The sequence below is a fragment of the Lytechinus variegatus genome, chromosome 6 (assembly GCF_018143015.1).
Source record: "Lytechinus variegatus isolate NC3 chromosome 6, Lvar_3.0, whole genome shotgun sequence".
Lineage (NCBI taxonomy): Eukaryota > Metazoa > Echinodermata > Echinoidea > Temnopleuroida > Toxopneustidae > Lytechinus > Lytechinus variegatus.
This window is the reverse complement of record NC_054745.1, coordinates 28,592,382-28,664,470: the sequence shown is the minus strand read 5'-3', so window position 1 is coordinate 28,664,470 and position 72,089 is coordinate 28,592,382. Positions and strand designations below refer to the sequence as shown.

Genomic DNA, 72,089 nt, shown 5'->3' with positions numbered 1-72,089 from the left:
AATAAGAACGTTAGCGATCGAGAGAGCGCAATATTTTCAGTACATTTTGGAGATGAGTTCCACCACTTTACAATTGGCTGGAGGGACTATAGTAATTATTCCTTTCATGACAGTATCCCACAGTTTATTTACGTGAGGTGAATGTGTACCTGATATGACCCCTCATTCTTCTCAAAAATCTAATGCACTAGACTTTCAAAGATATATTATACGTGAGGAAAAATGCCCGAGCGAGAACGTCCAATATAACCGAAGAACAACGGCAACAAATAAGAGAGTGGAACAGTGCCGATGTTTCTCTTTACAGTCATTTCAATAGGACGTTATGGAGAAAGATAGAGGAGGGAGGAGCAACTTTTAAGATTTACGGACGTTCAGGAGAATGATGCGGGACTACGCTACGGGGTGCGGTATAGAGAACAGGGAAGCCGCGCGGAAGGGACAGAAAATGTTGCGCGTCGCCCACGTGACCAAGAACAACTCGCTTTTCTGCAAACGACTTGTGAGCGAAAACTACGAGATTTCGACATTGATCATGAAAAGACAAAGATTGGGAGCCCAATGCGATGTAAAGAGGAACAAGGTTTTATAAACATGCGTTGAGGATATACTGTTTTTTGAAGGATGAGGACATTGGCGGCGGAAGCCAAAAATTTTAGGAGGGGACAACCAAAAAAAATTGACAAGCAAAAAAAAAAAGAGGTTTTCAACCCAAAAATTTTAGGGGGGACGTATAAAAATAAATTGACAAGGGAAAAAAAAGAAAAAAAGTCATCAACAACAAATTTAGGGGGGACCATCCCCCTCCTCAAATTTAGGGGGGCACGTCTCCCCTGTCCCCCCCCCCGCTTCCGGCGCCTATGGGTGAGGGTTTTTTTAACAAAAACAAAAGAAATTGTTGGAAAAAAGCAGGCATTTTGAGAAAAAAAAATGTCAAAATTAAATGACCTTCAAAATATAAAGGATATTTTTTATGTGGACTCTTTTAAAAAGCGCTTGAACATTCCGCTTCATGATTTTGTACATTCAGTGCAATGATTGCGTCCCCTTCGGCCATGTTAAAATAATTCTGTAAACCGAAGAATCAAAATGACTTGAAAATGGTTCAGCTGAATGCAACTGTTATTTCAGTCATTTGAATATTTTTTAATCAAATAATTTTGTTTTAGTAAAATTTGAGTAGGACAAAGTCTGACTATGCATAGAAAATCCTTATCAAATGACTTAACGTGTCAGTTCCAGTCAGTCGACAAATATTCATTAGTCATTTTAATTAGCCTGTTTTCGGAGAAAAGATATAAACAGAAGGGATTGGGGTAAGTTAACACCCCGGATTCCCGGTTCCCATATCCCTTCAGAGTATATTCCAATGTGTTGCTCTCTGCATTCAATAATGAGTTTGCTACAATTTTAATTGTGGATTGTAATTGAAATAGATGGATCAAACACTTTGGGAATAGGGCTATATATGCTAAGTAGTCTTCACCCGTCTTTATGTTTTCTTTAGTAAAACATTAAATATTATAATTAATTCAGTTAAGTATAATAAGACTATGAAAAGGGAGCTTGGATGTTATGAACTATTTAGGGTATTTTTTGGAAGGGGAAGCGTAGTCTGCTATGCAGACTCTGAATGGCTCGTGAAGTGGGATCTGCTACTGGTTTGAAAGGGCGAGCGACCTAGTCTGCTATACAGACTCGTTGAATCAGCTAAGGTACACACACTGCAGATTTGGGTCTACATTTGTAGACTAGGGGAAGCGAGTGAGGTGAATGTTTTGAAACTGTTGATTTTGCAATAAATTCGTCTTGTATCAAGATGTCAAACATGGCTGGCTAAAGCAAGTTAATTGAAAGTGTGATGAAGAAAAAATATAACAGGCCTACAATAGTTTAACGAAAATGCCAATGATGGGGAAAATGGGACAACGGTCGACCACCGCTATACCTGCATGCCAGGCTTGTGACATCACTGTGAATGTTCCATAAAGCCGTTTGCTATAATTTACGTACGTATGACTGGTGACCCTGTCTTTTGGGTAGTGATGTATCTCGTTGGGGCTGTCTTAGGACCGAAGAACATATCCCAGTCGTGTGTAAAGTCATGCGTAACTTAAAGGGATGCTCCGGGCTGGAAATAATATGATTTTAACCGATAAAAAAATCAGACAAACAAAACAGTGAAAATGTGAAAATCTGACAACGAATAGCATTTTAAAGATTTTCATTATTCCGCTGAAATAGTTCCAGGCATGTCTTCATGAATATTAAATGAGCAGAGCAAATTGATGATGTCATATCCCAACTTGTTCTTTTGATTTCTATTATTTGAAATAGGTTTATTCATTTTTTTTCTACCAAGATCAGAAAAATTTGGAGTGACAACTGATTTAGTGCATTGCATATTCATTGCTGCAACTAATTTCGTTATAGAGGAGATACATTATTCACACATGTATGAAAAAATTAAACAATTATGATTTCATGTAAAAACATAAAGGAAAGTGGGGATGTGACTGTTGTGACATCATCAGCCCATCTAATGAGTATTATTCAAATGCAATAACTTCGCTATTTGTTATCAGATTTTGATGAAATTTTCAGGATTTTGCTTCGTGAATTTTACTCTATATATTTATTTAGATATAAATATTTTCAGCCTAGACCATCCCTTTAAGAGTGACTTTCACTTGTTGAGTGAATTACACATTTTTATGTAGTAAAATTTGTAACCCTACCATTCGAGAAAAGCGCCCTCTAAACTCTCGAAAGGGCGGTCCAGTTTAACCGACCCTTTGCGAGTTTGGCTCATACAATCAGAAAACATCGGGTATGTTGGTCCCGACCCGAACATTTTCATATTTGACAAAGCGTCGGGTATGGACTGGACCCGACCTTAAGTTAATTAGCCGGCCTTTTTTCTCGAACTGTGTTACACGATCAGTGCCCGACTGAACGCGGGAACAAGATGTGACGGCACAAGTCCTCTCACCGTATACACCACCATAAGTCAATGACCTTATAGTAAACTATATCTTGTCGAAAATGTGTCTATAGGCCTGTGCATTTTAATGATTATTGTGGCACGCACTTAAAATATTGGGCAACATTGTGTTGGGTAATGTATGTTGGTAAAAAAAATATACAAATATATTCTGGGCAATCATGATCAAATTTAGCAAATCTATTACTCAATTATTAGTTTTTATTAACCAACTTGGGCAGATTTTAACCAATAGTTGTGAGGACAGTATGTTTTCCATCCGGGTTGGTTAGAAGTTGGGCATTTTTTGGCCCAACTATTTTAAGAGTGTATATAGGTTTATATTATCTATCTCATATTGAGATTTTTCATAAAAGCTTGAATAAACAAAAGACCAGTCTCGGAATGTTTTTTTCTGATTGTTATTAGTTACTAATAACAGTCCATTAAGCTGAAGGGATTAAGTAACTGATGAAGTTTGCAATGATCTGAGCTGTTATAGGGCCATATGTATGTGGTGAGGATGATGTTGTTACTGTTGTTGGTGGCGGTGGTAGTAGAGGGGACTTTGGAAAATGAATCTAATATTTATTCTGATGATAGTAATTTTGTTAATGATGATGATTATGATTCTGGCGTTAGGATGGTCATGATGGTGATTTTTATGACGAAGAAGGGGGAGGATGGTGATGCTGCTGATAATGAAGATGATGATGACAATGATGGGGATGGTGATGAGGATGATGGTGGTGGTGATGGTGATGATGGTGATGGTGGTGATGATGATGGTGGTGATGGTGATGGTGAGGATGATGATGATGATGAGGATGATGATGATGGTGGTGATGCTGAGGATGATGATGAGGTTGATGATGATGGTGGTGATGGTGATGGTGAGGATGATGATGAGGATGATGATGATGGTGGTGATGCTGAGGATGATGATGATGAGGAGGGTGATGATGATGGTGGTGATGGTGAGGATGATGATGATGGTGACGATGATGGGGATGGTGATGAGGATGAGGGGGCTGATGATGCCGTAGTGGTGGTAGTAGAGGGGACTTTTGGAAATTAATCTGGTATTTAGCCAATTTACTGATGATAGTGATTTTGATGATGATGATGATGATGATGAATATGATCCTGGCGTTAATGATCGATGGTCATAATAGTGATTTTTATGACGAAGAGGAGGGTGGTAATGATGATGATGATGATAAGGATGAGGAGAAGTGATGATGAGGAGGAAAATGATGATGGTAGTGCCATGGTGATGAGGATGATGATGGTGGTGGTGGTGAGCAGGCGCGTACGCAAGGGGGGGGGGGGTTCAAACCCCCCCCCCCCTTTTCGTTTCTTTTTTTTTTTTTTTTTTTGCTTGTCTCCCCAGAGGTCGGTCTGGTCAAGGAGTTATCGGGCAAGAGCCTGATAACTCCTTGGTCTGGTTACGGACAGTTCCCCTACCCAATAATGTATATGACAGCAATAATGAACAGAATCTCATGTTTCCGACGAAAAACACAGAAAAAATTTCCGCTCGCTTCGCTCGCTCCATTTTATTATATCTTTTATTTCCGCATGTCGCCGACATGATCACGGTATCGCCATTAACAAGGCCATACATGATTATCATGATGTATACTTATGAATACAAGTAAACTTACAAAATATGTTTTACCAATATGAAAACCAAAATGACGGAAAACGCTAAAATGTCGGTTAGCTCGCTCCGCTCGCTCGTAATAATTTATGAAATTCCATAAGTATCTAGTCTCATGTTCAAGGCCGTATTATGAGTGTTACGAATAGAAGGACATGTAGCATCGACTAATACTTGATTTACTAACAAACTATTGACAAGAAATGTATGTTTTGACGGGAAAACGCGAAAATTTCGGCTCGCTCACTCCGCTCGCTCGTAATCATTTATGAAATTTCTTAAGTTTCTAGTCTCTTGATCAAGGCCATATCATGAGACTTACGAGCAGAAGGACATGTATCATCAACTAATATGTAATCATTACCAACAAGCTATTGAGAAGAATTGTATGTTTTGACGGAAAAACGCAAACATTTCGGCTCGCTTGCTCCGCTCGCTCGTAATTATTCATGACATTTCTCAAGTTTCTAGTGTTCTGATCAAGGCCATATCCAGGCGCGTAGCCAGGGGGGGCGGTCGCCCCCCCAAAAAACGTCCCCAAAAAGAAAAAAAAGAAGGGAAAAAGGGAGAGGAGAAAAGGAAAAGGGAAGGAAGGAAAGGGAAGAAAGGTAGCTTTGTGTTTTTTCTATTTATTCTTTATTTTTTTCTCAAAAGAGAAACTCCTTCACTCTTCTTGCTTTAAATTCATATATGAATTTTGCTTCCGCGCTGCGCGCGGTTAAATGACAATATTGAAGTTCTCCATTGTTCCCCCACCTTTTCTCTAACCCTGTTTTTCCACCTCAGCTATGTGCTTCTTGCCAGTTAAAGTTAAAATTGTATACATTAGGGCATGAATTTGAGTAAGGTTAGGCCGAAGTAAATGTATGAAGTTATCTTTTTTTTTATTGATCGCGCAACTTCTGGTCTGGTCGGCTCCGAGCGGGTAAAATCTTTATATCAGTTTCTGCCGTCACCTCCATAAAGTCAGCTTCTCCCGCTTTTCAGCTCATTACTATAAACAACCATAATTTGGGGGCAAACAGGTTCCTAATTTAAAAAGAGGAAGGTATTCGTGTCGTATTAAATAAAAAAGTACAATATTTTTTTTATCAAATTGTATTAAACTTCATGTCATTTCCCTGTATACATTCATCTCCTGTCCTGTTTGCGCCCTCAGTTTGAAATTTTGAATGACACTTAAGTTTCTTTATATTCAAAATGAAGCGCTTCAGGATAAGTCAAAAAAATTAATCATCCTTTATTATATAGATAATTTCAATAAATCACAGAAGTTTCAACTTTATGCGCATTATTTTCCTTGTAATGAAGTTCAATAATCTTAGAAAATCAATTGAATTAGAGACGATTGGGTATTAGAGATATCTACATTTGATGAAACGTCCGCCCTTTGAAATTTCAGAGTTTCATTGCTCATCGCGGGGAGGAATATCTTCCTCTACCAATCTTCTCCTCTGTTTTGCGAGTTAAAAATATGCACTGATGCTAAATTGTTTGTAATCAAATCTGATCTTTCCAAAGAAAGTTTCAATATATCTTTGAGAATACCCTTTTCTCGGGACCCTTTTTATGGCAAGAAAAATTGATAAATCACTTAAGCTTCCGCGCTTCGCGCGGAGTTATTATCATTTTAATTTCCTCCATTGTATACCTCTTTTGTGCGTTTACAATCACTTTTGAAAACAAGGTTCAAAATCGCAATATAGTCAACCGAATTGGAGGTACAAGAGACAAGAGAAACGGCTCCTTTTCATTTTAATTTATGAAACACTAAAAGCTTCGCGCTTCGCGCGGGAGGGGGAAACTCCCCCTCCCTGCACCACCCCCTAGGGAGCGCGCTTCGCGCGCTCTGTAAGTGTTGGCACGCTTCGCGTGCATTTACCGCCCCCTCCAAAATGAAATCCTGGCTACGCGGTTGGCCATATCATGAGTGCTACGATCCGAAGGACATGTAGCATCGACTATGATACCAACAAACTATTGACAAAAAGGTTATGTTTTCAACGCAAAAACGAGAACATTTCTGCTCGCTCGCGGGTCATGACCGCACTGTTACATACCCATCCCCACTTACATGTTATTGTCTTATTTGCAGCGCTAAAAAAAAAGAAAAAAATCATCACCCCCCCCCCGCTCATCAGTTTTTAGAGACTGGGCGGGACTCGATTTAAAAAAAAAATCAGCTCGAACCCCCCCCCCCCTCTTTCAAAAATCCTGCGTACGCGCCTGGTGGTGAGGGTGATATTGATGGTGATGATGATGAGGATGATAATGAGAATGATGATGATGCCTGATCTATGATAATGATGATAATCATAAGTTTTCTAAAATAACCGTCTTGTCCGGCAAACAACATGCATGGATATATCCAGTGTGGATTATTTAAATTGTTTTCTCCCTCATTTTTTTTTTTTGGGGGGGGGGGGTGGGCTGGCGTTTGCTCACTCCCTCATTTTCTACGCCAATATTCCAGGCTACCATCTCCCCTGCCCCCCCCCCCCCTCGGTGTTCCATTTATAAATCTCCAATGCTTAACGCGTACTTTGCAAAGAAAAGAGCACATGCCACACCCATCAACTGGCCACGCCCACACAGACAATTCTGGAGTACGAGTTCATTATAGCCTGCCTACACATGCAAATGTGATGTATGCATGGACGTGGATATGCTGCACTGGGTGATCGGGGGCCCGTTGCAGAAAGAGTTGCAATCGATCGCAACTCTAAAAATCACGCGTAACTTGATTTTCAACCAATCAACAGCGCGCATTTGGGACTTACGATTGATTTTTTGACTTGCGTTTAAACGCAACTCTTTCTGCAACGGACCCCGGGTTGTTTTACGAAATTACGGGACGGTGCCCGACCTGTACCTGTGCTGTGGCTGTGCCTGGTGAATTCGAAAATGAAGAGGACCAAACTACATAGGGTGAGAAAGTTACCGTCCGTTACAGTCCGCTTTTTGTTAGTTTGCTCATTTAGAATAAGGGGCTAGAGAATTATTTTTATTTATTTAATATTAGTTAGGGACCTAGTCCTAGATCACGTTTGATACCTTTTTGGTAACGCAGAGTTGCCAAGTTCAAAGACCAGCTACCGTATGCGCGAGATTTTTCTGTGAATCTGAGTGGGATCACAGACATTGTGTACTACGGTATGTAAGGTACCGTACGCTGCCCAATCGTCGCTCAGTTTACGTATTTTCCTTTATATTTCATTCAAAGAGCTACGATATCCCTACTTCTATATGTCATCTGAAAGAAAAAATGCTGGAAAATCGTCTCATATGATAATAATTATATGTCTTCAAAGCACCGCTGTGTAATTCGCCGTTTTCGGCAACCTTGCGCCTGCCCCATTGCCGCTCACCACTGCCCTAACCCCGCTCACCTAGCGCGCGCCTTCATACATGTATATTAGGCCTGACTTATTCTTTTTTCTACCTTTTTTACTTGCACTTCTGAGTGAAAAAGTGTGTAATTTTGTTGTGATTGAATACATTGTTGATAAGTTTTATAGTGCAATACACTATATAAAATGTTCCTTTCACCAAGTGAAATTATTTTTAGGGTTTTTGTTGCTTTTGTTACTGATCTAGGCCTATATCATTTTTTTTTTATCCTTCAAACTATATTCCGTATTTTTTTATAAAATATATTTAAAAAAACGTTTCCCGACAATTTTTTCACCTATTTTTATTGTCTAATTATATGAATATGATTCTTACCGTCATGAATTTTATGAGTGTATAATTATTATCTATCTATTTATTTCGGAAATGAAAAGTATATGAAATTCAGTGGAACATAATTGTAGGCTACAGCATATCAGAGTATAGATTGAGCACCCACTGGACTGATAGGATCAAATAAATTACTGTAGTCATTAAAGACCATTTGACCCTGTCCAGTTCTTACATATAATCAGAAGCTGATTAAAAGAGTCAGCATTGAACTTTAAAGAACAATATATATAATAGAATATAGTCAAGTTAACTTAAAATATCATTATTGATAATTTACATCTTATAAATAAAACGCTATAAAGTTCTTTTAGCACATTCACCATTCAAAGAAATCAACTTGAGTCCCCCCCCCCCTCCCCATTTCGTCCCTTCCGTTCATTGCCCCTGATGCTATTTACCATTGATTTCCATTATTATATTTTACTATTAGAAATAATTATTATTTGCATTCTCCTTCGGTTTCTAATTCCAATTTGTTGCTTTTACACTGTCTATTGACTCATTATGATTATTTACAAGTATGTATTCGTGTATCCCCCTTTTTTGTTTACTTTTCGTTTACTCTTTTTTATAATTATTTCCCTACTTTTTCTTGTGGTATTGATATTTTATGGGACTCTCACTGCATATTCTCAATTTGGAGCCTTCAACCAACAAGCTTTGCTTTTACGTTTATCTCCCTCATATCCACAACTCTCATTTTCTTTCCTTTTCATTATTTTAAAACCAATTACAAGAATACATGAGTACTTTTTTATATTGTTATATTATATATTTTTTACGATATTTTGCTTATCTATGAAAACTTTTATTGTATAATATTATTGTTTGTATTGAATTGTTGATTTTTTTGAAAATGTGAAATGTTTATGTGAATAAATCTTGAACACTGAAGTCCGATAATAAATAAATATATATATATATATATATATATATATATATATGTGATATTTTTTTGGGGGGGGATTCCCTATACTGACTTTCATTAAAAAAAGCTCATCTGGAAAAACAACAATAAATATTTAATCAACTCGCTGGTTTAAGTTCACATTCGAACTCAATGTAGATAATCGGAGAGAGAAAAAAGACACTCTAGAAATTCGATTTGTTCAAAATATATTGGTCAATTGAAATTTAAAAAAAGGAAATCTCCAGAAATATGACAAAGTTTCATCTATTCAAATCAATCAGGAATCTACTAACCGAGTTAGCTTCTATAGGCCTATTAGCGGGAAACTTTTTCTTATATTCATTTAAATTCTTTATTTCATTTATATGAATCAAATATAGGCCTACAGATAATGGGCATATAACATGAAATATACGTATCAATGGGCTCATAAGCTATCACAAAGGCCTAATTGCACATCTATTTGATGTCACCTGTATCAAATCCGTTTAATTCCAATTAAATTATCCCTAAATTTCATACTCAGAGTAAGTAATCATAATCATCAAAATATGAATAGGCCACATAAAAACAGCATAGCGATCGATAATATATATAGCCTTAATAGACTTGCAGGGGCCGCGGCACCAGGGAGGGGCTTCATCCCGAACAAAACAAAACTATCCCTATCAATGTCTCTAACTTGTTTGTACGTCGGTATATGCAGTCTTAAATAAGATTTGAAATTGATATACATCGAAGTCTCATTTTTTTAGCGTTGATGACCCTACGATGATTCGCTATACAGTAGAGCAAGATTTTTGTAAAACCTTTTCCAAAACACTTTGGGCCCGGGCAATGATTACAATTAATATACCTCTGGTGAACAGTGTTGAAATAATTGACAAATTCTTTTGATTATCTTTCAAAATTTCTGTAAACGTCAGCTTATCTGCATGCTCCATGATAAAACGTTGACGACCGAGGGGCTTTTATTTGCCGTCACCCTCAGCTAAAGGAAAAGCGGAAGATAGAGGGGGAGAAAAAATTGAAGGAGAAGTGAGAGAGGAAAATGTAAGAGTATTAAAAATGGCCGCGTGGCAAAAAAGACAACAACGGAAGGGATATCAATCGAGGCCGGAATAGGAAAATAATAAAATGAAAAAAAAATAATAGGAAGGAAAATAAAAGGAAGAAGACAAGACGAAAATGAAAGTTGGGGGACCGACAAATGCATTTCATTTAGAACAAAATAACTATTCAGCTCGCGCTTCGCGCCTGCATTGCCCGTTTGTTTCATTATTCATGTCTTGTTTTCAAGTCATTCTCGGTTTGCAAGTTAAAACATCATTACAAAAGTGCTTAAAATGTCTCGTTTTTTCTCTGAATACAATACTCTCGTTGTGAATTTTGTTCATGATTGAATTTATATAAAACTCGATCTCTTTTTTTTAAGACTTACTTTATTATTCACGTATATGCAGTTATAATCTGCCCTAGCTAGGCCTATACTGAATTATGACCTGAAATAAATTCAGACATTCCTACATTAATAGATTCACGAGTTGAATTAGTAGAGTAATCAGGTGTTACCATGGTAACTTACCATTACCATGCATTCAAATGAACTTATCCATGCAGAACACTCTGTTGTGTTCGAAATTTAATTTAAATGAGTTGGTCGAATGTAGATTTTGGCATTTTCCACCATTCATCTTTTCCCACTATAACGTTCATTTATGATGACAATTCAATAAATGCCCCCAACGTACCGGGCCAAAGTTCATTGACCTTAAATTACCTTTGACCGTGGCATGACCGGAACTCGATCACTATAGGATTTTCACTGATCCCTTATTTCTAAGTTTCATGATAGCTATAGAAATCAATAGGCCTACTACAACCTTATGAATTTGAAAACCTTATCCTGTTTTGAGATTTCAATGTTTACGACGCCGCCCTCGCGTCGACGTCGGAAAAAGCGGCGCCCTGTCTCTGCAGACAATTGCATTTTTCTGCGAGAAAGATAAGCCGTTACCATGGCAATGGATCTTTTGCAACTATTACTTTGATGACTTGATAGGCATATTATCTAGAAATTGATTTTGGAAGGCTAAGAATGATGATTGGACCATTTAAATATTGACAGGGGAATATACCATATAGGCTCAATATGTTATTTTTTAAAAACATATTAATCCGTTGCCATGGCAACGGCGGAAGGAGGAATGTATAAAACTGGCAACAAGCGGATTGGTTCAACACCCTCAAAGTAAAGGAAATGACACAAAAATATCAGATTCTAAAGAAATGTCTACTTGAAAAATATGAGGATTCCGTTTATATAGGCCCTATACTCTAATCATGATTATCATATACAATCAGGGTGAGCGGAGTTAGGGCAGGCTTCTATCTCAAGGTATGCCCTCGCTAATTCATTCACACAGCAAATATTGATTCCTTAGAATTTGTCATGTTGACATATCTAGGACCTCTCTCACCTGCGACCCACACATTTTCATTCATCATATAAAAATATAACAATTTTCACGTGTTTTTAGGAGTTTTTAAAGTGATTGAAAAAAACTTAATCTGGTGCAGTTTCGGTGCAATTGATCGAAGTTCAAATAGTTATCGGGTTACTTTACACTTTAACGCAGTATTTCACGATGATTTATGAAGGGATTAATTTTATTTTTCCACGCCTTGTTTATTCATGTAATGGTCTCCTCTTGGGTGCTTAATTATGCGAGTATACAAAACAATAACGGGAATTTGGGACGAATTTAAAATGATAATCAAAATAAGCAGTGTGCGCATCGCGCTTGTGAGGGTGAGCGAGAATTGGGCAGCGTACGGTATATGGGGATAGGCTGTGATAGTTGCGTGAGACAGAGATTTGAGGGCATGAATAAGAGTCCAAAATGCTTGAGTCTCACGCATAATGCGTGAGACTTGGTAGCTCTGGTAACGTTGGTTAGATTTCTTAGAACGTCTAACGTCACTCAGAGTCAGAGTGATAATATTACTAGTACTAGGCAACCGCGTAGCCAGGATTTCATTTTGGAGGGGGCGGTAAATGCACGCGAAGCGTGCCAACACTTACAGAGCGCGCGAAGCGCGCTCCCTAGGGGGTGGGTGCAGGGAGGGGGAGTTTCCCCCTCCCGCGCGAAGCGCGAAGCTTTTAGTGTTTCATAAATTAAAATGAAAAGGAGCCGTTTCTCTTGTCTCTAGTACCTCCAATTCGGTTGACTCTATTGCGATTTTGAACCTTGTTTTCAAAAGTGATTGTGAACAAACAAAAGAGGTATTAATGGAGGAACTTAAGATGATAATAACTCCGCGCGAAGCGCGGAAGCTAAAGTGTTTTATCAATTTTTCTTGCCATAAAAAGGGTCCCGAGAAAAGGGTATTCTCAAAGATATATTGAAACTTTCTTTGGAAAGATCAGATTTGATTACAAACAATTTAGCATCAGTGCATACTTTTAACTCGCAAAACTGAGGAGAAGATTGGTAGAGGAAGATATTCCTCCCCGCGCAGAGCAATGAAACTCTGAAATTTCAAAGGGCGGACGTTTCATCAAATGTAAATATCTCTAATACCCAATCGTCTCTTATTCAATTGATTTTCTAAGATTATTGAACTTCATTACAAGGAAAATAGTGCGCATAAAGTTGAAACTTCTGTGATTTATTGAAATTATCTATCTATATAATAAAGGATGATTATTTTTTTTTACTTATCCTGAAGCGCTTCATTTTGAATATAAAGAAACTTAAGTGTCATTCAAAATTTCAAACTGAGGGCGCAAAACAGGACAGGAGATGAATGTATACAGGGAAATGACATGAAGTTTAATACAATTTGATAAAAAAAATATTGTACTTTTTTATTTAATACGACACGAATACCTTCCTCTTTTTAAATTAGGAACCTGTTTGCCCCCAAATTATGGTTGTTTATAGTAATGAGCTGAAAAGCGGGAGAAGCTGACTTTATGGAGGTGACGGCAGAAACTGATATAAAGATTTTACCCGCTCGGAGCCGACCAGACCAGAAGTTGCGCGATCAATTGAAAAAAAAATAACTTCATATATTTACTTCGGCCTAACTTTACTCAAATTCATGCCCTAATGTATACAATTTTAACTTTCACTGGCAAGAAGCACATAGCTGAGGTGGAAAAACAGGGTTAAGGTGGGGGAACAATGGAGAACTTCAATATTGTCATTTAACCGCGCGCAGCGCGGAAGCAAAATTCATATAATAATTTAGAGCAAGAAGAGTGAAGGAGTTTCTCTTTTGAGAAAAAAATAAAGAATAAAAAGAAAAAACACAAAGCTACCTTTCTTCCCTTTCCTCCCTTCCCTTTTCCTTTTCTCCTCTCTTTTTTCCCTTCTTTTTTTCTTTTTGGGGACGTTTTGGGGGGGGGGCGACCGCCCCCACCGCCCCCCCCCCCTGTCTACGCGCCTGGTACTAGGCCTATAGGCTGATCTAGGCATGTAGGGCCCCTGTTAAAAGTTAGATCTAGGACCTAGTAGTAGGCCTAGTAGTAGTAGTAACAGTAGGCCCTAAAGCGACGCCGTCAGTGACAATGGCAATGCACATGAATAGAGGGAACGTTATTCTAACCTTAAGCCTAGATTCTAGATATATAGGCCTACTACTAGTACTAGTTATAAATCTAACCGTTACTTAGGTCTAGTCTAGTTCTACTTCTAAGTTCTAACTTAGATCTCATTGTAACTTAGATCGACTAGAGTTAGATCTGGATGAAGATCTAGATCTAGACTCTGCTAGATCTAGACTAAGTTTATATCTAGATTGGACTAGTTCCCACCTCCATGACGCAATTTAAGCTAGATGTAAATGTTAGAATCTAGGCCTACCTTTTAAGAGATCAAACGTTAGATCTAGCCTAGGCCTAGTCCTATCGTTAGACGACTTCTACTAAGTCCTCGCCTGCCCCGGTGACGATGTAGACCTATAGTATACTAACACTACTGTTAGACCTAGATTTCTAACGTTAGATCTTAATATTAGAAGACTAACTTTAACCTCTCTAGGCCTAGGCCCTAGCCTAGATCTAAATAAATTATAGGCCCCCTAACTTTTCTGATTCAAGTTTCAACAGGTCTATACTAGACTGTTGGGTCTAGATGTAGATCTACCGTTAGTAGACTAGATCTGGATCTAATGTTAGTGTAGGCCTACTGTAGATAGTACTAGATTTAGTAGTACTAGAGTCGGAAAAAAGCGGGTCTAGATCTAGGCCTAAGACAGAGTAGATCTAGCCTACATCTAACTTAACCTAGATCTAGTCATAGATCTAGGCTTAACTAGTTTTTCTATCCTGCTGCTACTAGCTGGCGGCTGCCCGAACACGATATATCGTCCCAATGCAAGTCCTAGGCATAGCATAGACCTAGAACTAGTCTAGAAGCAGCTAGGACCTAGGCAGCCGAACTAGTACATAGAGAGGCCTGGATCATCGCTAGGCCACAGCCCCAACGTTTCTTAGACCCAAATCGAAATCCTTACCAGAGATAGATCTAGGCCTAAGCTGGATAATTAACATTCTTGGTACTCAATATGGTAGCGTCTAGATATAGGCCTAGAATCTAAATGCAATGTCCACATTTTTACATCTTACTGTGGTGTCAAATGATACAAACCATACTGAGCATATTCTAGTGTAGTAAGTTAGGTTCTAACGTTAGATGTACATTATGAAGTTTAGATCTAGATTTCCTCGATATAGGCCTAACTGTTAGGCTAGAAATTCTAGTCCAAAATCACCCATTTTTATATCAAAGATTTTTAGCCTTACATTCTAGGAAACTGAGGTCTTGGAGACTTGTTAAAACTGGATGAATAATTATTGACCACCCCCCTTTTGACATTCGACTTCGTAGTTTTCTTCTAATTTACACCCATTCATATTTATTAATAAAGGCGCCACTGGGCTAACTCTCGCCAGACTTTAAATATGGATTGACATGTCCAGTTTCGCGAATACAGTGTACTATAAGATCTAGATCTACAAAGAAGTAGATTATCATCAGTGTCTAGTTAATATTGTCAATGAAAATTCCCATACATGTATATTGTAGCAAAGATGCTACAAGGGAAAGATAAGTTTGGACAGAACGCGTAGAAGAGCGCCCTACAGCGTTGAGTAAGTAACGACCTTTTTTACTTTTGCATATCGCGAGAAGATGGTTGTGTACAAAACATATATGAGAGAAATGGTGAAGGTTTGAAGGAATAAACGATTTCTACATTTAAAAAAATAATCATTTTCCCCCTTTGATTCAAGATGAATGTATTTCGGAGGTCGCAGTGGCGTAGCTACGGGGGGGGGGGGGCACGTGCCCCCCCCCCCCCCCAGAAAAAATTGGCAGAGCAAAAAGAAAAAAGGTAGAAAGAAGAAAGAAAAAGGAAAAGAAGAAGAAAGACAGAAGAAAAAAGAAGAGGAAAAAAAGGAGGAGGAAGACGAGTGAATGAAATAATGTGAGGGGAAGACTTGCAATTTAAAAAAAAATCTTTTCATGTTACTATATTAAATTTTTGCTGGCGCTTCGCGCCATAATTGCCTGTTCAATGGGATTCATATCTTGCTCAATAGGCTGATGTGGAGCAAGTTTTGAAGTCAATATACAAAACATATTTTAGCTCGGACATCGAGCTTTCATTATTTTTTTTCATTTACAAATTTAAGTGCTCTGTAAAATGTCCGTTTTATGGTCTACATATCAGCATTTTAAGCTCACGCTGCATGGTCACATTGTTTGATTTGCCAAGTTCATATTGTCTACGTGTATTCCATAATGTTCCATTAAACAAATGTATTCAGAATGCCCAGATTTTAGGTCTAAATATGAAACATGCGCGATAGCCTGCATGTTCTTTATTTAAAATGTGCTTAAATTATCCAGTTTTACATCAGAAAATCAATAATTGTCTGCTCACGCTTCACGATAGCATTATTAAAGGTCAAGTCCACCTCAGAAAAATGTTGATTTGAATCAATAGAGAAAAATCAGACAAGCACAATGCTGAAAATTTCATCAAAATCGAATGTAAAATAAGAAAGTTATGACATTTCAAAGTTTAACTTATTTTCATCAAAATAGTTATGAACGAGTCAGTTACAACCAAATGAGAGAGTCGATGGTGTCACTATTTCTTTTGTTTTTTATTGTTTGAATTATACAATATTTCAATTTTTACAAATTTGACGATTAGGACCTCCTTGCCTGAAGCACAAAATGTTAAAATAATGGAATTTCACGTGTTCAGGGAGGAATGAAACTTCATTTCACATGACAATGACGAGAAAATAACAATATTTCATATAATAAAATACAAAAGAAATAGTGAGTGAGTGATGTCATCAACTCTCTCATTTGGATGTAACTGGCTCGTTCATATAACTATTTTGTTGAAAATAAGCGAAACTTTAAAATGCCATAACTTTCTTATTTTACATCCGATTTTGATGAAATTTTCAGTGTTATGCTTGTTGAATTTTTCTCTTTTTATTCAAATCAAGTTTTTGTTGGGGTGGACTTGTCCTTTAATGATACCCAATTGACTATATCCTATTTATGACTTACAAAATATGAATAGAGTGTCCCGCTTTTAGGTCTAAAATCTCAATTTTCTTCCTCTTGCGCTTCGCGCTCGCATCAATTGTTTAGTTACATACCTATCCCATTAATTAATACAAAAAGTGCTTAGAATTTTTTTTTAGGTCGGAATGTCAAAAAATTTGCTCGCGCTTCGCGCCCGCATTATTGAAATATATATAACTGTAAGCAGTCCTTAACAGGTCCCTTTTCCATAATGCTATCTAACAGTTGATAAAAATTTCTGTTCGCGCTTGGGGTACATACGAATCTTGTTCAGGATCACACATAACATTGCCCAGAAAATTAAATTTTCAGGAAAAATACATTAAAGTAAAAAAAAATCGCTCGCGCTTCGCGCTCGCACTTTTTGTAAGGCTCATGAGATTATTTTATGTTTATGTTGTTTTATAAGAATAAAACTAAGAAGTGACTGATATAGGTGAAGATAATTTCGGGCCCCGTCCCCTATTGGCGAAAGTATTCGACCTTGTGGACACATACACACACACCGGAAAAATGGCCGGTGCCCCCCCCCCCTGATAAAGCAAGGACCCCCCAGTGCCCCCGGGAAAAAAATCCTAGCTACGCCACTGGGAGGTCGCCTGCATAGCAGAGCGAGACTATAGGCGCCGCTTTTCCGACGGCGACGGCGTCAACATCAATTCAATTTCAATTCAAATTTATTTTCATTCTTCAAAATGATACAAATAAGTACAAGATAGATTGATTCAATTTAAATAAACAATAGCATGAACAAAATTCAATATTGGAAGAAAAAAAATACATATTTGAAAGTAATCTAAATATGAATTAACATACATGTCAAATTAAATCAATATAATCAATATCATTAGATATAATTGAATCAATGCAATCAAATCTTAACCTAAGGTTAAGTTTTTAAAATGACATCATAACTTAAAAAGTATATAGACCTAGTTCGTGAAACTGAGACATAAGATTATTCAGGTATTACTAAACATTCTGCCTGAGTTTCTAGCACATAACAAATGTCAAAGGTCACTTAGGGTCAATGAACTGAGACCATGTTGGGAGAATTATTTTCAAAATCTCAACCGAAGGTTAAGTTTTTGAAATGACATCATAACTTAGAAAGTATATAAACCTAGTTCATGAAACTTGGCCATAAGGTGAACCAAGTATTACTAAAGATCCTGCCTGAGTTTCATGTCACATGACTAAGGTCAAAGGTCATTTAGGGTCAATGAACTTAGACCATGTTGGGGGAATCAACATCAAAATCTTAACCTAAGGTTAAGTTTTTGAAATGTCATCATAAATTAGAAAATATATGGACCTAGTTCATGAAACTTGGACATAAGAGTAATAAAGTATCGTTAAACATCCTGTGCGTATTTCAGGTCACATGAACAAGGTCAAAGGTCAATGAGCTTTGGCCATAATGGGGGTATCTGTTGAATTACCATCATAACTTTAAAAGTTTATGGATCTGACTCATGAAACTTGGACATAAGAGTAATCAAGTATCACTGAACATCCTGTGCGAGTTTTAGGTCACATGTTCAAGGTCAAAGGTCATGTAAGGTCATTGAACTTTGGCCATGTTGGGGTATTTGTTGAGTTACCATCATATCTCTGTAAGTGTATTGGTCTAGTTCATAAAACGTGTACATAAGTGTAACCAAGTATCACTGAACATCTTGTGCGAGTTGTAGTAGTTTTAAAAGTCAGCACTGCTGCTATGTTGAATCGTGTGATGCAGGTGAGACGCCAGAGGCATTCCACTTGTTGATGAATAAATTTCATTGTTTTCATCAATTATTTATTGACTATCCATCATCCTTATAATTTCTTAACGCTAACTTTTAAATGTGTGTAGTGGTTGACCTGTTTTTATTCAATCTCTAATCATGCAGTTTTGTCAACCGTTATAAATAATTTCCCTTAAAAAAACAGTTGCATTTACAGCACATAAATGTCAGGTAAACACATACAATCTGTAGATCTACATTGTAATTAATTTTGTCTCGCCTGCAATGCAGAAGCGGGATATTAATATAGTCGCCGCTTTTCCGGCGTTGTCATCGACATCAATTTTCACCTTGGACATACTGGTAATCAAGTATCTCACTGATCATCTTTCAAGAATTTCAGGTCACGTGACAAAGGTTAAATGTCATTTAGCGTCAATTGACTTTGACCATGTTGTGGTAGAACATCAAAACTTATCGTAGGTTATGATTGTCAAAAAAAAATGATAACCTTTCTTTAAATATTCCTGTTCGTTTGCATGTGACGCATATCAAGTATCAAGTTTTTTATCCCTCTGCTATTACATTCTTGCATTTACTTTACTTTAGGGAATGGGGAATACTTCGAAGAGACAAAGTGACTGTTGATAAGCTGTACTTTTTCTAATGTAAACTAATAATGTGTTGCTGCTTTTTTCTTATTTTTTTATTCTGTTATATTTGAAATTACTTGAATTAATTATATGTGATTTGTTATCCAAAATTATGAAAACACAATAAAAACTTTTTTTAAGTATCAAGTTTACTAGGCCAAGGTCAAAGATCCTTGGGGTCAATAAACTGGTAATAACCTACAAGGGTTTTGCGAATGGTTTGATTTTGAATTAGCAAGATATCTTAGAAATTATGAAACCTTATTCTACTGAACTTGAAGATCACGGTTATCAGGTGTTACATCAGTTACATGAATAGGTCTATAGCTCCGGGCTTTGGGGTAAAGTGCAAAGGTCATTTTGGTTCAATTAATTTTGACTGATTAATTTTCTTTATTTTTCAAGCTTTTTCTCCATTATCTGTATTATTGGGATTACAATCTAAAAATGTCTCCCTTTCTGTATTCCCCATCTCATTTCAGAATTATCTGATATTAGCCAGTGCGTCATGTGCGTGTATCCTTGTGCTCTTGGTCTTAACACTACAATGGATGCACCAGTCTCCTTCGTTCAGTGTCACACTGATGACATCATACAGATCAAGGGAAAGTCCCGCTCTGCCAATGATGTCACCATGGAAGCAGTCAAGCGGCGGAAGTCTTCTCGAAGATGGCAAACGTTCAAGGTTGAACGAATCATGGACGCAAGCCTGTAAACCTCTGACAAATCTCGCCTTCGTGAAAACTCACAAGACCGGTAGCACCACACTAGCTACGATAATAAATCGCTTCGGATTCACCCGGAAGTTATCGTTTATGTATAACCGGAAGCACTCGCATGGTCATTTCACGGTGCAGAAGTTAGAAGTGGAAAGATTGTTGCCTCCAATGTGTGTCAGGGAGGGTGATTACGGGAACTACCGAAATTATAATTTGATGACGGCACACTTAAGGATGTTGCCAAATTTAGTTCAGGTGAGGTTTATTTTAAGTTCAAAGTAAATCCCTCCATGTTTGTAAGCATTGTCGCGGTCAAGGTTATTTTTGCGAATTGCGTGAACAAATAGGGTTAAGCAGGCGATTAAATTTAGGGATAACCAATAGTCTTTGTGAAACTATAGTAGCCTCTGATTAATTTATGGTCTCTTATTTTGATAAACTTTAGCTTTATGATAATAAGACCTAGGTCCCTTTCCATAAGGACCTGTCGTAATAACAAGTGATCAATTTCTTTAACAAGTTTACAGTTAGCCAATCAAATTGACCGATTTCAGTCGCTTTGAACTATCATTGTGACGTTTTTATAAAACGGGCCCCTGAATATATGTTCTATTTTGATTTGTTTTATATAGTTGATGAAGTTGATGGCTCCGAATTTCAAGATGATCACCATCATCCGAAAACCACGGTCTCAGTTTGAATCCGCCTTCTCTCACTTCAACGCTGGGGGCAGCATGGGACTCCGTCCTCTCGATAGAAACACCACGCTTACTGAAGATTTGACGCGCTTCCTAACAAATCCCGCATTCTATTGGAGTCGCGCATCGTGGTTTGCGCGCTGGTATACGCGAAACGGACAACTGTATGATCTAGCGGATACAGACAACTTCGGGAGTACCCAGGAAGTGAGTCGGATGATAAGACGTCTCGATCGAATCATCGATTTAGTGCTGATCGCCGAATACTTTGACGAATCGCTGGTTATTCTCCGGAGATTAATGTGTTGGGACTTCAAAGACATCGTATACATAACGCAGAACTTGCGGAACGTGAGAGAAAAATTCCGATCCGAACAGTTGACGGTGAGAGAGACAGGAAGCGCGTCTGCGCTCAGTTGTGAACAACTTGGCGGACACGATCCTGTAGTGATTACTTCAACCAATCGCTCTGGCTGCGGAAGATCTGCTACGCATATGGATCCCGATGATGTTCTCATGTCGGCAATTATTGGGCAACGGCTCATCTTGCCTTCATTGAGACATGACTCAACGAACTTTGCATCAATAAGTTTCGGATGATCTAGCGTAGTTCGTTTGTCAAGCAGGAGGAATCAGACGCTAAAACGTTTGTTCAGCAGCGAATAATTCAACATTTTGTGATCAGGGTTGTAGATGATCTGGAACGAAACAGAAAAACTCACAAAAATGGTAAAAATAGGTTCTACACGAAAATGTTTAAGGTAAAAAAAAAAAAATTACAAAGTACTCATGTTTAAGTGAATAAATGTGAATGATGATAAATGGAGGAGGCAACTCGTAAATTTTCCTATCGGAAACTAGCACTGGCAAAGAAAAGCAGATGGTTTATTTCATGAATCATCATCTCAACAACTTCAGTTCTCCGGAGTCCGACAACCACGTTATGATACTAAATACATTTTTTTTTTTACTTATTTATTTATCTCTCCGGAAAGGGATATTCCAGGCTGAAAATAATATTATTAGAATGAAAAAGAGTAAAAAAAAAATGAACGAGTAGAACGCTGAAAATTTGATTAATATAATCAATATCTAATAAAAAATTAACGGAGATATTTAATTGTTCTAAAATCTTTTGTGAAAAACAGCTACCTGCATTATGTCGATTTGCAAAATTTCCGATGATGTTCTCATGTCCCCACTAATTCTTGATATAATTACATTAATGATAATACATTTTATATTTTCATACATTTTTGTTATGTTTGTTTGTAGTAAGCTAGGTAAGAAGAGGCAATTATTGTTATCTCACACACTAAATCCGTATTCAATATATTTTTCGTTTATGGTAGACAACGAATAAATAAATATGATTAAAAAAAATAAAAAAATAAGTGGAGACATGACGTCATCGGCTTGCTTGTTATAACTTCATTGAGACATGACTATATGGAGCTGTTTCAACGAACCAACGGAAAACTTTGAATTGTCATCAATTTCTTATTCTCTTTAGTTTCGTGATGATCACTTTTAGCGTAAACAAAGTTGTATAAAAAATCCAAGTTTGTCATCTTTAGCAAAGATACTACGAGGAAAAAATCAGACGCTTCGGCGATTTTTTTTTTAAACGCTCCCAAACGCCCTATGAATGCTCATGGGGGAAGGACACCCACTAGCGTTGGGTAAGTAAACCATCGCACATCGGCACGCAGCTGTGTATAAAACATATGGGGGGGACTGAGCGAGGGGACTTTGGAGAGGGCTCAAGAATGGTGCATGGGAATAATTCCACCTTTTGCATGTTTTGTTACCCAGCAACCTCTGGAATATATTCATCTTTAATCAAAGATAAAATAAACAAAATGTAAAAATCGTCTATTCCTTCAACCCTTTACCATTTCACGCATATGTTTTGTACACAACTATCTCTCGATACGCAAAGGTAAAAAAGGTCGTTACTTACTCAACGCTGTGGGGCGCTCTTCACGAGCGTTTCATTACGCGGTGTATGTACTGTCCGATCTTCCCCTTGTTTTTTCAAATATACAATATTTTTTATGGTTTCTTGTCAATTCGAGGGTGCTTATTACGAATCTGAATGATGACACTTGTGTAACCTTGAGCATTTTCCGCAAATTGGCAAAATCCAATATGGCCGCCAATATATGCAAATTACCCATGAAAATCATAAAACTGCCAGCAGATTAGCTATAAAATGTATGTAAATGTGTTGCAGGAGTGAAATGCTCTCTGAAAAAAAAGCAAATTTTGAAAAACATTTATTTTTCTTGATATTAAAAATGGCCACCATAGACCGCTGTATTCGACATTATGTACAATATGAATGGGGAAAATAATTTTCACAAAGGTGAGCACTAAATGCAAGTAATTGTGATTTTCTGTGAACTAATGGATGACAACTTGATTGCTAACAAAATGTTTCATTTGTTATGTCATGTATGTAATAAAAGTAACATTTTTATTCAAAAAGCCACCAAACGTCCTGAGAGTGTTATGGATGATATTAATGGGGACAAAAGAAAATCACAAGAGTGAGTACTAAAATGCAATTATTAAGTTAAGCGAGTGGACTACTGTTTAAAAAACATGTTAAATGAAACATGATATTTAAGATGCAATTTATGTGATAAATGCTGTATTTTGAATTCAAAATGGCTGCCATAGGCCCCATTTACATTATGTACAATGCGAATGGAGAAACTAATTTTTACAAGAATAAGAACATGAAATGCATGTAATTGTGATATACGAGTAAAATATTGTCTGAAAACATGGTTTCTAGCTTAACATCATTTCTTTTGTCATCCATGAGATAAATGCTGTATTGTTAAATTCAAAATGGCCCCTATAGACCCTAACAGTATTATCTACAATGTGAATGGGGACATGTAATTTTTGTAAGAATTTGGATACGCTTGACTATGAAATCCATATAATCCTGTATGAGTAAAATATTTGAAAGAAGGATTTTTATGAAATATAGCATTTCTTCTACCATGTAAGTGATAAATACTGTAATTTGACATTCAAAATAGCCGCTACAAGCCCTAATTAAATTATTTTACATGCGTTTAGGAAAACTTATTTTCAGTGGGAATCATAAAATATGCATATAACTGTGATGTACGAGTAAAAATATTGTCTTAAATATGATTTCTAAATATCATTATTATTATTTGAGGATACGGAAATTTCGCTCAATTGCGGATTAAGTTATCTCTAATGCAAAAAATCAATATTAAGAAGCAATGTGGGCTTTTACAGGAATTTCATTGCATTTTATTCATGAAAGTGTCGCATAAATGTTCTCGGCTCAATGTATTATCCTTTAAACTGTGATTCACACATCCCCCCAGAATTTACACAATATTTGGTATCATTTTAACAAGCAAGCATACATGTGCCCATTTTACACAATGTTGGGTAAACTGTTTTTAGAGTGTAGAAAATGTCCGCATACATTTGTAATTCCGAAGCTTCGTTATTCCGAAGGTTCGTATTTCCGAAGGTTCGTAATTCCGAAGGCTCGTAAGTCCGAAAACGAAATGAGGTTCGTTAATCCGAAAACGTAATGATTAACGAACCTTATTTCGTTTTCGGACTAACGAACCTCCGAACATCGAACCTTATTTCGTTTTCGGATTATCGAACCATCGGAATAACGCCACAAATGTTCGGATTAACGAACCCTTTTACGTTTTCGGATTAACGAACATCGAGGTATATAGGCATATTAACGTGTTTCGGAATTACGAACCTTCGGAATAGAGAACCTTCGGAATTACGAAGTGTCGACCGGAAAGAAGGGGGGCCCTGAAGCTTAAAAAAAGAATAGCGTGAGAAAACATTGAACATAACTTGCATGCCAACATCAGAAGAGAATTTAGGTTATATTTTCCATATCAATTGAGTATGCTCTCATATTTTCCTCTCTATTTCATATCTGACTGTCTGCCTACAATTCGTTTAGGATATTCCTCATTGGAATGGTCGCAACCGTGGTTGCCGTAGCAATCCTGATGGACGTGGTCAAGCTAATCCGTCGTCCAACCGACATCAAATACAAGCGAGTCCCAACTGCCTCCATGGAAGGGACTTAGAAGCAATCAATGGCCAGAGTGGAATTCATATTCGGAGTGACGTCACGTGGATTAGCGCGCTTCTTGACACCCTTGTGCGCAAGGTCAAAGGTCAAGCATTAACATTTCAAAAGTTCCTTCAATGAAATAGGAAATTATCAAGACTGTCTACCGCTCCTTAACAAAAATATAGAAAATAGCGATTGAAAAAAAATCCGCTGATGTCATTCTCCGTGTATACTTTATTAATAATATGATCTTTAAAAAGTCATATAGTAGCAAATATAATTCAACTATAACGTTGATTTTGATTTATTTAAGTACTTCTTCTTGTTAATTTACTGCTGGTGGAGGACTTAAAATTGTGTTTTTCATTCTTTTGTAATGCATACAAAAGTTTTGAAGACTAAAACTATTGTAAGAATTATTTGTAACACAGTCGTCCCATTTTATAGTCAGAAGTTTGCGTTCATGATTATCAAAACTATTTGATGCTCCTGAACAAAACAACAACGGGATATTATTATTTAAAAAAAATATATAAAAAACAAATAATACGCTCAAATCATTACTTTATATACCAGTCCAATCTGGGATCAACCGAAAGTTTGACTATCCTTATTTACAATTTGCTCTTAAAATAGCCGTAGAAGAGGAAATATAAAAAAAACTCAAATGATAATTGTGATTTATTTAAGTATGTCTTATTATTTTGATTGCTGGTGGAGGGCTCTTTTTTGGGGGGTGCATTATTTTCTAATGTAAGTTTGCGGAAGACGACATGAGTATAGTAAAATCATTTTAAGAATTAAAATGTAATCCTAACATTCTACATAGTGTCTCAGAAAAAAAATGTCTCATCTATTAATACATCGATATGTCCTACTGCGCTATAAAAAGTGTGGTGTTAAAACTTACACCAATTGGTGTTAATAAAGGACCACACCCTGAGGTGTTAAAATTACACCCTAGAGATTGAACATAACACCAAAGAGTGAACTAAAGGTGGTGTAATATAGGTGTAAAACTAACACCATCAATTTAACACCGGTGTAAAAGAACTGGTGTGGCCCTTTATGTACACCGGTTAACAATACAGTTTTTGTCTCACCTGCGAAGCAGAGTGAGACTATAGGCGCCGCTTTTCCGACGGCAGCGGCGGTGGCGTCAACATCAAATCTTAACCTGAGGTTAAGTTTTTGAAATGACATCATAACTTAGAAAGTATATGGTTCTAGTTCACGAAACTTGGCCATAAGGTTAATCAAGTATTACTGAACATCCTATTAAAGTTTCATGTCACATGACCAAGATCAAAGGTCATTTAGGGTCAATGAACTTAGACCATGTTGGAGGAATCAACATCGAAATTTTAACCTGAGGTTAAGTTTTTTAAATGTCATCATAACTTAGAAAATATATGGACCTAGTTCATGAAACTTGGACATGACGTTAATCAAGTATCACTGAACATCCTGCATGAGTTTCACGTCACATGACCAAGGTCAAAGGTCATTTAGGGTCAATGAACTTTGGCCGAATTGGGGATATCTGTTGAATTCCCATCATAACTTTGAAAGTTTATGGTTCTGATTCATGAAACTTGGACATAATAGTAATCAAGCATCACTGAATATTTTGTGCAAGTTTCAGGTCTCATGATTAAGGTCAAAGGTCATTTAGGGTCAATGAACTTTGGCTGAATCGGGGATATCTGTTGAATTACCATCATAACTTTGAAAGTTTATTAGTCTAGTTCATTAAACTTGGACATATGAGTAATCAAATATCACTGAACATCCTGTGCGCGTTTCAGGTCACATGACCGAGGTCAAAGGTCAATGAACTTTGGCCGAATTGGGTGTATCTGTTGAATTACCATCAAAACTTTGAAAGTTTATGGATCTGATTCATGAAACTTGTACATAAGAGTAATCAAGTATCACTGAACATCCTGTGCGAGTTTCAGGTCACATGATCAAGGTCAAAGGTCATGTAAGGTCAATGAACTTTGGCCATGTTGGGGTTTTTTGTTGAATAACCATCATATCTCTGTAAGTTTATTGGTCTCGTTCATAAAAAGTGGACATAAGAGTAACCATGTATCACTGAACATCTTGTGCGAGTTAGAGTAGTATTCAAAGTCAGCACTGCTGCTATATTGAACCGCGTGATGCAGGTGAGACGGCCAGAGGCATTCCACTTGTTGCTGTGTAGAATCGTCTCCCTGTATATTCCGGTACCAATTTCATACGGATCTTTGCGCGTATGACTGAGTCAATCTCAAAAGGATGGTAAAATCTGAGTTGCGCCGGGTTGACGGCTGAAGAATTAAACAAAGTGTGAACAAATATTGTGTGCAGGCAGGAAGACACCTACCACACGCACATACACCCTTCCGCACATTCACAAACACACACGCACACACCCTCGTCTCCACATCCACACACATAACACATCACCTTCCCCCAACACGCATCGCCATCCACACACACACACACAAACCCCCTTACACTTGTAAAGGGCTAAACATAACCTTTTTCAACTCAGGCAACCCATTTTGAAGGAGGTAGTACAATAATATGACAGTTGTCCATTATGATCAGCGACAAACTATACCAATGAGAAAAGGGAGATATGGGAATATGTAAACAGTGCTATATAAAGGGTCTATGAACTTGTGTGCGGAGTGGCTGGGTGTATCGGAGGATGTGTGATGTGTGCGTGATGCATTGTTCACACAGAGCCGAGTTGGGTTCACGAGTTTGTGCGAGTTGTGGCGAGTTGATTTTTTGGGCTACTCGCGGCAAGTTTTCATTCAACTCTTGATAACTCTCCGTTACTCGCAGCTACTCGGCACAGCTCTACAACTCTTGGCAAATCGACTGATGTCGCAGTAATATTGCCGGTGGTCCTCCAAACCGTCGTATCCACAAACGACGGTTGAAAACCCATTTCAGAGAAAATCGACTTCATAGTTTACTTTAATTTTTGCAATTAGGTCTACGGCCTTGCAACATATTCATTGCTAGAAAAATACATGGTTGGAAAGACCAAGAAAATTGCTTGACAATGGTATCCTTATTTTTACACAAAACCAAGGATTGTGGAAAATATTGCAAAAGAGCTCCGTGCTTGCAATTTCGGTTTGAGCGGTTTAGATTCACCCTGTACAAAAATGCCACGGGGAATACAACAACCCAGACCGCGATTTCAATGCGGCGTTCAGTCAAAACGTCGTATCGCTTTTGACGTGCAAAGTCATTTTGCAGTTGGCCGATACGACAGTTTGGTTGACCGCGCGCACTGAAATCGCGGTCAGTCAAAAAGTCGTATTGCTCTGCTGCAGTACATGTTCCCAATGGGATTTGCGCATTTTATCAAAAAAATGTATGTCATCGCCGTGAAAATCCCCTCATATCTCTGAAACTAAAATAAATTGATGCCTTCATTTGTGAATAGAATAGGACTTGTATATTCATTTTCTGCAAAAATCTCAAAATCGATTTTTATTTATTTATTTTTTTTTTTTTTTTTGGGGGGGGAACAAAATTGACTGATACGACGGTTCGGATGAACGCCGATGATATGTTACGTGTATGGGGTATGTGCATAATGGTGATGGATGGGACCAAACCCTAACAATATCTGTGATAAAAATGTATCCTCATGATGCTTTTTTTTAAATAGGAGGACATTCTCAAAGTGTAAACTCTTGAGAGCTATGGTTGTTTCTGGTGGCTCAACGGGTCTGCAACGTGACAAACTGTGAGGGCGCTATGCTCGGGAGTAAGGTCACACTGGTGCGGTACTATATTGACGAGCCAAAGTAAACAACAATAGGGAGTATTCACAAAGAACGCTTTCAAGAACCTAGAATATGTATTGCCAAATGCCCTTCACAACAACAATAAAAAACATCAACAACCAAGAAGCCTTTGTCGAATTTGGTGAATCAATTAATTAAAGCATCACTTTCTGGAAAAATAACAAATTTCCACCACGAAACAGCTCTTCCGGTTTAACCAATGTTCGACAAAGACCTCCTAGCTGTTCATTGCCATTGACTCTATTCTTATATTCATTCTGCGTCGCAGTTGCGAAAAAAAATCACTAGTTTCTCCAACATAAGCGAGGCCAGACACAAAATGAATTTGGTATCTCCAAAATACTCTAGCAAAGGTGGCATGAATAACGCATGGAACCGAGATAGCATTAGGTGTAAAGTCTAACGTTAATTCCTGGCTGTCGCAATAGTGGGAGTTGATCTTGAACCTCGATCTAACCCTCGTTATCTTTTGTAAGTCTTCGTGATTGGCAGAGGATGTCATGGAAAGGTAATACCATGGTCACATTTGCTCTACGGTGGCCGTACGGCGAGTCGAAACAGCCGTTTTATTCATTTATTTTCAAACCACCTATATTTAGCTGGCACAAAAATGTTAAAACGGCTGTTTTTGACTCGCCGTACGGCCGCCGTAGAACAAATGTGAGCATGGTATAACGCGCATTATCTGATTATGGGCACACATGAGTATTACAGCCCCATTCACTCACGTGTTATATCATAGCTCATCAAAAAATCATTAAAAATCAATCCCTCGATAGATTTTCCTTTATTTCACTGACATTAGTCACATTTAACAGTACATTAAGACTTGATATGTTAATCAGGTACTTGCCCAGCTCAATCAAAATTAAATGGCCTGAAATAAGAACAAACATAATTTCGGCCAGTTCATTGCCAGAAAAACCAGAACTGCATTGTGGGTAATAATAATTAAAATGAAATACAAAAATGCAGTCTAGCCTCCCCAAACGCCTTAATTATGAAAAGTATGAACATAGAATTATCTTTATCGTTTTTCCTTTGATATACAAACATTTGATCTATTTTTAATGAATTATTTTAATCAATAAAGTCACGTGATCTTTACTTAAGCCTGTCCGGCATGCTTTGCGCGCAGATGAATTACTCTCCTGTGCACTGATCTCTCCCTTATCTGGATGGGAACAATAACGCTGATTGGCCTATTCCGTGTTGAAGCACCGGAAGTTGGTACCTCCGCACGCCGAGTTCCCCCAAGAGCCAAAATCGAAGTATAGTCTGGTTCACGACATTAGTATCAATTTTAATTATACTTACCAGATCAACTCTTATAACAGCACTTTTCAATGTGAATTTATACCTAATACATAGTTTAAGATGTCGTCCTGTGCCACGTATAATTGCACTTATCGTGACGACCGTGGAAACAGAGAAAAGGGGATTACTTTTCACAGATAAGACAAGCTGGTGAACTGCATAGTTGTAGACTTTATGTAGTCCCATGTGCTGAAATACATGTGTGGTAATTCTAAATTACCAGAGCATGTTTCCAAAACTTTAAAACTCCAGGGGGGGGTAATCGATTGTTGTGATTTCTCTGGAAGCGTGATGAATTTAAACTATGATTCAAATAAATATTCAGTTTATTAATATTCACAAATGTCACCAAGTTTTATGAGTTTATCAGTCATGTTTGGACAGAAGAATATCACGAGACACGAAAATACTGACCGTGTAGCCTGTATTCTGAAATTTGACTTAAGTAAAAACTGAAAATCTGCCGTTTCGGAGGAGTTAAAAAAAAAATTGCGAAGCATAGATCCTGACCGAAATAGACTGATTTTTTGGACAAGGACGGGATCTACAGGTATTCTGAAAATTATTTTGTCTTTTATTTGTGAAAGGACAATAAAATTTACAAGCTAGAGGTACATGTACGGTAGGACTAGGACTTTAGGGGGTTATGTAACTTGTGGCATGTGAATTTGTGATATTTCTCTGTCAACAATAGATCGAATTATTTTTTCCGAGAACTCATTTTTTAAACAAAAGTATGTAAAAAAAAGTTATGAGATGCTGAATGTCTTCAAAGAAAAAAAATGTCTCGGTGGAACAAAAAAAGGGGGGTTATCAACCAGAAATTTAGGGGTGACGCAAGAAAAATAACCTGACAAGCAAAAAAAAGGTTATCAACCCAAAATTTAGGGAGCGGGATGCAAAACAAAAGAAATAATCTGACAAGCATCGAAAAAAGAATATTAACCAGAATTTTAGGGCGGACCACAATGATTTTAGGGGGGTCCACCTTAGGGGGGATGCAGGAAAAAAATGACAAGCAAAAAGAACAAAAAAAGTAAATTTTGGGGGTCTATCCCCCACCTAAAATATAGGGGACAGGACCCCCCCCTCCCCCGCTTCCGCTGCCTATATGAACAAACTGGGTAGAGGATAATTGAAGAGGGTCGATCGATGTGACAGAAGGAGAGAGAGAAGGTCAAGTCCAACTCAGAAAAATATTGATTTGAATCAATAGAGAAAAATCAGACAAGCACAATGCTGAAAATTTCATTAAAATCGGATGTAAAATAAGAAAGTTATGACATTTCAAAGTTTCGCTTATTCAAAAAAAAATTGTGATATGAACAAGCCAGTTACATTCAAATTGAGAGAGTCGATGATATTACTCACTCACTATTTCTTTTGTTTTTAATAGTTTGAACTATACAATATTTCAATTTGACGAATTTGACGATTATAGGACCTCCTTGCCTGAAGCACAAAATGTTAATAATGGAATACCAACCGAGATGTGCATATAACTGAAATGAAGCGAAACTTTAAAATGCCATAACTTTCATATTACATCCGATTTTGATGAAATTTTCAGTGTTATGCTTGTATGCTTGTTGAATTTTTCTCTTTTATTCAAATCAAGTTTTTGTTGGGGTGGACTTGTCCTTTAAAGGGCGAGTCCACCTCACGGAAACGATTATTTGAATAGAGAGAAAAACCACACAATAATGCTCAAAATTTAATCAAAATCAGAAGTAAAATATGAAAGTTATATTTTTAAAGTTTTATTTAAGCGATGAGATTTTCGGTGTTACACTTGTTTGATTTTTTTTGGGGGGTGGACTTAAATTAAAGGGGGTTTCAAGCCCAGTGTTATAAGCCTGCATAACCTAGAAAATCGCCAAAATCGTCGCCCTATCGATCCTAAGAGGTTATTTGGCAAACCTCCAAAATACCCCTAGACAAGTCAAAGATTTCATCCATTCTTCCTTAGGTGAGAAAAACACCAACCCCTTCAAAATTATGTTTCCGAAATGTACTGGGAAAGTACCATGGTTTCAAGAAAATTGCGAATTCTGGCACCTTAAATATATATGAAGTTTTGTTTAAAAAGCAAGAGCTTCAGTGTGCAGACAGCTAGCGTATCGCTCACAATGCATATGCTAATGGAGCGATCGCGTTCTTTTTGGGGGAACTGGTATGGCGGACAATAGAACTCGCTGGCTTCAAACAAAGGACCCTCCCCGCATATCCAGTTAGGGGAGAGATCAGTGCTCCTGTGCCCTATAAAGCAGCTTGCCTGTTTCCCTCAAGAGGGCGACAAACACTTTACCTATACATTTTTGTATGATTGTCACCATTTGTTGGTAAGAGTGGTCATTTTTTTTTCATTCGGTTTTAGAAAAAGTGTGATATTGAATATCGCTTAGGGATAGCGACTGGTTGTTGATTTGAACGGGAATAAGTTGCACATAATAAAGAAAGCCATTTTTACAAAGGTTTTCAGTTCAACTTCAAGACCACAATCCATTTTTTATTTAGAAATTTTACATCTCTCATCTAGCAAAGTTTACATCAGATATATATGTACTACTTACATTGGCGGCGGAGCAGAGGATTATCTCTTGAGTTTTTTTGGGGAACGCAACAATAGCTGCCCCCCCCCCCCCCAAACACAAAAGATAATCCTCTGCTCCGCCGCCAATGACTACTTACATGACATACTTATGAATAAAAAATACATTGATCAGTCATTCTTTACTTTACACTACAATTCCAGTGCAACGAACTGGGTCACATAGTTTGTGTTTTGATAGGTCACTATGGTCAATAATTTACATTGGTGTTGGGACAACACCAACACCAGCTACAACACCGTACTTGAAATCACGCTGGTGTTGGGATTGACCTCGGAAAATATGACGTTTTTCCTGCAGTTTGTGTTGAATGTCGTCTGCTCAACCGAGCATTACAGCTGGTGTTGACGATCTACGTGCAATTTCCCCATTCACCAACACCAACCCCCGGGATTGGGGAAATCGTGATTTCAAGTTCGGTGTTGGTGTTGGTGTTTATGAACTGTAGTTTACGAACAGGAGGCGAACACGATGAAACACCCCCGTAAAATTATCTATTACAGTTAATATGAGCGCAAATCATTAGAGTTTTACACATTTTAATAAATAATATTTGTTTTCTGATTATTGCAGTGATTTTAACCTGTGCATTCTGTACAATAACATTTTACTGCAATTTCTTCCCGATTTCACTTTCGTCGTCGAGAATTTCTCGCGTAAAGTTGAGATGATCAGCAGCGCAGAGGCGTGACGTCATAGGATATCGATAACGCGATCGGTATCGCTCCTCTGAACTCCAGTGGCGTAGCTAGGATTTTTTCCCGGGGGCAATGGGGGGTCCTTGCTTTTTCAGGGGGGGGGGCCACCGGCCATTTTCCGGTGTGTGTGTATGTGTCACAAGAGCGGATCCGATTTTCGCCAATAGGGGACGGGGCCCGAAATTATCTTCACCTATATTTTCCCCGATCAGTCACTTCTTAGTTTTATTCTTATAAAACCACATAAACATGTAATAATCTCATAAGCCTTATAAAAAGTGCGAGCGCGAAGTATTTTTTCCTGAAAATTTAATTTTCTGGGCAATGTTGTGTGTGATCCTGAACAAGATTCGTATGTAACTAGATGGTTACTGCAGACGCCAATATATTTAGATAATGCGAGCGCGAAGCGCGAGAATTTTTTTTTGACATTCCGACCTAAAAATTGGTCATTCTAATTTTTGTATTAATAAATGGGATAGGTATGTAACTTAACAATTGATGCGAGCGCGAAGCGCGAGAAGAAGAAAATTGAGATTTTAGACCTAAAAGCGGGACACTCTATTAATATTTTGTAAATCATAAATAGGATTTAGTCAATTGGGTATAATTAATAATGCGATCGTGAATAGTGAGCAGACAATTATTGATATTCTGATGTGAAACTGGATAATTTAAGTACATTTTAAATAAAGAACATGCAGGCTATCGCACATGTTTTAGATTTAGACCTTAGAATCTGGGCATTCTGAATACATTTGTTTAATTGAAAAAACATTATGGAATACACGGAGACAATATGAACTTAGCTAATGTGATCAATGTGACCACGCAGCGCGAGCTTAAAATGCTGATATGTAGACCATAAAACGGACATTTTACAGATCACTTAAATTTGTAAATGAAAAAGAAATGATAAAAGCTCGATGTCCGAGCTAAAATATGAGTTTGAGTTTTTAATTGCGCAAGGAGTGTGAAAACGTCTTCCAGTTTATCACAATATGATCGTGAACCATACTGCAGTGACTGACTCAGATTGTGTGTGCTTTAAGGTAGACAGATCTATGATATATAGTAATGAAAATATGATAACATACTCAATTGATATTGATAATATAACATAATTGACATAAGGGCAACCTGGCCATGCAAGGTGCCACATTAAAGCATTACAAGAAAATTTGAATTTCCTTAATCGCAACAATGTCACTATTTTAATCAAATTGGTAAAATATTGTTCTGATTTAAACAGTTATGATATGGGAATATAAAATACCTTGAGAACTCAGAAGTAATTCTTTAGTTTGAAAAAGAAACATTCCAAGCTTAAAAAATGATCGTGTCAAAATTGATCAAGAATACCCACAAATTAATGATTTAATTGAATGCAAAAGAAACATAGTAATAACTTCAAACATATGGGAAAATACAATGTGTGGAGGTTAGGGTTCACTGAAGCTTGAGATGTGCACGTGGTGTAATCTCAAAAATTAGCGAAAACTTGTGCCAAAGAAACTCTTGTATATGTTTTCACTCTCTTCTACTAAACATGCTAAAGAAGGGTATTTAGTGCATTTTATGTCGGTGTATTTATTTAGGCAAATACATTCACTTGACAAGCGGTTAAATCGTACGGATACGAACAGCTATATGTGAACCAATAGCCACTCCAAATGTTCACATCCACGCAGTCGGTACTCTCGTATGAGCTTGAATCATTAGACCAATCTGAAAAAAAAGTGTAGACAAATAAAAACATAAAGTCTAATCGCCTTAAGAGTTTAATCAAACTATGTTAATGTTGGTATTGTAAAATCGCATGAATGGACAGAACGCTAGCACGAAGTAATACTAAAACCAAAACAGACGAGACTGACGCAGTGGACGCTAAACGACGAGCAGTGATTGGCTGACAAGGTAAACAAATTAGGCTTAGGAAAAGAACACAAAATTAAAAAGAAATACTAAGCCTAACATGGACACCTGACAGCAAATCACAGCTAGTCATTAAGTGTCCATTGTCTCTGTCTGTTTTTATAATCATATTCGTTCCAAAGTTGTGTTTATTATGCTATGATAATTGCATGTTGAAAAGCTAAGTATATCAGGTTTTGAGGATATTTTACGATTTTGTGGTTTCAAACAATTATATATAAGGTGAGAATGAAAATCCGAGCAATATTTTTCCCAAAAAAGAAAAATCATCGCCAAATGTATATGTTTTTGGTCCAAATTTTGCATGTATATTGATAACTCTCTGTTTTATCATAAACATAAACAACTAAATTCATATTATGAGCATTTGACATGAAAGAGGATATAAAGAAGCGAATATTCATTCATGACAGTGTCAATGTATTGATTTGATTAGATAAAGGGCAGATACTTCAAATGTATTAAACGATTATTGCGATAAAACGAGACGAAAAAGCAACCTCCGCGTCTTAGTTAAACTAATTATACTGACTACAATGCGACCGAATATTGCATAGCAGAAACACGCTTTTTCCTAAATTAGGGAACCAAAAATGGTGAATTTTTACAAGGAATAGGCCAAATAAGCAAAAGGAGTTGGTCAATTTCAGCAGCTCCTCGAGGGGGTAGGCTTCGATGTGCCAGGTACTTCTTTATATGTATGTGATAGCGAACCCTACTACCTTGGGAGCTGCTGAAATTAAAGCTACATACCACTTGGAAAAGAAGTATGTTTTTCTCTATCAGCTACATAATTATACAGAAGGGCTAAGACATCGTCAGCTACCCTTTCAGGGGTTCCGACATCACCCCACCCTTTTCCCCCTATCATTCCTATTCTCTTTAAAAATACAATTAAAGGACACCCATTAGGAAAAGGGGATATTTCTACTATACTCTCATTGTTTTGAAACCACAGGAGAAGATAGAATAGATTTTCTCTGTCAGTTGCATACAAAGAAGCTTACTTCGGTAGTCACTTGTGTTTCCGGCTCTGTCTGTGAAGCAAGTAATATCCATGTCAACAACCTGACAGTTCAACCAGTACCACCAAAGGACGGATATGCCGAGTTTGAGAAGATCATACTCTTCCTCGCTCTCTATGAGGAGTAGAGATGGTCCAACTCTGTTTCCGTTTCCGAGTACAACCTCGTCCAGACCGTTACAATAGTCACGCGCACTAGTCCAGTTGGATAGTCGGCCAGCCACTTCCAGAAGACACTTCGTTCCTCCATACACCCATCCGTCTGGACAAACTTAAATATAAGACAAGAAAGAAGATAAAGGCCGTACATAGATTTCCATCATAATTTTTGTTTAACTAGAGTATCATTATTAAATTTGTTATAAATGTAGTGTCAACATTGTTATTCGGCGGTTACGTCACAATACGACATGGATGGACCTAAACCTTAGGCCTATACTCCTAGCATAGGCCCTCATGGTTATTTAAACGTTATTGTCCGTTTCCTGTGTATGAAAAAAGCATGTGTCTCAAATTGCGAGTAAGTAAATCGTTTATGGAAGAATCTGAAAATCTTTGATCATTAAAAACAAAAACTGAAATATGCTGAAAAAGACAAAAATAACGTTTTCAAAGTTAGATAAAATAGCTGGAATGCGAATTCTAACAAGTGGAATGCCTCTGGCCGTCTCACCTGCATCACGCGGTTCAATATAGCAGCAGTGCTGACTTTGAATACTACTCTAACTCGCACAAGATGTTCAGTGATACATGGTTACTCTTATGTCCACTTTTTATGAACTAGACCAATAAACTTACAGAGATATCATGGTTATTCAACAAAAAAACCCAACATGGCCAAAGTTCATTGACCTTACATGACCTTTGACCTTGATCATGTGACCTGAAACTCGAACAGGATGTTCAGTGATACTTGATTACTCTTATGTACAAGTTTCATGAATCAGATCCATAAACTTTCAAAGTTAGGATGGTAATTCAACAGATATACCCAATTCGGCCAAAGTTCATTGACCTTTGACCTTGGTATGTGACCTGAAACGCGCACAGGATGTTCAGTGATACTTGATTACTCTAATGTCCAAGTTTAATGAACTAGACCAATAAACTTTCAAAGTTATGATGGTAATTCAACAGATACCCCCGATTCGGCCAAAGTTCATTGACCCTAAATGACCTTTGACCTTAATCGTGAGACCTGAAACTTGCACAAAATGTTCAGTGATGCTTGATTACTATTATGTCCAAGTTTCATGAATCAGATCCATAAACTTTCAAAGTTATGATGGGAATTCAACAGATATCCCCAATTTGGCCAAAGTTCATTGACCCTAAATGACCTTTGACCTTGGTCATGTGACGTGAAACTCATGCAGGATGTTTAGTGATACTTGATGAACCTTATGTCCAAGTTTCATGAACTAGGTCCATATATTTTCTAAGTTATGATGACATTTCAAAAACTTAACCTCAGGTTAAGATTTCGATGTTGATTCCTCCAACATGGTCTAAGTTCATTGACCCTAAATGACCTTTGACCTTGGTCATGTGACATGAAACTCTGATGGGATGTTTAGTAATACTTGATTAACCTTATGGCCAAGTTTCATGAACTAGGTCCATATACTTTCTAAGTTATGATGTCATTTCAAAAACTTAACCTCAGGTTAAGATTTGATGTTGACGCCGCCGCCGTCGGAAAAGCGGCGCCTATAGTCTCACTTTGCTTCGCAGGTGAGACAATAAAACTACTACCTACCATCCAAAAAAGTTCATTTGAATAAAAACAGAAAACAAACCAAACTTAAGTGTGGATTGAATTAGCGTAGTCAGTGTAAAACCCCTCTGAAATAAAGGTTAAAAAAATCGTCTTCTGCGTTCTTTCGGATACCCCAATTCGTAGGAATTTCGGAGTAAGAAAATATTTGTAAATAAAGCCACCATTCACACGTCTGTTTTATCTTAAATAATCTTTGTTCATGTTCAACAGTAAGTAACAAAAACTAAAATATGTCAAAAATAGAAGTAACTTTTTCAAATTAAACAATTGGAAATGTAAATTTTAGTAAATGGTCTACATACCAGCCCAAAAAAGTTGATTTTACTAGAAACAAAAAATAAACTTAACTTTAGTGTGGATTTAATTAGCATATAGTCAGTGTAAAACCCCTCTTAATGATTTACCTTAAAATGAATGTAGTACGAGGTGTGTGTCAATGTTGGACAAATCAATTAACCTGAGAATCTCATTAAAATCAGTTGTCAAATAAGATTTTCTTTTCTTCTTTTTTACATCATTCACTTACCTGCCACTGCTACATATGTAACAACAGTATGGGTATTGATAATGTGCTTAAGACATGCATTGTATGTATCTAAGCGCTCACGGACTTATTATTACCCCGGCCATCGGATCGAACAGTCATTCCCGGGTATCCATTTAAGTTCTGAGTGGAGAGTAATGTGGATTGACGCCTTACCAACGGACGCTAGCTCACAGTGTGATTCGAACACACGGCACTACCACAAACTGCTTAACTACTTCTTCTACTTTTGAATTTCAATCATTCTGAGCTACACTGCAAAAACTGCGGTTTTGATTTAACACCAACCTGGAATCCATATATGTCCACACCAGAGAAATATTTAAATAATACCCGGGGGAGCACTCGACCAAAAAAAAAGTGGTGGGGTGTGCCGCGGGCGAGACAAAAAACGGGGGCTTGGAGCGGGCTTATTGTAAAAAGGAGGGTCCTCGGAACGGGCTTCGGAACTACAAGTGTTTGTGAAAACGGGGGTCCTTGGAACGGATCGCCAGCGTGTGAGTGCGTATGCATCCTTATGGAACGGTCATGCATGCATGATGCAGCCACTGATCTCTCCCCTACCTGGATGGGAACAATAACGCTGATTGGCCTATTCCGTGTTGAAGCACCGGAAGTTGGTACCTCCGCACGCCGAGTTCCTCCAAAAAGCCAAAATCGGAGTAGAGTCTGGTACACGGCAATAGTGTCAATTCTTAATTATACTTACCAAATCAACTCTTATAACAGCACTTTTCAATGTGAATTTATACCTGATACATAGTTTAAGATGTCGTCCTGTGCCACGTATAATTGCACTTATTGTGACGACCGTGGAAACAGAGAAAATGGGATTACTTTTCACAGATAAGACAAGCTGGTGAACTGCATAGTTGTAGACTTTATGTAGTCCCATGTGCTCAAATACATGTGTGGTAATTCTAAATTACCAGAGCAAGTTTCCAAAACTTTAAAACTCCGGGGGGGGGGGGGTTATCGATTGTTGTGATTTCTCTGGAAGCGTGATGAATTCAAACCATGATTCAAATGAATATTCAGTTTATTAATATTCACAAATGTCACCAAGTTTTATGAGTTTATCAATCATGTTTGGACAGAAGAATATCACGACTGAGACACGAAAATACTGACCGTGTATAGCATGTATTGTGAAACTTAAGTTAAGACTGAAAATCTGCCGTTTCGGAGGAGTTAAAAAAATATTTTTTGCAAGCATAGATCCTGACCGAAATAGACTGATTTTTGGGACAAGGACTGGATCTACAAGGTATTCTGAAAATTATTTATCTTTTATTTGTGAAAATTACAAGCTATAGGTACATGTACGGTATAGGACTAGGAATTTAGGGGGCTTACGTAACTTGTGGCGTGTGAATTTGTGATATTTCTCTGTCAACAATAGATCGAATTATTTTTTCCAAGAACTCTTTTTTTTTAAGTACGTAAAAAAGACATTAAGCTACAGAGACGGATTAACAGACTTCAGAAATTTCACAGAACTTATTTTGAGATGCCGAATGTCTTCAAAGAAAAAATGTCTCGGTGGAGCCAAAAAAAGGGGGGGGGGTTATCAACCAGAAATTTAGGGGGTGACGCAATAAAAATAATCTGACAAGCAAAAAAGGTTATCGACCCAAAATTTAGGAAGGGATGCAAAACAAAAGAAATAATCTGACAAGCATCAAAAAAGGGTTATCAACCAGAATTTCAGGGCGGACCACAACGATTTTAGGGGGTCCACCTGAATTTAAAGGGGATGCAGGAAAAAATTGACAAGCAAAGAGAACAAAAAAAAGTTGTCAACATAAATTTTGGGGGTCTGTCCCCCACCTAAAATTTAGGGGTACAGGACCCCCCCCCCCCCGCTTCCGCTGCCTACAGTGTATATGAACAAACTGGGTAGAGGATAATTGAAGAGGGTCGATCGATGTGACAGAAGGAAAGAGAGAGAGAGAAGGTCAAGTCCACCTCAGAAAAATGTTGATTTGAATCAAAAGAGAAAAATCAGACAAGCACAATGCTGAAAATTTCATTAAAATCTGATGTAAAATAAAAAGTTATGACATTTCAAAGTTTCGCTTATTAAAAAAAAATAGTGATATGAACGAGCCAGTTACATCCAAATGAGAGAGTCAATGATTTTACTCACTATTTCTTTTGTGTTTTATAGTTTGAATTATACAATATTTCAATTTTTACGAATTTGACGTTTAGGACCTCCTTGCCGGAAGCACAAAATGTTAAAATAATGGAATACCAACCGAGATGTGCATAAATTTGTGAAATGAAGCGAAACTTTAAACTGCCATAACTTTCATATTACATCCGATTTTGATGAAATTTTCAGGGTTATGCTTGTTGATTTTTTTTCTTTTTATTCAAATCAAGTTTTTGTTGGGTGTGGACTTGTTCTTTAAAGGGCGAGTCCACCTCATGAAAATGATTATTTGAATAGAGAGAAAAACACACAATAATGCTCAAAATTTAATCAAAATCAGAAATAAAATATGAAAACGATGAATTTTTCGGTGTTACACTTGTTTGAATTTTTTTTTTTTTGGGGGGGGGGGTGGGTAGACTTAAATTAAAGGGGGTTCAAGCCCAGTGTTATAAGCCTTCATAACCTAGAAAGTCCTCGCCATATCGATCCTAAGATGGTTATTTGGAAAACCTCCAAAATACCCCTATACAAGTCAAGGATTTCATCCATTCTTCCGTAGGTGAGAAAAACACCAACCCTTTCAAAATTATGTTTCCGAATTGTATACTGGGAAAGTACCATGGTTTCAAGAAAATTGCGAATTCTAGCACCTTAAATATATGAAGTTTTGTATAAAAAGCAATGAGTGCTTCAGTGTGCAGACAACTAGCGTATCGTTCACAATGCACATGCTAATTGAGCGATCGCGTTCCTTTTGGGGGAACTGGTATGGCGGACAATAGAACTCGCGGGCTTCAAACAAAGGACCCTCCCAGCATATCCAGTTAGGGAAGAGATCAGTGGATGCAGCTAGCGCTGCGCTCGCGCAGAGCTGAGGCGATTGTCGAACAGCGCTCTGCGGCCGCTTTTTACCAAAATTGCAGCTCATTGTATCAGATGAATGCGATCGGAACGGCGTAGCGAAAAATATGCGAAGCTTTAGGGCGGATTTCTTTCTTCTTTTTTCTCTATAAGAAGAAAATGCTATTCTTTGGAGCGGATTTCTTTGTTTTTTTTTCTCAATACGACAAAAATGCTATGCCTTGGAACGGAAATTTGAGTGTAAAAATGGGGTCCCCTCCGCGGCACATACCCACTATGCATTATATACTGAGTGCCCCCCCCCCCCTCCCCCGGGAAACAACACCAGTTTGGGATCAAACCGATGCTGTTTTAATACTAATTGGTGTTGTATAAACACCAATCTGGTGTGTCAGACCAAAACAAAACTGGTACACTTCTCTGGTGTGGACATATCTAGATTCCGGACTGGTGTTAAAAATTAATCAACACTAGAGTTTTTTGCACTGTACTTTTCTCGATGCAACCATCGGTCAATTTATTTCTACCGACCACTGAATATCCCTATAATTATACTGCAGGGGTGGATCCCGAATTCTGAAACAGAGGGTGCAAAATTAGAAAATAAAAAGAAAAAAATCAGGGTGCACAGATTTGTCTTTCCTAGATTTTCCCGTACACTCCAAAAACTCTGGTGTTGATTTAACACCAGTCCGGAATCTATACATGTCCGCACCAGAGAAGTGTAAAACAAAAATTACACCAGTTTCGTTCTGGTCTAACACCAGATAGGTGTTAATACAACACCAATAATTATTAAAACAACATCGGTTTGATTCCAAACTGGTGTTGTTTCAATACTTCTTTGGTGTGGACATAATATTCCGGGCTGGTGTTAAATCAACACCAGAGCTTTTGCAGTGTTAGCAATTATTTTGAATGAATGATTCTTGAAATATTCAGTAGATGGAGCGTGGGCCCCTTGCACACTGCCCGTATCCTCCACTGTTCTACCGTTATTACATTATCTTTTATAAAACAAAAACACCCCCCAAAAAACTCACCAGGCTTCTCACAGTGAATTCCCACATAGCCTCCATGACAGGAACAATTATAGCCACCAAGCTCCTCCAAACATGTCCCTCCATGAAGACAAGGATTGGAGTCACATGCTGTAAACACACACAAAAAAAGTTGTAAAAAACATATATAATAATAATCCTGCCATGACTTGCAGTGTGAACAAGGCGGCGCTAAACTACTTTATCCCCCGCCCATACTGAGGAAGCAACTTATCGTTAAACAATTCCGTTATTGGTGTAGGTTAGACTTGATTTAAAAAATCTACTTTGCGTGTTCTTATAACTTATAATAATAAATTTGAAAAAAAAGGTTCAAAGTTATTGAAATTTTTCATTCTCACTGGTTGATAACAAATTTGTTATAAAAATTGCTTGTAAATAATTATAAATAATAAATTGTGAAATATTGCTTATAAATGATTCTTTATACACTGCAAAAACTAGCGCAGAGCTGAGGCGATTGTCGGACAGCGCTCTGCGGCCGCTTTTCACCAAAATTGCAGCTCATTGTAACAGATCAATGCGATCGGAACGGCGTAGCGAAAACTATGCGAAGCTTTGGGGCGGATTTCTTTGTTCCTTTTCTCAATACGACAAAAATGCTATGAATTGTAACGGAAATTTGAGTGTAAAAATGGGATCCCCTCCGCGGCACATACCCACTATGCATTATATATTGAGTGCCCCACCCCCCGGAAACAACACCAGTTTGGAATCAAACCGATGCTGTTTTGATACTAATTGGTGTTGTATAAACACCAATCTGGTGTGTCAGACCAAAACGAAACTGGTACACTTCTCTGGTGTGGACATATATAGATTCCGGACTGGTGTTAAAAATTAATCAACACCAGAGTTTTTTGCACTGTACTTTTCTCGATGCAACCATCGGTCAATTTATTTCTACCGACCACTGAATATCCCTATAATTATACTGCAGGGGTGGATCCCGAATTCTGAAACAGAGGGTACAAAATTAGAAACTCAGAAAAAAAATCAGGGTGCACAGATTTGTCTTTCCTAGACTTTCCCGCACACTGCAAAAACTCTGCTGTTGATTTAACACCGGTCCGGAATCTACATGTCCGCACCAAAGAAGTGTAAAACAACACCAGTTTCGTTCTGGTCTAACACCAGATTGGTGTGGACATAATATTCCGGGCTGGTGTTAAATCAACACCAGAGCTTTTGCAGTGTTAGCAATTATTTTGAATGAATGATTCTTGAAATATTCAGTAGATAGAGCGTGGGCCCCTTGCACACTGCCCGTATCCTCCACTGTTCTACCGTTATTACATTATCTTTTATAAAACAAAAACACCCCCCAAAAAACTCACCAGGCTTCTCACAGTGAATTCCCACATAGCCTCCATGACAGGAACAATTATAGCCACCAAGCTCCTCCAAACATGTCCCTCCATGAAGACAAGGATTGGAGTCACATGCTGTAAACACACACAAAAAAGTTGTAAAAAACATATATAATAATAATCCTGCCATGACTTGCAGTGTGAACAAGGCGGCGCTAAACTACTTTATCCCCCGCCCATACTGAGGAAGCAACTTATCGTTAAACAATTCCGTTATTGGTGTAGGTTAGACTTGATTTAAAAAATCTTCTTTGCGTGTTCTTATAACTTATAATAATAAATTTGAAAAAAAAGGTTCAAAGTTATTGAAATTTTTCATTCTCACTGGTTGATAACAAATTTGTTATAAAAATTGCTTGTAAATAATTATAAATAATAAATTGTGAAATATTGCTTATAAATGATTCTTTATACACTGCAAAAACTCGCGCAGAGCTGAGGCGATTGTCGGACAGCGCTCTGCGGCCGCTTTTCACCAAAATTGCAGCTCATTGTAAAAGATCAATGCGATCGGAACGGCGTAGCGAAAACTATGCGAAGCTTTGGGGCGGATTTCTTTGTTCCTTTTCTCAATACGACAAAAATGCTATGAATTGGAACGGAAATTTGAGTGTAAAAATGGGATCCCCTCCGCGGCACATACCCACTATGCATTATATACTGAGTGCCCCCCCCCCCCCGGAAACAACACCAGTTTGGAATCAAACCGATGCTGTTTTGATACTAATTGGTGTTGTATAAACACCAATCTGGTGTGTCAGACCAAAACGAAACTGGTACACTTCTCTGGTGTGGACATATCTAGATTCCGGACTGGTGTTAAAAATTAATCAACACCAGAGTTTTTTGCACTGTACTTTTCTCGATGCAACCATCGGTCAATTTATTTCTACCGACCACTGAATATCCCTATAATTATACTGCAGGGTAGGATCCCGAATTCTGAAACAGAGGGTGCAAAATTAGAAAATAAAAAGAAAAAAATCAGGGTGCACAGATTTGTCTTTCCTAGATTTTCCCGTACACTCCAAAAACTCTGGTGTTGATTTAACACCAGTCCGGAATCTATACATGTCCGCACCAGAGAAGTGTAAAACAAAAATTACACCAGTTTCGTTCTGGTCTAACACCAGATAGGTGTTAATACAACACCAATAATTATTAAAACAACATCGGTTTGATTCCAAACTGGTGTTGTTTCAATACTTCTTTGGTGTGGACATAATATTCCGGGCTGGTGTTAAATCAACACCAGAGCTTTTGCAGTGTTAGCAATTATTTTGAATGAATGATTCTTGAAATATTCAGTAGATAGAGCGTGGGCCCCTTGCACACTGCCCGTATCCTCCACTGTTCTACCGTTATTACATTATCTTTTATAAAACAAAAACACCCCCCAAAAAACTCACCAGGCTTCTCACAGTGAATTCCCACATAGCCTCCATGACAGGAACAATTATAGCCACCAAGCTCCTCCACACATGTCCCTCCATGAAGACAAGGATTGGAGTCACATGCTGTAAACACACACAAAAAAAGTTGTAAAAAACATATATAATAATAATCCTGCCATGACTTGCAGTGTGAACAAGGCGGCGCTAAACTACTTTATCCCCCGCCCATACTGAGGAAGCAACTTATCGTTAAACAATTCCGTTATTGGTGTAGGTTAGACTTGATTTAAAAAATCTACTTTGCGTGTTCTTATAACTTATAATAATAAATTTGAAAAAAAAGGTTCAAAGTTATTGAAATTTTTCATTCTCACTGGTTGATAACAAATTTGTTATAAAAATTGCTTGTAAATAATTATAAATAATAAATTGTGAAATATTGCTTATAAATGATTCTTTATACACTGCAAAAACTCGCGCAGAGCTGAGGCGATTGTCGGACAGCGCTCTGCGGCCGCTTTTCACCAAAATTGCAGCTCATTGTAACAGATCAATGCGATCGGAACGGCGTAGCGAAAACTATGCGAAGCTTTGGGGCGGATTTCTTTGTTCCTTTTCTCAATACGACAAAAATGCTATGAATTGGAACGGAAATTTGAGTGTAAAAATGGGATCCCCTCCGCGGCACATACCCACTATGCATTATATACTGAGTGCCCCCCCACCCCCGGAAACAACACCAGTTTGGAATCAAACCGATGCTGTTTTGATACTAATTGGTGTTGTATAAACATCAATCTGGTGTGTCAGACCAAAACGAAACTGGTACACTTCTCTGGTGTGGACATATCTAGATTCCGGACTGGTGTTAAAAATTAATCAACACCAGAGTTTTTTGCACTGTACTTTTCTCGATGCAACCATCGGTCAATTTATTTCTACCGACCACTGAATATCCCTATAATTATACTGCAGGGTAGGATCCCGAATTCTGAAACAGAGGGTGCAAAATTAGAAAATAAAAATAAAAAAATCAGGGTGCACAGATTTGTCTTTCCTAGATTTTCCCGTACACTCCAAAAACTCTGGTGTTGATTTAACACCAGTCCGGAATCTATACATGTCCGCACCAGAGAAGTGTAAAACAAAAATTACACCAGTTTCGTTCTGGTCTAACACCAGATAGGTGTTAATACAACACCAATAATTATTAAAACAACATCGGTTTGATTCCAAACTGGTGTTGTTTCAATACTTCTTTGGTGTGGACATAATATTCCGGGCTGGTGTTAAATCAACACCAGAGCTTTTGCAGTGTTAGCAATTATTTTGAATGAATGATTCTTGAAATATTCAGTAGATGGAGCGTGGGCCCCTTGCACACTGCCCGTATCCTCCACTGTTCTACCGTTATTACATTATCTTTTATAAAACAAAAACACCCCCCAAAAAACTCACCAGACTTCTCACAGTGAATTCCCACATAGCCTCCATGACAGGAACAATTATAGCCACCAAGCTCCTCCACACATGTCCCTCCATGAAGACAAGGATTGGAGTCACATGCTGTAAACACACACAAAAAAAGTTGTAAAAAACATATATAATAATAATCCTGCCATGACTTGCAGTGTGAACAAGGCGGCGCTAAACTACTTTATCCCCCGCCCATACTGAGGAAACAACTTATCGTTAAACAATTCCGTTATTGGTGTAGGTTAGACTTGATTTAAAAAATCTACTTTGCGTGTTCTTATAACTTATAATAATAAATTTGAAAAAAAAAGGTTCAAAGTTATTGAAATTTTTCATTCTCACTGGTTGATAACAAATTTGTTATAAAAATTGCTTGTAAATAATTATAAATAATAAATTGTGAAATATTGCTTATAAATGATTCTTTATACACTGCAAAAACTAGCGCAGAGCTGAGGCGATTGTCGGACAGCGCTCTGCGGCCGCTTTTCACCAAAATTGCAGCTCATTGTAACAGATCAATGCGATCGGAACGGCGTAGCGAAAACTATGCGAAGCTTTGGGGCGGATTTCTTTGTTCCTTTTCTCAATACGACAAAAATGCTATGAATTGTAACGGAAATTTGAGTGTAAAAATGGGATCCCCTCCGCGGCACATACCCACTATGCATTATATATTGAGTGCCCCACCCCCCGGAAACAACACCAGTTTGGAATCAAACCGATGCTGTTTTGATACTAATTGGTGTTGTATAAACACCAATCTGGTGTGTCAGACCAAAACGAAACTGGTACACTTCTCTGGTGTGGACATATATAGATTCCGGACTGGTGTTAAAAATTAATCAACACCAGAGTTTTTTGCACTGTACTTTTCTCGATGCAACCATCGGTCAATTTATTTCTACCGACCACTGAATATCCCTATAATTATACTGCAGGGGTGGATCCCGAATTCTGAAACAGAGGGTACAAAATTAGAAACTCAGAAAAAAAATCAGGGTGCACAGATTTGTCTTTCCTAGACTTTCCCGCACACTGCAAAAACTCTGCTGTTGATTTAACACCGGTCCGGAATCTACATGTCCGCACCAAAGAAGTGTAAAACAACACCAGTTTCGTTCTGGTCTAACACCAGATTGGTGTGGACATAATATTCCGGGCTGGTGTTAAATCAACACCAGAGCTTTTGCAGTGTTAGCAATTATTTTGAATGAATGATTCTTGAAATATTCAGTAGATAGAGCGTGGGCCCCTTGCACACTGCCCGTATCCTCCACTGTTCTACCGTTATTACATTATCTTTTATAAAACAAAAACACCCCCCAAAAAACTCACCAGGCTTCTCACAGTGAATTCCCACATAGCCTCCATGACAGGAACAATTATAGCCACCAAGCTCCTCCACACATGTCCCTCCATGAAGACAAGGATTGGAGTCACATGCTGTAAACACACACAAAAAAGTTGTAAAAAACATATATAATAATAATCCTGCCATGACTTGCAGTGTGAACAAGGCGGCGCTAAACTACTTTATCCCCCGCCCATACTGAGGAAGCAACTTATCGTTAAACAATTCCGTTATTGGTGTAGGTTAGACTTGATTTAAAAAATCTACTTTGCGTGTTCTTATAACTTATAATAATAAATTTGAAAAAAAAGGTTCAAAGTTATTGAAATTTTTCATTCTCACTGGTTGATAACAAATTTGTTATAAAAATTGCTTGTAAATAATTATAAATAATAAATTGTGAAATATTGCTTATAAATGATTCTTTATACACTGCAAAAACTAGCGCAGAGCTGAGGCGATTGTCGGACAGCGCTCTGCGGCCGCTTTTCACCAAAATTGCAGCTCATTGTAACAGATCAATGCGATCGGAACGGCGTAGCGAAAACTATGCGAAGCTTTGGGGCGGATTTCTTTGTTCCTTTTCTCAATACGACAAAAATGCTATGAATTGTAACGGAAATTTGAGTGTAAAAATGGGATCCCCTCCGCGGCACATACCCACTATGCATTATATATTGAGTGCCCCACCCCCCGGAAACAACACCAGTTTGGAATCAAACCGATGCTGTTTTGATACTAATTGGTGTTGTATAAACACCAATCTGGTGTGTCAGACCAAAACGAAACTGGTACACTTCTCTGGTGTGGACATATATAGATTCCGGACTGGTGTTAAAAATTAATCAACACCAGAGTTTTTTGCACTGTACTTTTCTCGATGCAACCATCGGTCAATTTATTTCTACCGACCACTGAATATCCCTATAATTATACTGCAGGGGTGGATCCCGAATTCTGAAACAGAGGGTACAAAATTAGAAACTCAGAAAAAAAATCAGGGTGCACAGATTTGTCTTTCCTAGACTTTCCCGCACACTGCAAAAACTCTGCTGTTGATTTAACACCGGTCCGGAATCTACATGTCCGCACCAAAGAAGTGTAAAACAACACCAGTTTCGTTCTGGTCTAACACCAGATTGGTGTGGACATAATATTCCGGGCTGGTGTTAAATCAACACCAGAGCTTTTGCAGTGTTAGCAATTATTTTGAATGAATGATTCTTGAAATATTCAGTAGATAGAGCGTGGGCCCCTTGCACACTGCCCGTATCCTCCACTGTTCTACCGTTATTACATTATCTTTTATAAAACAAAAACACCCCCCAAAAAACTCACCAGGCTTCTCACAGTGAATTCCCACATAGCCTCCATGACAGGAACAATTATAGCCACCAAGCTCCTCCACACATGTCCCTCCATGAAGACAAGGATTGGAGTCACATGCTGTAAACACACACAAAAAAAGTTGTAAAAAACATATATAATAATAATCCTGCCATGACTTGCAGTGTGAACAAGGCGGCGCTAAACTACTTTATCCCCCGCCCATACTGAGGAAACAACTTATCGTTAAACAATTCCGTTATTGGTGTAGGTTAGACTTGATTTAAAAAATCTACTTTGCGTGTTCTTATAACTTATAATAATAAATTTGAAAAAAAAAGGTTCAAAGTTATTGAAATTTTTCATTCTCACTGGTTGATAACAAATTTGTTATAAAAATTGCTTGTAAATAATTATAAATAATAAATTGTGAAATATTGCTTATAAATGATTCTTTATACACTGCAAAAACTCGCGCAGAGCTGAGGCGATTGTCGGACAGCGCTCTGCGGCCGCTTTTCACCAAAATTGCAGCTCATTGTAAAAGATCAATGCGATCGGAACGGCGTAGCGAAAACTATGCGAAGCTTTGGGGCGGATTTCTTTGTTCCTTTTCTCAATACGACAAAAATGCTATGAATTGGAACGGAAATTTGAGTGTAAAAATGGGATCCCCTCCGCGGCACATACCCACTATGCATTATATACTGAGTGCCCCCCACCCCCGGAAACAACACCAGTTTGGAATCAAACCGATGCTGTTTTGATACTAATTGGTGTTGTATAAACACCAATCTGGTGTGTCAGACCAAAACGAAACTGGTACACTTCTCTGGTGTGGACATATCTAGATTCCGGACTGGTGTTAAAAATTAATCAACACCAGAGTTTTTTGCACTGTACTTTTCTCGATGCAACCATCGGTCAATTTATTTCTACCGACCACTGAATATCCCTATAATTATACTGCAGGGTAGGATCCCGAATTCTGAAACAGAGGGTGCAAAATTAGAAAATAAAAAGAAAAAAATCAGGGTGCACAGATTTGTCTTTCCTAGATTTTCCCGTACACTCCAAAAACTCTGGTGTTGATTTAACACCAGTCCGGAATCTATACATGTCCGCACCAGAGAAGTGTAAAACAAAAATTACACCAGTTTCGTTCTGGTCTAACACCAGATAGGTGTTAATACAACACCAATAATTATTAAAACAACATCGGTTTGATTCCAAACTGGTGTTGTTTCAATACTTCTTTGGTGTGGACATAATATTCCGGGCTGGTGTTAAATCAACACCAGAGCTTTTGCAGTGTTAGCAATTATTTTGAATGAATGATTCTTGAAATATTCAGTAGATGGAGCGTGGGCCCCTTGCACACTGCCCGTATCCTCCACTGTTCTACCGTTATTACATTATCTTTTATAAAACAAAAACACCCCCCAAAAAACTCACCAGACTTCTCACAGTGAATTCCCACATAGCCTCCATGACAGGAACAATTATAGCCACCAAGCTCCTCCACACATGTCCCTCCATGAAGACAAGGATTGGAGTCACATGCTGTAAACACACACAAAAAAAGTTGTAAAAAACATATATAATAATAATCCTGCCATGACTTGCAGTGTGAACAAGGCGGCGCTAAACTACTTTATCCCCCGCCCATACTGAGGAAACAACTTATCGTTAAACAATTCCGTTATTGGTGTAGGTTAGACTTGATTTAAAAAATCTACTTTGCGTGTTCTTATAACTTATAATAATAAATTTGAAAAAAAAAGGTTCAAAGTTATTGAAATTTTTCATTCTCACTGGTTGATAACAAATTTGTTATAAAAATTGCTTGTAAATAATTATAAATAATAAATTGTGAAATATTGCTTATAAATGATTCTTTATACACTGCAAAAACTAGCGCAGAGCTGAGGCGATTGTCGGACAGCGCTCTGCGGCCGCTTTTCACCAAAATTGCAGCTCATTGTAACAGATCAATGCGATCGGAACGGCGTAGCGAAAACTATGCGAAGCTTTGGGGCGGATTTCTTTGTTCCTTTTCTCAATACGACAAAAATGCTATGAATTGTAACGGAAATTTGAGTGTAAAAATGGGATCCCCTCCGCGGCACATACCCACTATGCATTATATATTGAGTGCCCCACCCCCCGGAAACAACACCAGTTTGGAATCAAACCGATGCTGTTTTGATACTAATTGGTGTTGTATAAACACCAATCTGGTGTGTCAGACCAAAACGAAACTGGTACACTTCTCTGGTGTGGACATATATAGATTCCGGACTGGTGTTAAAAATTAATCAACACCAGAGTTTTTTGCACTGTACTTTTCTCGATGCAACCATCGGTCAATTTATTTCTACCGACCACTGAATATCCCTATAATTATACTGCAGGGGTGGATCCCGAATTCTGAAACAGAGGGTACAAAATTAGAATATCAGAAAAAAAATCAGGGTGCACAGATTTGTCTTTCCTAGACTTTCCCGCACACTGCAAAAACTCTGCTGTTGATTTAACACCGGTCCGGAATCTACATGTCCGCACCAAAGAAGTGTAAAACAACACCAGTTTCGTTCTGGTCTAACACCAGATTGGTGTGGACATAATATTCCGGGCTGGTGTTAAATCAACACCAGAGCTTTTGCAGTGTTAGCAATTATTTTGAATGAATGATTCTTGAAATATTCAGTAGATAGATCGTGGGCCCCTCACACACTGCCCGTATCCTCCACTGTTCTACCGTTATTACATTATCTTTTATAAAACAAAAACACCCCCCAAAAAACTCACCAGGCTTCTCACAGTGAATTCCCACATAGCCTCCATGACAGGAACAATTATAGCCACCAAGCTCCTCCACACATGTCCCTCCATGAAGACAAGGATTGGAGTCACATGCTGTAAACACACACAAAAAAGTTGTAAAAAACATATATAATAATAATCCTGCCATGACTTGCAGTGTGAACAAGGCGGCGCTAAACTACTTTATCCCCCGCCCATACTGAGGAAGCAACTTATCGTTAAACAATTCCGTTATTGGTGTAGGTTAGACTTGATTTAAAAAATCTACTTTGCGTGTTCTTATAACTTATAATAATAAATTTGAAAAAAAAGGTTCAAAGTTATTGAAATTTTTCATTCTCACTGGTTGATAACAAATTTGTTATAAAAATTGCTTGTAAATAATTATAAATAATAAATTGTGAAATATTGCTTATAAATGATTCTTTATACACTGCAAAAACTCGCGCAGAGCTGAGGCGATTGTCGGACAGCGCTCTGCGGCCGCTTTTCACCAAAATTGCAGCTCATTGTAAAAGATCAATGCGATCGGAACGGCGTAGCGAAAACTATGCGAAGCTTTGGGGCGGATTTCTTTGTTCCTTTTCTCAATACGACAAAAATGCTATGAATTGGAACGGAAATTTGAGTGTAAAAATGGGATCCCCTCCGCGGCACATACCCACTATGCATTATATACTGAGTGCCCCCCCCCCCCCGGAAACAACACCAGTTTGGAATCAAACCGATGCTGTTTTGATACTAATTGGTGTTGTATAAACACCAATCTGGTGTGTCAGACCAAAACGAAACTGGTACACTTCTCTGGTGTGGACATATCTAGATTCCGGACTGGTGTTAAAAATTAATCAACACCAGAGTTTTTTGCACTGTACTTTTCTCGATGCAACCATCGGTCAATTTATTTCTACCGACCACTGAATATCCCTATAATTATACTGCAGGGTAGGATCCCGAATTCTGAAACAGAGGGTGCAAAATTAGAAAATAAAAAGAAAAAAATCAGGGTGCACAGATTTGTCTTTCCTAGATTTTCCCGTACACTCCAAAAACTCTGGTGTTGATTTAACACCAGTCCGGAATCTATACATGTCCGCACCAGAGAAGTGTAAAACAAAAATTACACCAGTTTCGTTCTGGTCTAACACCAGATAGGTGTTAATACAACACCAATAATTATTAAAACAACATCGGTTTGATTCCAAACTGGTGTTGTTTCAATACTTCTTTGGTGTGGACATAATATTCCGGGCTGGTGTTAAATCAACACCAGAGCTTTTGCAGTGTTAGCAATTATTTTGAATGAATGATTCTTGAAATATTCAGTAGATGGAGCGTGGGCCCCTTGCACACTGCCCGTATCCTCCACTGTTCTACCGTTATTACATTATCTTTTATAAAACAAAAACACCCCCCAAAAAACTCACCAGACTTCTCACAGTGAATTCCCACATAGCCTCCATGACAGGAACAATTATAGCCACCAAGCTCCTCCACACATGTCCCTCCATGAAGACAAGGATTGGAGTCACATGCTGTAAACACACACAAAAAAAGTTGTAAAAAACATATATAATAATAATCCTGCCATGACTTGCAGTGTGAACAAGGCGGCGCTAAACTACTTTATCCCCCGCCCATACTGAGGAAACAACTTATCGTTAAACAATTCCGTTATTGGTGTAGGTTAGACTTGATTTAAAAAATCTACTTTGCGTGTTCTTATAACTTATAATAATAAATTTGAAAAAAAAAGGTTCAAAGTTATTGAAATTTTTCATTCTCACTGGTTGATAACAAATTTGTTATAAAAATTGCTTGTAAATAATTATAAATAATAAATTGTGAAATATTGCTTATAAATGATTCGTTATACACTGCAAAAACTAGCGCAGAGCTGAGGCGATTGTCGGACAGCGCTCTGCGGCCGCTTTTCACCAAAATTGCAGCTCATTGTAACAGATCAATGCGATCGGAACGGCGTAGCGAAAACTATGCGAAGCTTTGGGGCGGATTTCTTTGTTCCTTTTCTCAATACGACAAAAATGCTATGAATTGGAACGGAAATTTGAGTGTAAAAATGGGATCCCCTCCGCGGCACATACCCACTATGCATTATATACTGAGTGCCCCCCCCCCCCCGGAAACAACACCAGTTTGGAATCAAACCGATGCTGTTTTGATACTAATTGGTGTTGTATAAACACCAATCTGGTGTGTCAGACCAAAACGAAACTGGTACACATCTCTGGTGTGGACATATCTAGATTCCGGACTGGTGTTAAAAATTAATCAACACCAGAGTTTTTTGCACTGTACTTTTCTCGATGCAACCATCGGTCAATTTATTTCTACCGACCACTGAATATCCCTATAATTATACTGCAGGGTAGGATCCCGAATTCTGAAACAGAGGGTGCAAAATTAGAAAATAAAAAGAAAAAAATCAGGGTGCACAGATTTGTCTTTCCTAGATTTTCCCGTACACTCCAAAAACTCTGGTGTTGATTTAACACCAGTCCGGAATCTATACATGTCCGCACCAGAGAAGTGTAAAACAAAAATTACACCAGTTTCGTTCTGGTCTAACACCAGATAGGTGTTAATACAACACCAATAATTATTAAAACAACATCGGTTTGATTCCAAACTGGTGTTGTTTCAATACTTCTTTGGTGTGGACATAATATTCCGGGCTGGTGTTAAATCAACACCAGAGCTTTTGCAGTGTTAGCAATTATTTTGAATGAATGATTCTTGAAATATTCAGTAGATGGAGCGTGGGCCCCTTGCACACTGCCCGTATCCTCCACTGTTCTACCGTTATTACATTATCTTTTATAAAACAAAAACACCCCCCAAAAAACTCACCAGACTTCTCACAGTGAATTCCCACATAGCCTCCATGACAGGAACAATTATAGCCACCAAGCTCCTCCACACATGTCCCTCCATGAAGACAAGGATTGGAGTCACATGCTGTAAACACACACAAAAAAAGTTGTAAAAAACATATATAATAATAATCCTGCCATGACTTGCAGTGTGAACAAGGCGGCGCTAAACTACTTTATCCCCCGCCCATACTGAGGAAACAACTTATCGTTAAACAATTCCGTTATTGGTGTAGGTTAGACTTGATTTAAAAAATCTACTTTGCGTGTTCTTATAACTTATAATAATAAATTTGAAAAAAAAGGTTCAAAGTTATTGAAATTTTTCATTCTCACTGGTTGATAACAAATTTGTTATAAAAATTGCTTGTAAATAATTATAAATAATAAATTGTGAAATATTGCTTATAAATGATTCTTTATACACTGCAAAAACTCGCGCAGAGCTGAGGCGATTGTCGGACAGCGCTCTGCGGCCGCTTTTCACCAAAATTGCAGCTCATTGTAACAGATCAATGCGATCGGAACGGCGTAGCGAAAACTATGCGAAGCTTTGGGGCGGATTTCTTTGTTCCTTTTCTCAATACGACAAAAATGTTATGAATTGGAACGGAAATTTGAGTGTAAAAATGGGGTCCCCTCCGCGGCACATACCCACTATGCATTATATACTGAGTGCCCCACCCCCCGGAAACAACACCAGTTTGGAATCAAACCGATGCTGTTTTGATACTAATTGGTGTTGTATAAATACCAATCTGGTGTGTCAGACCAAAACGAAACTGGTACACTTCTCTGGTGTGGACATATCTAGATTCCGGACTGGTGTTAAAAATTAATCAACACCAGAGTTTTTTGCACTGTACTTTTCTCGATGCAACCATCGGTCAATTTATTTCTACCGACCACTGAATATCCCTATAATTATACTGCAGGGTAGGATCCCGAATTCTGAAACAGAGGGTGCAAAATTAGAAAATAAAAAGAAAAAAATCAGGGTGCACAGATTTGTCTTTCCTAGATTTTCCCGTACACTCCAAAAACTCTGGTGTTGATTTAACACCAGTCCGGAATCTATACATGTCCGCACCAGAGAAGTGTAAAACAAAAATTACACCAGTTTCGTTCTGGTCTAACACCAGATAGGTGTTAATACAACACCAATAATTATTAAAACAACATCGGTTTGATTCCAAACTGGTGTTGTTTCAATACTTCTTTGGTGTGGACATAATATTCCGGGCTGGTGTTAAATCAACACCAGAGCTTTTGCAGTGTTAGCAATTATTTTGAATGAATGATTCTTGAAATATTCAGTAGATGGAGCGTGGGCCCCTTGCACACTGCCCGTATCCTCCACTGTTCTACCGTTATTACATTATCTTTTATAAAACAAAAACACCCCCCAAAAAACTCACCAGACTTCTCACAGTGAATTCCCACATAGCCTCCATGACAGGAACAATTATAGCCACCAAGCTCCTCCACACATGTCCCTCCATGAAGACAAGGATTGGAGTCACATGCTGTAAACACACACAAAAAAAGTTGTAAAAAACATATATAATAATAATCCTGCCATGACTTGCAGTGTGAACAAGGCGGCGCTAAACTACTTTATCCCCCGCCCATACTGAGGAAACAACTTATCGTTAAACAATTCCGTTATTGGTGTAGGTTAGACTTGATTTAAAAAATCTACTTTGCGTGTTCTTATAACTTATAATAATAAATTTGAAAAAAAAAGGTTCAAAGTTATTGAAATTTTTCATTCTCACTGGTTGATAACAAATTTGTTATAAAAATTGCTTGTAAATAATTATAAATAATAAATTGTGAAATATTGCTTATAAATGATTCTTTATACACTGCAAAAACTAGCGCAGAGCTGAGGCGATTGTCGGACAGCGCTCTGCGGCCGCTTTTCACCAAAATTGCAGCTCATTGTAACAGATCAATGCGATCGGAACGGCGTAGCGAAAACTATGCGAAGCTTTGGGGCGGATTTCTTTGTTCCTTTTCTCAATACGACAAAAATGCTATGAATTGGAACGGAAATTTGAGTGTAAAAATGGGATCCCCTCCGCGGCACATACCCACTATGCATTATATACTGAGTGCCCCCCCCCCCCCCGAAACAACACCAGTTTGGAATCAAACCGATGCTGTTTTGATACTAATTGGTGTTGTATAAACACCAATCTGGTGTGTCAGACCAAAACGAAACTGGTACACATCTCTGGTGTGGACATATCTAGATTCCGGACTGGTGTTAAAAATTAATCAACACCAGAGTTTTTTGCACTGTACTTTTCTCGATGCAACCATCGGTCAATTTATTTCTACCGACCACTGAATATCCCTATAATTATACTGCAGGGTAGGATCCCGAATTCTGAAACAGAGGGTGCAAAATTAGAAAATAAAAAGAAAAAAATCAGGGTGCACAGATTTGTCTTTCCTAGATTTTCCCGTACACTCCAAAAACTCTGGTGTTGATTTAACACCAGTCCGGAATCTATACATGTCCGCACCAGAGAAGTGTAAAACAAAAATTACACCAGTTTCGTTCTGGTCTAACACCAGATAGGTGTTAATACAACACCAATAATTATTAAAACAACATCGGTTTGATTCCAAACTGGTGTTGTTTCAATACTTCTTTGGTGTGGACATAATATTCCGGGCTGGTGTTAAATCAACACCAGAGCTTTTGCAGTGTTAGCAATTATTTTGAATGAATGATTCTTGAAATATTCAGTAGATGGAGCGTGGGCCCCTTGCACACTGCCCGTATCCTCCACTGTTCTACCGTTATTACATTATCTTTTATAAAACAAAAACACCCCCCAAAAAACTCACCAGACTTCTCACAGTGAATTCCCACATAGCCTCCATGACAGGAACAATTATAGCCACCAAGCTCCTCCACACATGTCCCTCCATGAAGACAAGGATTGGAGTCACATGCTGCAAACACACACACAAAAAGTTGTAAAAAACATATATAATAATAATCCTGCCATGACTTGCAGTGTGAACAAGGCGGCGCTAAACTACTTTATCCCCCGCCCATACTGAGGAAGCAACTTATCGTTAAACAATTCCGTTATTGGTGTAGGTTAGACTTGATTTAAAAAATCTACTTTGCGTGTTCTTATAACTTATAATAATAAATTTGAAAAAAAAGGTTCAAAGTTATTGAAATTTTTCATTCTCACTGGTTGATAACAAATTTGTTATAAAAATTGCTTGTAAATAATTATAAATAATAAATTGTGAAATATTGCTTATAAATGATTCTTTATACACTGCAAAAACTCGCGCAGAGCTGAGGCGATTGTCGGACAGCGCTCTGCGGCCGCTTTTCACCAAAATTGCAGCTCATTGTAACAGATCAATGCGATCGGAACGGCGTAGCGAAAACTATGCGAAGCTTTGGGGCGGATTTCTTTGTTCCTTTTCTCAATACGACAAAAATGCTATGAATTGGAACGGAAATTTGAGTGTAAAAATGGGATCCCCTCCGCGGCACATACCCACTATGCATTATATACTGAGTGCCCCCCCCCCCCCGGAAACAACACCAGTTTGGAATCAAACCGATGCTGTTTTGATACTAATTGGTGTTGTATAAACACCAATCTGGTGTGTCAGACCAAAACGAAACTAGTACACTTCTCTGGTGTGGACATATCTAGATTCCGGACTGGTGTTAAAAATTAATCAACACCAGAGTTTTTTGCACTGTACTTTTCTCGATGCAACCATCGGTCAATTTATTTCTACCGACCACTGAATATCCCTATAATTATACTGCAGGGGTGGATCCCGAATTCTGAAACAGAGGGTACAAAATTAGAAACTCAGAAAAAAAATCAGGGTGCACAGATTTGTCTTTCCTAGACTTTCCTGCACACTGCAAAAACTCTGCTGTTGATTTAACACCGGTCCGGAATCTACATGTCCGCACCAAAGAAGTGTAAAACAACACCAGTTTCGTTCTGGTCTAACACCAGATTGGTGTGGACATAATATTCCGGGCTGGTGTTAAATCAACACCAGAGCTTTTGCAGTGTTAGCAATTATTTTGAATGAATGATTCTTGAAATATTCAGTAGATAGAGCGTGGGCCCCTTGCACACTGCCCGTATCCTCCACTGTTCTACCGTTATTACATTATCTTTTATAAAACAAAAACACCCCCCAAAAAACTCACCAGGCTTCTCACAGTGAATTCCCACATAGCCTCCATGACAGGAACAATTATAGCCACCAAGCTCCTCCACACATGTCCCTCCATGAAGACAAGGATTGGAGTCACATGCTGTAAACACACACAAAAAAGTTGTAAAAAACATATATAATAATAATCCTGCCATGACTTGCAGTGTGAACAAGGCGGCGCTAAACTACTTTATCCCCCGCCCATACTGAGGAAGCAACTTATCGTTAAACAATTCCGTTATTGGTGTAGGTTAGACTTGATTTAAAAAATCTACTTTGCGTGTTCTTATAACTTATAATAATAAATTTGAAAAAAAAAGGTTCAAAGTTATTGAAATTTTTCATTCTCACTGGTTGATAACAAATTTGTTATAAAAATTGCTTGTAAATAATTATAAATAATAAATTGTGAAATATTGCTTATAAATGATTCTTTATACACTGCAAAAACTCGCGCAGAGCTGAGGCGATTGTCGGACAGCGCTCTGCGGCCGCTTTTCACCAAAATTGCAGCTCATTGTAACAGATCAATGCGATCGGAACGGCGTAGCGAAAACTATGCGAAGCTTTGGGGCGGATTTCTTTGTTCCTTTTCTCAATACGACAAAAATGCTATGAATTGGAACGGAAATTTGAGTGTAAAAATGGGATCCCCTCCGCGGCACATACCCACTATGCATTATATACTGAGTGCCCCCCCCCCCCCGGAAACAACACCAGTTTGGAATCAAACCGATGCTGTTTTGATACTAATTGGTGTTGTATAAACACCAATCTGGTGTGTCAGACCAAAACGAAACTGGTACACTTCTCTGGTGTGGACATATCTAGATTGCGGACTGGTGTTAAAAATTAATCAACACCAGAGTTTTTTGCACTGTACTTTTCTCGATGCAACCATCGGTCAATTTATTTCTACCGACCACTGAATATCCCTATAATTATACTGCAGGGTAGGATCCCGAATTCTGAAACAGAGGGTGCAAAATTAGAAAATCAAAAGAAAAAAATCAGGGTGCACAGATTTGTCTTTCCTAGATTTTCCCGTACACTCCAAAAACTCTGGTGTTGATTTAACACCAGTCCGGAATCTATACATGTCCGCACCAGAGAAGTGTAAAACAAAAATTACACCAGTTTCGTTCTGGTCTAACACCAGATAGGTGTTAATACAACACCAATAATTATTAAAACAACATCGGTTTGATTCCAAACTGGTGTTGTTTCAATACTTCTTTGGTGTGGACATAATATTCCGGGCTGGTGTTAAATCAACACCAGAGCTTTTGCAGTGTTAGCAATTATTTTGAATGAATGATTCTTGAAATATTCAGTAGATGGAGCGTGGGCATCTTGCACACTGCCCGTATCCTCCACTGTTCTACCGTTATTACATTATCTTTTATAAAACAAAAACACCCCCCAAAAAACTCACCAGACTTCTCACAGTGAATTCCCACATAGCCTCCATGACAGGAACAATTATAGCCACCAAGCTCCTCCACACATGTCCCTCCATGAAGACAAGGATTGGAGTCACATGCTGTAAACACACACACAAAAAAGTTGTAAAAAACATATATAATAATAATCCTGCCATGACTTGCAGTGTGAACAAGGCGGCGCTAAACTACTTTATCCCCCGCCCATACTGAGGAAGCAACTTATCGTTAAACAATTCCGTTATTGGTGTAGGTTAGACTTGATTTAAAAAATCTACTTTGCGTGTTCTTATAACTTATAATAATAAATTTGAAAAAAAAGGTTCAAAGTTATTGAAATTTTTCATTCTCACTGGTTGATAACAAATTTGTTATAAAAATTGCTTGTAAATAATTATAAATAATAAATTGTGAAATATTGCTTATAAATGATTCTTTATACACTGCAAAAACTCGCGCAGAGCTGAGGCGATTGTCGGACAGCGCTCTGCGGCCGCTTTTCACCAAAATTGCAGCTCATTGTAACAGATCAATGCGATCGGAACGGCGTAGCGAAAACTATGCGAAGCTTTGGGGCGGATTTCTTTGTTCCTTTTCTCAATACGACAAAAATGCTATGAATTGGAACGGAAATTTGAGTGTAAAAATGGGATCCCCTCCGCGGCACATACCCACTATGCATTATATACTGAGTGCCCCCCCCCCCCCCCCGAAACAACACCAGTTTGGAATCAAACCGATGCTGTTTTGATACTAATTGGTGTTGTATAAACTTATCATGTTGCTCACAATGAATTCCCCATTTTCCTTCATTATTTTTCTGAATACCCCTTTAATTCTGGCTACTCTTAAATCAGCTATTTTCAATCAAAAACGTACCATGTTGTTCACACTGAATTCCGGAATAGATCCCAGGACAGGAGCAACTGAACCCGTCAAGTTCTTCCATGCAGCTTCCTCCATGAAGACATGGATTGGAGTAACAAGCTGTAAAAACAAATTGCGTTTCGTAAATACTGTACATTGTAAACCGACTTATCGTTACAATTTCAATTTTGTGTTACGACGCAGATCATGCCCATGTCCATAGCGATCGCTCCCCCACTTTCGTGCACAGCTATCAAAAGGGTTTTTCGAGATAACACGCACACCTACGACTGTATTTTTCACAATAATTCTATGGGAATGAAACAGTTGAATGTTTTTCCTTTCCTCTTCGCTAATTTGCCCTAAAACGTTCAGAAAAGGCTCATAATCTAGCCAGAAATTTTTGAAAGCTTGCAAGCATAATAGGTATTATTCTATATCTACCACGTTCGGATACAAATTTCATAGATTTATACCTGGATGGGCGCAGTACAAGTTAACCTTGTCACGTGCTTCCGGTGGTGTTCTGACGTCGTACTCGGGGTGATCACGTGTTAGGTACTTGGGAACATATTTCACCCATTCACCGGTATACTCAGAAACTCCATAAGGACAGACATCCTGAGGAATATCGGCACATGTTCCGGCACCATAAACGTCTTGGTACAAATAGATCAGAAAAAAAAGGAAGTGGCATGTAATAGGTATATGGTACACTGCAAAAACTCTGGTGTGTTGATTTACACCAGCCTGGAATCTATATATGTCCAATCAGAGAAGTGTTAAACAACACCTGTAATCTTACTATATCTTATTATACTTATTATATCATGTAAAATTACTGGAAATGGGTAAGGTGTTTGGAACCTTACAAATTTCCTTAAATAAAACACCCTTTCCCCTTTTTAAACAAACCCGTTCTTTAAATTGCGGAAAAATTCATGTTTTATGATTTTACACAATGATTCTTATATCACTTTTTGCATAATCTTCCTTTTTCTGTAAAATCTGGGGTTTTTTTAACAGTGTACCCGCGAAAGAAAAAGACCGCCAAAAATCCCCCGTAGGAAAAAAATACTCTTTTTCAAAATGGGAAATGCCTATTTTTCAAAATGTAATGTGCCCTTTTTCAAAACGAAATATTCATTTTGAAATAAAACATAATACAGTTCAGATTAGGAGAAAAAAATTGGCTTGACCTTCGCGCTCGCATCAATTATTGTTTAGTAAGTACTCATCCTGTTCATGGTTACTAAAACACTAAGAATGTCCAGTTTTCAGGTTGGAATATTACAACAAAAAAAATACTCGCGTCGGGCGCTCGCGTTAATTATTGTTTTGTAAGGTAATCATTCTCTCCTCGGCTAAACAAATTGCTTAAATCATAATTGATTTGACTTGAGGATTAAATAACAAGTAGGTAATATCTTAGAGAAAGAAAAAAAATCTCATAATTCACGAAATTTTTTAGGGAGGAAAATTTAGCCACGAGATTTTGATGAGTCTGGCCTATATTGCTCATTAGAATTGTGACCTGTGGTCTAACCGATGAGCCTTTTGGGGATGGGGGATTGCAGCATGGCGGATTTCGATGGGGTGCTGACTCTGCGGGACCATGGGATGTGGCGGGGGTATGGTCTTCAGGTGTGCATGCGTGGTGGGCCAGAGTAATTGTTATGCCCGGTTGACACTTGCACGCATTGTGGTGCCCGCATTGATGCGTGCCCATGCGGGACACTAAATGGCACGACTTGGCTATATCAGTTCATGCAATGTCCCGACAAGTTCACGACATGTTTGGACATTGTTTGCGCATAGTTCGCGCATAGTTCACCCAGTGTTCGCGCATAGTTCACGCACTGTCCCGACGTGCTTTCAGCAAATATTCTCGACACCCTATTCTGTGACGTATCTAGCGCAAATTTAAATATTCAACGTTCTTGTGTTAACGCCCTCTACGTTCGTTGATCAGGACGACTCATACTGATCACGTGGTCTGCACTCACAATTTTGCGCATATCATTCGTGAACTATGCGTGAAGTATGCTTGACCTATGCGCAAAGTATGCGCGACCCTGTCGTGAACGAGTCGTGAACTGCGTGCCACTACCCCGGGGGTGTGCCTACTATTCTTTGCGCCACGAAATTTCTATTTCGATGCCACGAAGTGGTAGGCAGTGGCACGACTAGGTTGCGCATAGGTTGCGCATAGTTCACGAACAGTTCGCGAATTTGTAATGCGTGCCACAATTTTCAACATGTTGAAAATTTTGGCACGCATTTTCACGCACTGCCACGCACCTATCCGCAAGTTGGCACGCATAGCTCGCGCATTGGCCCGCATGAGTGCGTGCCCATGCGCAAACTATGCGGGAACCACAATGCGTGCAAGTGTCAACAGGGCATTAAACATTATAATGTTGGTGCATTTTCTATGATTGTCCAAGTGGTAGACCGTGCGTTTTTTATATACATTTCATCTGATATTGTCTAATGAAGCCGATTGTATACTAATTTTTCGGACTTTTTGATATTATTTTAACTGAGTACCGAAGTGTGACGTCACTGTCATGACAACGAGCTGGATGGTTCTGATCAGAGTCGCAGCTGACGATCGTCTATACACACACATTTGCATTTGCCAAAATTACCATCATTCTAAGGTTGCAAGCGATGAAATTCCGTTAGCAGCCATTTTCTTCGATGAGAGACATTCGCGCCCCGGGTTCATTTGTTTAGAACCAAGCTGTCATGACACCATCGCAACTGATGTCATTGCTTCGGTACTCTATCAAACAGGATTTAAATTTAATTTTGAATTTGAATATGAAAATGTTATCACAGATGCGGATGGGTTTAAGTTTGAACAAACTCGGGCAACAGATAGACAAATAATCGTAGAAATTATTGTAATCACTAAATCTATGGAGACTCCGAGATGGCCATATCTGTGAGTCCATAGTGAGGTAGAGCAATGTTTACACTTTAATTTGATCCAATACACAAAATGGCCTACACGTGCTAAATGTATTTTCTTAACTTTTTTTCATGAAAACATCAAACTATTCAATTTGCTCTATATTTTGATCACTTACTAAGCGATGTACATTTAAAGGGGAATCCAGCCTTGGCCATAAAATGTTGTGTTGGGAAGAGAAAAATGAATTAAACAGAATGGCGAAAGTTTGAAAGAAATCGGACAAGCGATAAGAAAGTTATAGCTGCTTTAAAATTGAGATCACTAATAGTATGTAGATTTCAAATTGGCAACTGAATAAGTAAATTATGACAAGGGGCAAGGACAACTTTTCCATAGGCCATGTACTTTATTATCAGGGATTTGTGGTTTTCTCCTAAGTACCTATTCCCCAGGGGCAGTAATCCTATATAATCCTGGTAGTATATTGTTTTATGTCCTCATGAAAGAAAAATATAATTTAAAATAAAACTTTAGGGGAAAATGACATTTTAGCCATAATATGTATTGGAGTATATGGAAGAGTAGTCCTTGCCTTACATCACTATGACATCCCATATGCGGCCAATTTGAAGTCTCCATGGGTATAGTGATTACCAATATTTACAACTTTTAAAAATTCATATCTTTCCTGTTGTTTGTCCAATATTGTTCAAACTTTCACCTATTAACTTGTCTGATTTTTCTTTTTCTTATAAAACAAGTCTTTATTTGGGTTGGATTCCCCTTTAAAAAAAACTCACTCATATCCATGATATCCCTGATGATTAAGCCTAAAAGTCCTCAGCATGATGAACATTTGTCCGTAATTCTTGTCATAATATTACCGACCTAGCTGTTGCCAATTCGTCTCAGGGATTTTATTGCTTGCCTGAATTCTTTCTAAATGTTCACCACTTTTTCTCTCTTTTTTTTATTTCTCTCAAACGCCATTCCAGGAATTCCATTTTGACTACAAAAAGTGAACATGAGATATCACCAAGTGACCAAACCAACCAACATGGACAAAATGGTTGAGCAAAATAATACAATTTAATTTTTCTTTAGATGTGACGTAATGATATTCATTAATGTATATTTTGGTGAATCGATTATCGGATGGCATATGTATCTTATGTAGTGACTTTTTGCGGCTTTAAACTGGGCTTCATCAATAAATGAATGGTTTATACCATGTATACCCTGGAGGATTTCTACGATTATTCCTTAATGGTAGTGTTAACACATGTGTTTGTGCCCACTCCCCCAAATGGGATAAATTACTAAACGAAGACGGATTGAAATAAAACTTACCCTTGAACTGGTGGTTGAGTAGGATAAGTATCACGATGGCTCTCTCCGTGAACTGTTTGGATAAAGATGGACAGAGGTCACATATACTACTTAATAATCATATCTCTTGATGGAGGCGCGCGATAGCTCAGTCGGTGGAGCGGGGGTTTCGTATTCCGCTGACCCGGGTTCGATTCCCAATTGGTGCGCTAATACCCGCGCTAGTGCCCCTTTGAAAGGTCCCTCGGAGAGGACCTTAAGCCGGCGGTCGTCTGGTTGTTTACCTACAACCATTCATGCCCTCTTTGCAACCAGGTAAACAAAAAAATCACTACCAATAAAAAAAATCTCTTCGAGACTACTTCGCTTGTTCCCCGAACTCCGCACACACGTCTAGTGAACACTCACTCCTGAAGATGGACAGTCAACCTGTGATATGCACTTATTTTAAGAACTAGAGTCACTTTCAGAAAATAAAACTCTACCTTCTATTCTTTCTCTTCTGGGCCCCGTATTACAAAGAGTTGCGATTGATCCGACCAATCGCAACTATGGAAAGCCAGCAAGGTCAACATCTAAAATGCATGTTTGTTTTTAAAAAAAATAGATATGAATGTATATCCATAAATTCATTGATTTCTTTGACAATTTGGTGTGTTCTCCTTTGTTGTTGTTTTTAATTGCAAATTTCTTGTAGAAAAAATATGACACTGATGGATTTTTATAGAGTTACGGTTGATTGGATCAATCACTACTATGGAAAGCCAGTAATGTCAACATCTATAATGCATGTTTGTTTTTGAAAAAATATATATGAATGTATGTCCATTAATTCATTGTTTTTTTTACAATTTGTTGTGTTCTCCTTTATCAATATTTTGCAAATTTCCTGAAGAAAAAAATATGGCACTGATGGATTTCCATAGAGTTACGATTGATTAAGACAGGGCCCTGGCCTCTCCATTTCTCTCTTACCTCTATCAACTTTCTTAGTCCTTCTAGGACCCCCAACATGCCTTACAGTAAACCACTCCCGCAATCATATACATTTCGCATTTTCGTTGTGTGTGCTGCTGGTTAAAACCCTCTATGGTTTCATACACCAACCATTTTATCTGTAACTTTATCTTGCTTACCAAATCTACAGTAGCGTAGCTACGGGGGGGGCACGTGCCCCCCCCCCCCCCCCCCCCCGCTGAAAAAAAATTGGCAGAGCAAAAAACAAAAAAGGGAGAAAACAGACAAGAAAAAAAGGAAGAAGAAAGATAGAAGGAAAAAAGAAGAGGAAAATAAGAGGAAGACGAGTGAATGAAATAATGTGAGGGGGGACTTGCAACAAAAAACAAAATCTATCATGTTACTATATAAAATGTTTGCTTGCGCTTCGCGCCAGAATTGCCTGTTCAATGAGATTCATATGTTTGCTCAATAGGCTGATATGGAGCAACTTTTGAAGTCAATATACAAAACCTATTTTAGCTCGGACATCGAGCTTTCATTATTTTTTTTTCATTTACAAATCTAGTGCTCTGTAAAATGTCCGTTTAACGCTCTACATAATCAGCATTAAGCTCACGCTGCGTGGTCACATTGTTTGATTTGCCAAGATCCTATTGTCTACGTGTATTCAATAATGTTCCATTAAACCAAATGTATTCAGAATGCCCAGATTCTAGGTCTAAATCTAAAACATGCTCGATAGCCTGCATGTTCTTTATTTAAAATGTACTTTAATTATCCAGTTTCACATCAGAATATCAATAATTGTCTGCTCACGCTTCACGATCGAATTGTTATTGATTCTCAATAAACTATATCCTATTCATGATTTACAAAATATGAATAGAGTGTCCGCTTTTAAGTCTAAAATCTCAATTTTATTCCTCTCGCGGTTCGCGCTCGCATCAATTGTTTAGTTACATACCTATCCCATTTAATTAATACAAAAAGTGCTTGGAATTAACATTTTTAAGTCGGAATGTCAAAATAAAATTGCTCGCGCTTCGCGCTGGCATTATTGAAATATATACCGTCTTCGTGGGTAACTGTAAGCAGTCCTTAACAGGTCCCTTTTCGATAATTCTAGAACAGTTAATATAAATTTCTGCTCGCGCTTGGCGTTCGCAGTAACCATCTAGTAACATACGAATCTTCTTCAGGATCACACATAACATTGCCCAGAATGTTAAAGTTTTAGGATAAAGTACATTAAAGTATAATAAAAATCGCTCGCGCTTCGCGCTCGCACTTTTTATAAGGCTTATGAGATTATTTTGTGTTTATGTTGTTTTATACAATAAGAAGTGACTGAGCGGAGAAAATTTAGGTGAAGATAATTTCGGGCGCCATCCCCTACTGGCGAAAGTCGGATCCTCCCTTGTGACACATATACACGCACCGGAAAAATGGTGCCCATCCCCCCCCCCCCGGAAAAAAATCCTAGCTACGCCACTGCAAATCTATAGATTTGGATGTGTCTCTTATTTTAACGAAATGTAATAAAATGAACTTGAATTCAATTAACTTATTACCGATGGTTCGTCAGCTTCATCAAGTTGCTTGAAATGAACCTAAAGTATACCTCGAGCAAGGTAATCATTTGAACCAATAACCAAAAGGAATAAGAAGTATTTAAGTTTGGATTCTAACCATTAAGTGATGGTTATAGAACAGTTTGACAGATACTTACCATTTCCGAGAGTCAAACACTAACCCAGAGGCCTGTAAGACTACGTAGATAAACCACACTGTAAAAAATATTGGGTAAAATTATAATCAATTATTTGCCCAACCAATCTGGGGCAATATTTTACCCCAATGCGGGAAACACATTGTCCTTTAGAATGAGCAACATTTTCATCAGACTGGTTTAATTAAAATGTCCAAAAGAAATTCCCAATGTTGGTTAGACACATAGATTACGGTCATGGAGGATTTTTACCCGATATTTTTTAGAGAGCAGCTCCTAAACCTCACTACACGAAGTCGATTGCGAATAGAGAAGTTATCAAACTGTTGTGACGTTTGCGAGACCCGGCGAAGTGTTGTGATGGATATGCCTAGGGATTTAGTTGCGAGGGAATTAAAATTGACGGCACAAAACTAATTAGCCAGTTCGTAGTTCCACTCTGCGCATGATCAAAGGATTCTACGCATGATCAGAGGAAGGTCATTTGTACTAAAGTGACATGGTGGTTTAAAATCTAATGAGATAAGCACCAACTTTGATGTCTTGATTATTCATATATTCTTTTGAATTGTGGTTTTCATTTACATCCACAAAAAAACAACAATGCGTCCACGAACGACTGGTATTTCACAGTTTGCCAAGTACATTGTGCAACATGCTAAGATATGCATTCAAAGTAGGAATGCAACAAATGCCTTCATGAAGTGTTCATTGGTGTGCTATTCTAGTCCCCTGGTCTATTCAATTTCTTAATCCTGCTATGTAAGGCAAGTCTACGAAATATCTTGCTTTGAAATCTGCCTATCATAATGAAAGAAATGAAAGGTCATTTGACCAAAATTGTCCCTGAAGTAACCACGAACTGGTCTATTAATTTGTATCAACTGCCAAGGCGCCTACGGCGCTGATGCAGATCAGATCACTTTAAATTCACCCACCCTTGCATCTTTTATAAGCATGTTTTCACTTATTCATACTGTTAAACATGCTTCATTCATTCATTCATTATTGCAGGAAAATATTATTGAAAATATTATTGAAATTTATCGTATTTCGTTTGCAGTTATGATACCAGTACTCTATTGCATCTGTAGCCACACAATTTGTCTCGTTTTTTGTTAATATATATTTCTTCTGATTTGTATGTTGAAAATAGATAGCGTGACATCAAAAATGATCTAGGGACAACTGCAGAAAAAAAGATAGACTTAAATGTCCACTAGAACAGATATCAGAGAACCGTTAAAGGTCAAGTCCACCCCAGAAGAATGTTGGTTTGAATCAATAGAGAAAAATCTTACAAGCATAATGTTGAAAATTTCATCAAAATCGGATGTAAAATAAGAAAGTTGTGACATTTTAAGGTTTCGCTTATATTTTTAGTTAAACGCACAACTCACTGATATGCAAATGAGAGAGTCGATGATGTCCATCACTCACTATTTCTTTTGTTATTTATCGTTTGAATTATACAGTATTTGGAATTTTACAGAATTGACATTAATGTAGAACTTGACTAAGCCACATAATCTTAAACAATGTTAAGTCCACATGTTCAGGGATGAATAAAACTCGATTTCACATGACAAGGGGGAGAAAATATATTTGCTATTTCTGATTTATATGTTGAAAATATATAAAGCAACTGACAGTGGCGTAACTGATGTCACATCCCCCTTGTTCTCTTGTATTTTATCAGATGTTATTATGTTTATTAAATTTTTTCCTCCAAGAACTAGAAAAATTGGATTGACAACTGATTTAGTTCATTAGATATTTATTACTGCAACTTATTTCATTATGAGCGAGACATATTATTCTCACAAGTTTGAAATAATGAAAAAAATATGATTTTATGTAATAACATAAGAAAACGCAAAGTGGAGATGTGACCTCATCAACCCACCTAATGAATATTCATGACGACTGTTTTCTCAAAATATTGCTAAACTTTAAACTTCAATAACTTTATTTTTTTATCCAAATTTGATGAAATTTTCGGCATTTTTCTCAGTGAATTCTACTTTTTATATTACGATATAAATATTTTCAGCCCGGATCATCACTTTAAACCCACAAGCAAAACGTTATTTCTTTCCGTAAGCTTTTTAGCAATTTCTTAATCGTCAAGCGAATGCTACCAGGCAGTTAGCAATTGCTTGAAATATATAAACTTCGATTAAACACTGCCACGCAATATCCTAAGACTTGATGGATATATGCAGAATATATTTGAATTAAGTCTAAACTAAATCAATTAAATCTAAACATAATAACGTTTTTATTGTACATTTTTTACGCTTCATTTATAAGAAGTTCCCGTAATAAATTTGCTTTAAGACCTTTAACATGTTTAAAGTATTATTGTAAGGTAGTTCTTTCCCCAAAATGCAACAACTCAGAAAAGGTGACTATTTTACTTAAAGGGGAATGAAACCTTTGGAATAAGAACAAAGAAAGTTTGAAAAAAATCAGACAAATAATGAAAAACTTATGAGCATTTGCATAATGCAATCACTAATGCTATGGAGATCCTCCCATTGGCAATGCGACAAGGATGTGTGATGTCACATGTGCACAAGTGGAGTGGTTCAGGAGCTACTTATTCAACAGACAACAATACGTGTTTGTTAAAGATCACATCTCCAATTTGAAATATGTTAACTGTGGTGTCCCCCAGGGTAGCGTATTGGGCCCACTTCTTTTCACAATTTATATAAATGATTTCTGTAGACAATCCAAAATATTGTCCCTTATCTTGTTTGCAGATGATTTGACCTTAGTTTTTTCTCATCAGAATCCACAAACTTTAGTTGAGGTTATTAATTCTGAACTTATTAATTTTACTCAATGGATAAGAGCCTATCGACTAACTTTGAGCCTAAAAACCCCCCAAATATATGTTATTTAGTAATTCCATAGACAAGTTACCGATGAACATTATGTTTGATAATACCCCATTAGAAATGGTACCTTACACCAAATTTCTTGGAATAACAGTTGACAGTAAACTTTCTTGGAAAAATCATATTGAAAATATATCCAAAATAATTTCACGAAATATAGGTATTATTAATAGGCTAAACTTTGCATCACCTCCCCATCAATAATCATGCTCTACTCATCCTTAATCTTGCCTTATTTAAATTACGGGATTCTCATTTTGGGTGATACCCATCAATATTTATTAGATATATTGTTTATTTTGCAAAAGAAAGCACTTCTTATTATTTATAGTACATGTTTCCGTTCTCATACGGACCCACTTTTTCTAGAAAGTCAGCTGTTGAAAGTCAATTAAAGGACCTGTACTGGCAGTTAGGGTGCTTCATGT

General features: G+C 37.8%; 4 protein-coding genes and 1 long non-coding RNA gene across 5 annotated transcripts; all 5 read right to left on the bottom strand.

Annotated features, from left to right (window-relative positions):
* Positions 1 to 34,802: 34,802 nt before the first annotated feature.
* LOC121416586 lies at positions 34,803 to 36,296 on the bottom strand. The gene is made up of 2 exons (XR_005970206.1): positions 36,218 to 36,296; positions 34,803 to 35,003 (listed from the first exon to the last, which is right to left on the bottom strand). It is a non-coding gene; the product is annotated as an uncharacterized LOC121416586 (long non-coding RNA).
* A 17-nt stretch (positions 36,297 to 36,313) lies between these two features.
* LOC121416585 lies at positions 36,314 to 45,526 on the bottom strand. Its single transcript, XM_041610079.1, has 4 exons — positions 45,421 to 45,526; positions 43,979 to 44,086; positions 42,624 to 42,731; positions 36,314 to 36,505 (listed from the first exon to the last, which is right to left on the bottom strand). Exons 1-4 carry the CDS (start codon positions 45,502 to 45,504, stop codon positions 36,350 to 36,352), a joined length of 456 nt encoding a protein of 151 aa, XP_041466013.1. The 5' UTR covers positions 45,505 to 45,526; the 3' UTR covers positions 36,314 to 36,349.
* Positions 45,527 to 46,369: 843 nt separating this feature from the next.
* On the bottom strand, positions 46,370 to 49,679 carry LOC121417686. The gene is made up of 4 exons (XM_041611419.1): positions 49,574 to 49,679; positions 48,220 to 48,327; positions 46,864 to 46,971; positions 46,370 to 46,396 (listed from the first exon to the last, which is right to left on the bottom strand). Exons 1-4 carry the CDS (start codon positions 49,655 to 49,657, stop codon positions 46,370 to 46,372), a joined length of 327 nt encoding a protein of 108 aa, XP_041467353.1. The 5' UTR covers positions 49,658 to 49,679.
* Positions 49,680 to 53,294: 3,615 nt separating this feature from the next.
* On the bottom strand, positions 53,295 to 57,518 carry LOC121417685 (protein crumbs homolog 1-like). Its single transcript, XM_041611418.1, has 5 exons — positions 57,515 to 57,518; positions 56,700 to 56,807; positions 55,259 to 55,366; positions 53,815 to 53,922; positions 53,295 to 53,347 (listed from the first exon to the last, which is right to left on the bottom strand). Exons 1-5 carry the CDS (start codon positions 57,516 to 57,518, stop codon positions 53,295 to 53,297), a joined length of 381 nt encoding a protein of 126 aa, XP_041467352.1.
* Positions 57,519 to 60,423: 2,905 nt separating this feature from the next.
* Positions 60,424 to 69,145, bottom strand: LOC121417684 (fibropellin-1-like). The gene is made up of 7 exons (XM_041611417.1): positions 69,008 to 69,145; positions 68,756 to 68,813; positions 66,088 to 66,139; positions 62,294 to 62,476; positions 61,830 to 61,937; positions 60,944 to 61,051; positions 60,424 to 60,476 (listed from the first exon to the last, which is right to left on the bottom strand). Exons 2-7 carry the CDS (start codon positions 68,756 to 68,758, stop codon positions 60,424 to 60,426), a joined length of 507 nt encoding a protein of 168 aa, XP_041467351.1. The 5' UTR covers positions 68,759 to 68,813; positions 69,008 to 69,145.
* Positions 69,146 to 72,089: the final 2,944 nt, after the last annotated feature.

What these genes read in the sequence shown, in the direction of transcription:
- LOC121416585 (XM_041610079.1), bottom strand. Translation starts at nt 45,504, where the DNA reads ATGGAGGGACATGTGTGGAGGAGCTTGGTGGCTATAATTGTTCCTGTC. An exon ending in AATTCACTGTGAGAAGCCTG is followed by an intron (nt 44,087 to 45,420) that starts GTGAGTTTTTTG and finishes GTGTGTTTACAG; the next exon opens with CATGTGACTCCAATCCTTGT. An exon ending in AATTCACTGTGAGAAGCCTG is followed by an intron (nt 42,732 to 43,978) that starts GTGAGTTTTTTG and finishes GTGTGTTTACAG; the next exon opens with CATGTGACTCCAATCCTTGT.
- LOC121417685 (XM_041611418.1), bottom strand. An exon ending in AATTCACTGTGAGAAGTCTG is followed by an intron (nt 53,923 to 55,258) that starts GTGAGTTTTTTG and finishes GTGTGTTTACAG; the next exon opens with CATGTGACTCCAATCCTTGT. An exon ending in AATTCACTGTGAGAAGTCTG is followed by an intron (nt 53,348 to 53,814) that starts GTGAGTTTTTTG and finishes CCTCTGTTTCAG; the next exon opens with AATTCGGGATCCTACCCTGC.
- LOC121417684 (XM_041611417.1), bottom strand. An exon ending in ACTCAACCACCAGTTCAAGG is followed by an intron (nt 62,477 to 66,087) that starts GTAAGTTTTATT and finishes ATTTGTACCAAG; the next exon opens with ACGTTTATGGTGCCGGAACA. An exon ending in CTTGTACTGCGCCCATCCAG is followed by an intron (nt 61,938 to 62,293) that starts GTATAAATCTAT and finishes TTGTTTTTACAG; the next exon opens with CTTGTTACTCCAATCCATGT.
- LOC121417686 (XM_041611419.1), bottom strand. Translation starts at nt 49,657, where the DNA reads ATGGAGGGACATGTGTGGAGGAGCTTGGTGGCTATAATTGTTCCTGTC. An exon ending in AATTCACTGTGAGAAGCCTG is followed by an intron (nt 48,328 to 49,573) that starts GTGAGTTTTTTG and finishes GTGTGTTTACAG; the next exon opens with CATGTGACTCCAATCCTTGT. An exon ending in AATTCACTGTGAGAAGCCTG is followed by an intron (nt 46,972 to 48,219) that starts GTGAGTTTTTTG and finishes GTGTGTTTACAG; the next exon opens with CATGTGACTCCAATCCTTGT.